This window comes from Tamandua tetradactyla, chromosome 7 (genome assembly GCF_023851605.1).
Source record: "Tamandua tetradactyla isolate mTamTet1 chromosome 7, mTamTet1.pri, whole genome shotgun sequence".
Taxonomy (NCBI): domain Eukaryota; kingdom Metazoa; phylum Chordata; class Mammalia; order Pilosa; family Myrmecophagidae; genus Tamandua; species Tamandua tetradactyla.
The window spans coordinates 171,117,791-171,189,879 of NC_135333.1; the positions used below are offsets into that span (position 1 = coordinate 171,117,791).

The 72,089-nt window shown below is 41.0% G+C and overlaps 1 protein-coding gene and 1 pseudogene across 1 annotated transcript; one reads left to right on the plus strand and one right to left on the minus strand.

Moving 5' to 3' along the window:
• Nucleotides 1–4,623: 4,623 nt before the first annotated feature.
• On the minus strand, nucleotides 4,624–55,624 carry SLC5A8 (solute carrier family 5 member 8). Its single transcript, XM_077111767.1, has 15 exons — nucleotides 55,219–55,624; nucleotides 51,453–51,518; nucleotides 49,405–49,456; nucleotides 42,193–42,260; nucleotides 41,101–41,255; nucleotides 37,943–38,083; nucleotides 36,163–36,292; nucleotides 34,360–34,448; nucleotides 33,400–33,512; nucleotides 30,820–30,887; nucleotides 25,277–25,363; nucleotides 21,960–22,165; nucleotides 13,294–13,397; nucleotides 8,586–8,665; nucleotides 4,624–8,332 (listed from the first exon to the last, which is right to left on the minus strand). Exons 1-15 carry the CDS (start codon nucleotides 55,561–55,563, stop codon nucleotides 8,207–8,209), a joined length of 1,830 nt encoding a protein of 609 aa, XP_076967882.1. The 5' UTR covers nucleotides 55,564–55,624; the 3' UTR covers nucleotides 4,624–8,206.
• Nucleotides 45,722–46,213, plus strand: LOC143690315 (EKC/KEOPS complex subunit TPRKB pseudogene; annotated as a pseudogene).
• Nucleotides 55,625–72,089: the final 16,465 nt, after the last annotated feature.

The window sequence follows — 72,089 nt, forward strand, 5'->3', positions numbered from 1 at the left end:
TCTGTATTAAAGATGTGAATCTTTGAAATGAAGAAGCTGAAGCTCCAAGCAGGAAAATGAAAACAAATCCACACCTAAATCCACTGTAGTAAAGCTAAGAATATCCACAACAGACAGTACTTTTTAAAAAGCATTCCGAAAGAGACTGTTTACAAGGAATAACAACTTGGCACATAGTAAATGTCTCAATATCAATAAAAGATGTGAAGTGATAATGGAAGAGCATCTGTAAAATGCTCCATGAACTGTAAACCAAAATTTGTTACCCAGCTAAACTGTCATAGAAAAGGGAATCTGATATTTTCAGACTAACAAAGATTGAGAGATGGTACCACTAATAAACCCTTACTGAGAAAAACTATTTAAGACTACACATTAGTAAGAGGAAAATCAAAACCAGAAGAAAGAAACGAGATGCAAGTACTAATGCCAAGATTGCCACAGTATGCCAGGACCCAACCAACAGTGTCTTAGTTTGCAAGCTGTTTGAATGTGATATACCAGACATGGAATGGCTTTTATAAAGGGAATTTATTGTTATAAGTTTACAGCTCTAAGCCTATGAAAATGTCCAAACTAAAGCATCCAGAAAAAGATACATTAACTCAAGCATGGTCAATGAGTCAGGAACACCTGGGTCAGGAACACCTCTGTCAGGCGAGATGTCACGTGCTGGCATCTGCTGGTCCCTTGCTCCTGGGCTCTGTTGCTTTCAGCCTCTGTTCCTGTGGGGACTCCTCACTTTGCTTTTCCGGGGCTGGCTTTTATCTCTTGGCTTCCCTTAGCTCTGGTTCTGGCTGGCTTCTCATGGCAACATCAGCTGGGCTCCAAGCATCTCCAAACATCCGTGTCTCTTTCTCCAAGTGTTGGCATCTGTTTCAGTTCTCTCTCTCTATCAGCTCAGTCATTCCTGACTCTCTCCAAAATGTTTCCTCTTTTAAAGTATTCAGTAAACTAATCAAGACCCACCTAGAATGGGTGGAGTCACATCTCCGTCTAATCAAAATCACACCCACAATTGGGCATGTCACATATCCACGGAGATAATCTAATCAAGCTTCCAACCTACAGAACTAAATCAATATTAAAAGAAACACCTGCTTCTGCAAGATTGGCTCAGAATTGAAACATGGCTTTTCTGAGGTACATATTTTCAAACCAGCAAAAACAGTATTCCTGAAAACTAGACCCAGGGCTCTATCTAGGACTCTATAGAAGTTTTACCTATTAAATTTATTTTTCAGACTTAAAACCTCTAGATTGTTCCTATGTGAGATAAGCCCTGATACTTACAAGCATCAGTCTCTCCAGAACATCACCCAGATGCATTTCCCTACCCCATGATGTCAATACCCCTTTTCAACATCAAATCAGAATGGTGATTGCCCAAATATCCCTGAACATTAAGAGAAGGATCAAATGAGAGAGAGGAGTTGTAAAAGAGAAGTTAGGATTTAACAACAGATTATGATTACTGAGTCACTATATTTCTTTTTATTTTCTAGTGTATTAGAACAGTCAGAAGGAAGTACCTGAAATTGTGGAACTATAATCCATACTATACTTTGACATTTGCTCTGTAACTACTTGTTAAACTGTACTTTGAAAATTATTAAATTTCTGCATGTTATATTTCACAATAAAAAATGTTAAAAAAAAGTAATGTTGAGGAAGAAGTTAATAAACATGTTGATAAAATTCAAATAATCATAATCATTATCTGAATAAAGGACAAATTTGCAAGAATGAAAAAATAAGCATAAATTAGCAACAATAATATGGAAATAAGAAAGGGGTGATAAAAATTAAAGTATTCTAAGGTTCTGGAAAATTTAGCATGAAGATAAAAGAAAATTAGTAGACCACTCAGCTATCTCTCCTTCCCCCAGAATAATCAGCTATTGATAGTATAGGGAAAGTTACAACAAAATGTAGTAGAAAGAAAAGGAAAAGAGATGGATACAGACACAAAACTATAAGGAAGGAGGAAGGAAAAGAGGGAAAAGGAAAAAATCAAATCATTACAAATTAGGCTTTGAGGGTTTTGCCCCCTTAACCCATTTTTATCCGTATGTATTTTTAAGTATCATAAGAAATCATAAATTTTAGTTATTTTTTAAAAAATCACTGCTGAAATTCACTATGTCTAAAATTAATCTACCTACTCGACACCAAATCTTTCAGTATAACCTATCTCACAAATGGTACCATATTCTCCCAAATCCCTTACCCAAAAAGCTGAGTAACTCCTGACACCTTTCTCTAATGTAACACTACAAGTTCTGTCCACCCAACCCCCTTTACATGTCTGTTTCTCTCTCCATTCCCATCACTACACCAAAATCTAGACCACTGTTTTCTCTCGCAAAGATTCCCCACTGAGCAGCCTCCTAAAGCTCTCCCAACCTTCAGACCTATCTTTTCCATCCATTTGCCACAGTACAGCTTTGGTAAGATTTCAGAAATACAAATTTGGTCAAGTAATTTCTCTACCTACAACTCCAAAGGCTTCTTAGTTCCATAAAGATAAAGCCTACAGTCTTAGCTTGGTTCTCACCCTCTGGCTGCTGTCCATGCTACCATGCTTTCTTGGCCTTCTGCCCCGGTTACATACTCTTCTCAGGTGCCATGCTCCCTCTGTCCCCTGGATTTCAGCACATGCTGCTACCTTAGCCTCAACCACTCTGTCCTTACCTCTCCTATGCTTAGGTTCCTCCTAATCACCTTTCAACTCGCAGGAAGGGTTCCCTGGATGTAGGGCCCTGTGGTAGTTAGATTCAGTTGTCAACTTGGCCAGGTGAAGGCACCTAGTTCTGTTGCTGTGGACATGAGCCAATGGTACGTGAACCTCATCTGTTGCTAATTACATCTGCAGTTGGCTAGGAGGCGTGTCTGCTGCAATGAGTGAAGTTTGACTTAATTGGCTGGTGCTTAAATGAGAGAACGCAATGTAGCGCAGTTTAAGCAGCTCGACGTTCCTCATCTCAGCACTCGCAGCTCAGCCCAGGCCCTTGGAGATGCAGAAAGAAGTCACCCCAGGGAAAGCTGTTGGAACCCAGGGGCCTGGAGAGAAGACCAGCAGAGACCATCCTGTGCCTTCCACGTAAGAAAGAACCTCAGTGGAAAGTTAGCTGCCTTTCCTCTGAAGAACCAACAAAATAAATCCCCTTTTATTAAAAACCAATCCGTCTCTGGTGTGTTGCATTCCGGCAGCTAGCAAACTAGAACAGGCCCCTTGTTGTGTACTCCTATATTACTCCATGTTGCAATACTCACCATAGTTAGCACACGTGTTAGTTACAATGCTCCAATTGCAATACTTATCACATTTTACTATAGTCAGTATATCTTCTTTATGAGACTGTAAACTCTGTGAGGACAGAGACTGTCTATTATTTATTAGAATATTACTGTTATTAATTGGCAATGGATGGTTTGAGGACATGGCTTAATTACACAGCAATAGAGCTTTTCCTAATTCTGAATCTCAGAATTAGACATACCTAATCACAAGCTGTGCTGGAGAAAAACAGGCCTCCATATGGGAGCAGTTTCTTTTTATCACTAGGTCTTTTCATGTTACCAAGAGCCTTCATTTCAATTTATACTGAGTGCCGTCTATGTTTTAAACACTTCCAGCTATGGAGAAACCAAATAAATAGAACAGGTAAAAATCCTGCCCTTTTGGAGACTAAATCTTCTAGGGGGAAAACATGTAACAAACAAAGAAGTAAAATATGGTACATTCAATGATAATAGAGACTAAGGAGCAAAATAAAGCAGGGAAGAGGGATAAGTAGCATCTGGGGAGGGGAGTTGTAATTTTAAACAGAGATCAGAAAGGTGACGTCTTAGTTTCTGAGCTGCTAAAATAAATTCCATAAAAAGGGTTGGGTTAACAACAGGAATTTATTGGGTCACGGTTTCATAGGTTAGAAGGCTTGCGTCCTCCTGGGGTTGGTATCTCTGGCTGGCTGGCAATCTTTGGGGGTCCTTGGTTTTTCTGTTACATGGCAGTGCACATGGCAGAATCTACTCCTTTCTCTTCTAGGTTCTGTTGACTTCCTTCCTCTGGCTTCTCCCCATGGGTTCTCTTTCCATATCCAATTTCCCTTGCTTATAAGGCCTTCCGCCACATTGGATTAAGGCCCACCGCATGCAGTTTGGGCACACTTTAACCCCGTCTCCACAGTTCCTACGTACACAGGGGTTCACACCCACAGGGCCAGGGGCTGGGACCTGAACATACCTTTTGTCGGGTACATGACTCATTCCCCAATAATATGAGTAAAGATCCGGAGGAGGGAAAAGATGGAGCCATGTGTATTAGGGACCATGTCCTACACAGAGGGAACAATCGGTGCCATGGCCTTGAGGTGGGAGTGTGCTTTTAAGGGTTCAAAGAATAGCAAAGGCAGTGTGGCTGGTGTGAAGCCACAGACAGAGATCAGAGAAAGAATGGGGGAGAGGAGGTGGGGTCGCAGATCCTATACCTCTGTAAGCAAGCAGTTCCCAAAGAGAAAGGAAGATGGAAAGAAAAGATGTGCATGTCCTGTTCCTCTTTCAAACTCAGTAATCACTCCTTTCCACATGGGGAGTAAGAGAAGGGGAGAAGACCCCCAGAGGAGAAGGCGATATGAAGATGGAAACTAAGATGGGAGTGATGAGCCTACAACCCAAGAATACCAAGCATTGCAGGAAGCCGCAAGAAGCTAAGAGAGAGACATGGGACAGAGACTCCAGGAGGAACCCATCCTGCAACGCCTTGACTTTGGACTTCTGACCCAAGAACTGTGAGACAATAAATATCTCTTGTTTTAAGTCATCTGGTTTGTCATAATGTGTTATAGTGGCCCAAGGACAACCCTCAAGAACAGGCAACTGCAAAGACACTTTTAGAGAATTTAATTATCAAGTCAAAAACCAGAAATGCAACCATGTTTTTACATCATAACATTCAATTCCCTTAAGTTTGTCATAAACTACGGGCACCAAATTTAAATGTAAAAGCATACAGTGCATTTTCAGTAACAAAATAGTCATGCACTCAGTTGGCTGTTGATCAACAACCTTACAAGGGAAAAACTAGAATTTCCTTTCAGAAGCAACAAAGATAAGCACTAGTTCTCCCATTTCCACCCATCTCTGCCCCATGTGTCCATATCATGGAGCAGATGCTGAGTTGTTAAACTACACTTACAGCAGTTTTCATTAATAAAACATAATTATGAGCTTACCATACTCATATACTTAATATTTCCTTCATCTTAATGTGCGCCGATCATGTTGAGAAGGTACACCAACCTAAGGATTGTTTTCATAGTTACCATTCTATAGTCTTTAATACTTTCAAACTGTGTGGTCATTTGAAAATATGTGGTCATTAAATGTGTGGTCATTAAATGTGTGGTCATTATTCTGCATCAGGACATCCCAGATGTCAATGATCATTTAATCCTCACCTGTAGATAAGGATATTCAGATGAAAGTATCAGGTGATTTCCCTGAAGGAATTCAGCCAGGTCATATGACCTCAGGAAACTCAAGGTTAGCACCTTAGCCCCTAAAACAATGTTTCTCGCCCTCAATATTGACATCTTGGTCTGGGTAATTCTTTGTCGTAGGTCTACCCTGTGCATTGCAGCATGCTTAGCCATCTCCCTTCCTTCTACCCACTGGGTACCAGAAGCACCCTCTCCCCAGTCATGGCAACTAAAAATGTCTCCAGACTTCCCCGGGAAGGGCCAGAGGGACAAAATTGAGAACTGCTGGTCGAAAGAGAAAATGACTGCATGACCAACTAAACAGATGAATACACATTTATACTATTTTACATCCTATCTATGAAATGTTCATTTCACTATGGAGTGAATATTAATGGTCCATATCTTTTTTTAAAGTAGTATTTACATTCTCTCTGTTGAGACAATCCTGCTAAGTGTGCTTTAATGTTTCTACAGCACACATTTTTTAGAGAAGGAACTATTTCTGCAGCATTATGCTGCAAATTAACAGATCATTTTTTCAAACTGGCAAATGCCATGTCTCAAGCTTTGATCCCCCATCATACTGAAATTTTAAGTAGCACTGAGTTAATAAAGTGCTATTCTGTCAAAAAACCCAACCTGATCTTTTATATTCACGTTATCTCAGGGAGGTAGGTAGACAAGTGCTTGGCGTTACATTCTATCACTAGAGCAGATAAAAGATACATTCCAAGTCATAGAACTTGAGAGCGGCAAAATGGACACTGACAGACTGTGACTTTTCCCCCCTGGGGCTTTGTGATTCAAAATAATTAAGAACAGTAGATTATTTAATTTACATTATAATATGTTAATATTTTACCTCTATTTGATTTTAAGATTTAGAAATTAAGATAAATTATTTTCAACCAGTACTAACATTACCTTTCTTAAGAATTCTACCTGGCACTCTTAGGTGTTTATAATAATTCCTAATATTATGAAGATATACTTTGTCTAAAGGAAAGTAGAGAAAATAGAAGTATCATATTTCTCATTAAAAAATAGATTGCCTAACTTTTTAGCAGTTAGATAAAAGAAAAGGTTATTTAAATGACCTAATTTCAGCTTCCAGAATTGAAGCATTCTTTACACATGTACCTTTAGAATCATTAAATAAATTATGATAGTTCAAATCACACTCACATAAAAATAAGATATCTTCCTACTCATTAAGACACTGTAGAAAGATTCACTAATTTGATGTTTGCATATAAATATATTGATCAAAAATAACATCTGCACACACAAAAAATATATGAATACATAGTTCATTAAACATTATATAATTCTCCATGCTACAGATAAATGTTACTTATTTTTTAAAATTTCTTAATATTGTCAGAGCATGCTTATTTAAATATTGTGGATCAGAAAATAAGCATAAAATTATCTTAAGTACAAAGACATTTTAATGTACCAAAAAACTTCACATCATTTTTTAAAAACATTGAAAAGTGTAAAAAAAATTTAAGAGTATCTAAGGCGGGTACAGTATAAAAAAATAAGTTATTGTTAATACTGTAGCCAAACTCTTAGCTGGGAATGTAGCGAAATAAACAGCTTTGCAACTTTAAGACTGCTACTTCAAATTTTAAAATACTGAACAAAGTATACAAAAGAAAAAATAGTGTTTACATTAGCAATTTAGCTCTTTAGATGAATATACCAAAAATTCAAGATTTCTAAGCCCTAAAAAGCATATGTACCTTAAATTTAATTGACGGCAAATTTGTTAGCATTCAAAGCTCAATTTAATAGCATTGAATGTGATCATTTAACTCCATGGAGTGTAACTGTTTTTGGTAATAGAAACATGCCAACCCGTGAGTACCCGCCTCGAGCGTGCTTTAGTCAGTCCCAGGCTCATGGGACTTGGGGAACCGGGATCCTGATTCACTGTGGGAGTCTCGAGACATGTCCAAGCCCAGAACACAGAATAAAGAGGAAACAAGGGAGGTAAGCAGACATGAGAGTGCACAGCCAAACCAGAGTGATGGGTCAGGATCTAGGAATGCAGATAATAAACAGAGTCTAAGAAAGGCAGGGTGGCGGCCAGAAGCCAGGAACTCAAGAAGATGCATCACTTGGGCCAGGTAGGAGGTATCTTCTCACCCTCCTGGACCAGAACCAGTCCACAGTATATACATGCCCTGGCTAAGGAGGAGATGAACAGCAAAGATCCAAACAGCACAAAACTGTCACCTCACGGCTCCCAAAGAACATAAGAGTATTTGGTAGAAAGGAGAAAAACTCTTTTCAATACAAGTGACATTTTTGGTGAATCCCAAACACATATGTTAGCACCAAAGGCATGGAGAATATGTTCAGTAATGCCCAGATTTAAGAAAATGCCTTTGATGATAAAGTACAACATATGTATGCATGTACATGGGTGTATCAGCCTATCAGCAAAGACTTCGTCTCACGACTTTCAGAACTACATAAAGGAGGAATGGAGGGAAACGATGCTGAGACTCTCCTAGCCCTGGAACAGCCTCACGTAATGAGTGGGGACAGTGAAGAAATGCAGAACTCTGCTTTCACAAAAGTTTATCCCCTACGAGTTCCCCCAAAACATACACAACAGTTGGGAAAAAAAGAAACTAAACCTGATCCAATTATTTCATAAGACATATAAAACGGAGACAGCGCTGCAGGCGGTCATGACGAGAGCCGCGTCACAGGCGAGTCCCTCGGGTCTTCCCACTGTGATCTGCCAAGTTCAGTTCCACGTGGCTGAAGGCAGGGTTGTCGGCGCCACCGCGCTGCGCTGGATGGGACTTGTCATTAAATACATGCTGCTTCTAGAGGAGAAGTGTCAACACGGTGGTTAGAAAAAAGAAACAAAGCACTGTTTGTTTATTCGGTTTTAAATAATCATCACTACTGGTTTTACTTCTCTAAATGAGCTTCAGAGCCTACTGGGGGAGCAGTGACAGCACGTATCAGCACAGCCTCTTCGTCCATCCCTTCAGGAGCGCGGCTGCGGGCTAACTGGGGGTCTATCCAGCTGATAAAGCAGTCTTACTAATTCCAGGAAAAAGAAAGCCAACTTACTTTCTTAAAAACATCGAAATTGGATAAAAAGTCCTCTTTGGTTAGTAGGAACCTGGAATCTATATTCTGTTTTCTTCCTCCTGAAAAACATACAGGTTATTTACATCATACAGGCACTCAACTTATGCACAGCCAGCTGGGTGCTGGAGGCTCGGGCTGCTTGTCCCCTGGCCACAGTGTCTGCGCCGCTGGCCTCTCACTGTGACAGGTGGGAGCCGAGCGTGTAAAGATAAATATGTGACCCTCAACACAAGCCAAGTGCAGCGTCTCACTCTCAACTAAAGACACAGTCACCGGGCCCTTGTTGGTACAAAAATGGCTTAAAAGCACCATCTTTGATCCACCAATGAAATATCAAACCATCTGCCTCTGCCTCAGACAGTGGAGCTGCCGTTTCCCAGCCTGGCGACTAGCAATGTGCACGCACGTGAGAAAATGCAAAAAGTGAGGAACTGTTGAATAAATTACCTCAGTGAACTCAGTCTGCTAATTGCTGTTTAATCTAAGTCATTCTCTCTAAGGTTTTGCTTTATAAAACCTATCTTTTGGTTTGATGTTTTGTTGGTGGATCAAAGAAGATGCTCTAAAAACTGTCTCTCTCCAAGACTGGTCCTCAAATTACCTCTGCCCACATCACCTCTGCCCACACCACCCAGGAGGCACCTGCTCTCTAGCCAGCACCACTGCACCTCTGTGGGTGGGGCCACGCCTGCCTTATACCAGATTTCCAGGGTCACTCTGACACCCTCTAAAGGTCAGAACCAGCACTTCAGCACTAACACCAGACCTCAATCTCGACAGGCATCACAGCTGTCCTGGAGGGGGACCAACCCTAATCCATTCAATAGTGTTGAGCACCTACTATGTACTAGAGCCCTTCCAGGTGCCAGAGAAACAGAGATTAAGAAAACAATCACTATGCTCACAACTCATCTCCTGAGAAAAATATCTCCCGCCGTTTCACTGAGGAAAACACAGATGCCCGATGCAGTCAATAGTGGGTGGAGCTGAGACTACAGCCAAGTCTGAGTGGCCTGAATTCTTACAGATTGTAGTATCCTATTTGTGGTAGTTAGGTTCAGGTGTCAATGTGGCCAGATGAAGGTGCCTAGTTCTGTTGCTGTGGACATAAGCCAATGGCTTGTGAACCTCATCTGTTGCTGATTACATCTGCAGTCGGCTAGGAGGCGTGCCTGCTGCAGTGCTTGACTTAATTGGCTGGTGCTTAAATGAGAGAACTCAACATAGCACAGCCCAAGCAGCTCAGCAACCTCATCTCAGCACTCGCAGCTCAGCCAAGGCCTTTGAAGATGCAGAAAGAAATCACCTGGGGAAAGCTGTTGGAACCCAGAGAGCTGGAGAGAAGGCCAGCAGCGATCACCCTGTGCCTTCCTGTGTGAGAAAGAACCTCAGTTGAAAGTTAGCTGCCTTTCCTTTGAAAAACCACACGCTGTTAACTAAATAAATCCCCTTTTATTAAAAGCCAGTCCATCTCTGGTGTGTTGCATTCTGGCAGCTTTGTCAGACTAAAACACTATTGTAGGTTTTTACATATGTGACATAAAATAAAACAGCCACTTGCACTGGGTGTGGTGGAAGGGACCCTTTTCTAAGAAAGGCTTTTCCAGAAGACAAAAAACAATTTACCTGCAGGGGCTATTCAAGAAAATGGAACAATGGAATGCACCCTACGGAACTACAGATACAGCAGCTTCCAGTTCAGGAGAGACAGCTGCTAAGAATGGATGAGCATGCCATACTAATCGATGCACGTCTGCTCCCCACTCGGTAAGGTCCCCTGGTAAAATGGTAACTTGATGTCAGCCAATCCGAACACTTCCTCACTTGCTTCCCCATCTGCCCTATAAAAGCTCTCCCTTTCCACTCCCCCTGCAGAGCTCCTTCCAACATGCCATCTGGATGCTGATTGATTTGTGAACCCTAAACTGCTCAAATAAACTCCCATAGATAACATCTTGCCTAATATCTTAATAAATGTATTTTCCAAGGAACCTCAGGATTGTATGATTTTGGACTTTTTCTCAAGGTGCTCACTGCTACTTTAGAGTTGGAATAAGCTATTCGTGAAATGAATGAAGTTAAAATGTTCTTGACTTTGTTACTGGATGCCTTTCACCTGGTAAAGCACTACTTATAACAAAAGATAGAGCTGTATATGGTTATCAGAGTCAAAGCATTGAAAGAAAATACGGTGTTTTCAGGGAGTACTCAGATACCCAGGTTTATTTTAAAAAGGGGGGGGGGGGGGCAGGTGACTAAGGATCAAAGGACAAATAACACCAGAGACTGACATCTGATGTATTCCAGAGCCAAAAAACTGGAAAATTGGTGAGAAAAGTTTAAAATCTGTCTTTAAAATATAACAGTACAAAATAAAGAATCTTTTTAAAAAATAAAAATATATCACTCCAGACAAGAGAATAAGCCTACTGTTCTGTTAATCTTATTTATGAGAAAAAACACAGTTCTTTTTTAAAAGAAAGAGAATACTTTAAAATGACTGAGAAGTGACAAATAGTTGCAAACTTTGTAAGTATAAATAAAAAGTCCACAGAAGTTTGAAAGAGTGCGAGCCAGGTGACAAAAGCCAGTGCTTGATGGCAGGAGTCTACGAAGTAGCACCGTGCAGGTACGTGGTGGCATAAAAGCAAAGACATCAGCTGTCCCTGGACGGAGTGCAGGATGCATTGCCAATTATAGCATATTCCATGAGGAGCTGCCTTTCCTTAGTTTGGTGGCTATGGATGCCCATGTGTGATGCACGTGTGGTATGCATGTGTGACATACATATGTGAGTGCATGTGATGCACATGTGTGGCACATATGATGTACATGTGCAGTTTTCATGTGGCATTTATGTTTGATGTACCTGTGTGACATGCATTGTGACATACATGTGTGGTGCACATATGTGAGTGTCTGTGATGCACATGTGTGGTGTGCATTGTGACATGCATAGCGATATGCATGTGTGTGATGCACATGTATGATATGCATGTGGTACACATGTGTGGTGTGTACATGTGGTGTGTGGCGTGCATATGATGTGCATGGGTGACATGTGGCATGCCTGTGACGTGTGCGACATACATGTATGATGTGCATATGTGCTGTGCATGTGTGAGGAAGTTAGGGAGCCCAGCAACTCCCCAACTCGACCACTGCCATGCTTGCATGTGCACGAGTGCCCCATGTGCCCTTGTGCCCTTACACAATGTTCTCAAGCCTGGGTCAGAGTGCTCCTTTCAGAATTCCTGAGAAATACATTGAAAAACTATGCCAGGGGCGGGCCGCGGTGGCTCAGCGGGCAAAGTGCTTGCCTGCTATGCCGGAGGACCTCGGTTCGATTCCCGGCCCCAGCCCATGTAACAAAAACGGAGAAACAGAATACAATAAAACAAGAAAATGTTTAAAAGATGTTTCCCTTTCTTCCTTCCTTCCTTCCTTCTATCCTTCCTTCCTTCTCTCTGTCTTTCCTTTAAAAAAAAAAAAAAAAAAAAAAAAAAAACTATGCCAGGTAGGAGACCTAAAAAGCACAAAGATGGAAAATAGGAGTGAAAAGATCAGAAAATCAAAGAAGCTGTCTAGGAGTCAAACATTAGACTAACAGGAGTTTCCAGAAGGAGAAAACAGAGAACCTGGAAGGAAATCATCTGGAGAAGCAACAGCAGAGAATTCACTAAGGACATGGGTCTCCAGGCCGAAAGGGGCTCCCGAGGTCAGCGGGTCAGGGAGTCACGGGGAACCCCAGCCACAGGCGAAGTCAGCAGCAACCAGCGTGCAAAAGCACACCGGGGCATCCTCGGGGACAGACCCGCTGCTGCCCCCACCCCGGGTTCTCCCCTCAGACCATCAGTCACGCAGGAGGGTAGGTCAAGGGCACTGCTGTCAGACACTCCGTTTCCCCAAACCTTCTCCTGCCCACCTTTCTCAAGAAGGGCCGAAGGGTGTGCCCCATTCAAGAAGGGAATGACCACTAAGGCAGGGAGGGGACATGGGGCGCAGCAGGGACTCGGTCCGGGGGAGGCACGGAGGACCCTCAGAGCAAGGATAAAAGGAAGCCCAGGGGTAGCCGCATTCCGGCAGTCCCCGGCAGCGAGTCACACTCTGGGCTTCACCAGTGGGATAAAGCACACAGGTTTTATAAAGTTTATAAATATCTGGAAAAAAGCCTCCACACTATGCTTTGCTACAAAGGTTATTATATTAAATCATATTATGCTTAGACATAATCATCAATGCTATTTCTTACATGTGTATAACTCTTCACAGTTTGCAAAGAATCAGCATAGGACAATGAAAAGATCTGCATGAAATGCCTGGCATTGTTGTAGCTAGATACAGTTTCTTCAAGCATCTTATTTCTATCTTATCGCACTCCATGAGGTAGCCAAGCCAATTATTATTATTATTATCCTCACATTATAGATAAGAAAACTAGGGCTTACAGTAGCTATCTGCCTTGCCTAAGTTCAGGCAGCTAGTAAGCGGCAGCAGGAAGATTCACAGAGAGACACATCTGTTTTCAAATCCAGGCCCTCAAAGTTCCCATGAATAAAATGAAAGAAATAATTAAATTAGTTGTTATTAGGGACCATAGTACAATAACCTAAATAACTACAAAAGAAATATTATACGAGCTAACAGAAAAAGGTAAATGCAATTAAACTAATGTTTAGATAGTTACCTGTTAATAAACTAACAATTATCCCAATGAATATCGTTACCAGAGTTCCAAGAGTGCTGAAGTACAGATATGACAAGGAGTACCAGTTATCCATCAGCGGGGTCCTAAGAGAGAGCAAAGGTATAATTGGAATATTTCGTCTAAGGCTATTAGCAACTAAGAGTATATACGAGTAATCCCTGTGGCGAGTCAGAATATATGCAATAATGCTTTCAGTGTCACAGCCTGCTCTCCCAACTTCATCTCATCGCATCAAGAATTAAAAATATGACTTAACCTAGTCCATCTACTGTAACACTAAACACCATGCTTATTCATTCAACTCTACATTATACACCAAGCACTGCTCCTGGCATTGGAGGGTCAGCCGTAAATAAGACAGACAAAGTTCCTGTCCCAGGATGTTCATATTCTAATGGGGGGAAAAAAACAACAAACAAGTAAACAAATTAATAAAACCATAATTTCCACCAGCAGAAAGTGCTATCAGGAAAATAAAATAAGGCAATGTGACATCAATAGGGCCAAGAGGGAAGGACTACTTTTTAATGAGTAGGAAGAGAAAGCCTCTGTAATGAAGTAAATTTGAATTGAGAGCTAAATAACTAAAAGGAGTTGGCCAATTAACATTCTCGAGAAAAGCAAACCACAGAAAAGTAAAAACTGGTAGACTCAAGTATGGAGAACGCAATACAGAATGGAACAAGATAAGATGAGGGCAGGAAGCTTTATGTAGAACTTGGGATGAGTTTGGAATTTATTGTACAGGCAATGGCACTCATTGCAAGATTTTGTTTGAATTTATGAATTTATGTTCTATTAGAGAAATTGTGAGTTTACTGACCAATCATGCAGAAAACAGAATTCCCATTTAACCTCCACCCTCACACACACATGCAGTTTTCATCGTCATTGGCACTTAGCATTAGGGTGGCACCTTTGTTAAAATGGATGAACCAATATTATAATTATACTAGTCACTGTAGTCCATAGTTTACATTAGCAGTCACGTTTGTGTTGTACAGTCCTATGTTTTTTTAATTTTTATTCTAGTAACATATACAAAACCTAAAGTTTCCCCCTTTTTAACCACATTCAGATATATAATTCAGTGCCATTAATTACTTTCACAATGTTGTGCCTCCATCACCACTGTTCTTATCAAAGCTTTTCTATCACCCGAAACAGAAACTGAACAAATCAAGCATTAACTCCCCATTCCCTGCCCCCAACCCCTGGTAATCTGAATTTGCTTATTCTAATCATTACATGCCGTTGAGATCATACAACAGTCATCCTTTTGTGTCTCATTTATTTCATTCAACAAACCTCCAAGGTTCATCCATGGTGCCACAAGTGTCAGGACTTCATTTTTAAGGCTAATTAAACATTAGGAATAATATTCCATCATATGTATACACCATCCTTTATTTACCCATTCATCTGTTGATGGACATTTGGGTTACTTCCATCTTTCAGCTGTTGCTAATGCTGCTGTGAACATCAGTTCACCAACACCTGTTCGGGTTCCTGCTTTCTGTTCCTTTGAGTATATACATAGAAGTGGGACTGTCAGGTCATGTGGTAACTCCTATGTTTAGCTTTCTGAGAAACTGCCAAACTTTCTCCCACAGCAGCTACACCATTTTACATTCCCACCAAAAATGAATGGATATTCCCCTGTCCCATCATCCTCTCAAACATGCCTTATTCTCATTTGTTTAAACAGTAGCCATGGTAGTGGGTGTGAAATGGTACCACATTGCATTTCCCAGTGGCTAAAGATAGTGAATGCTTTTTCGTGTGCTTCTTAGCCTTTTGTATATCTTCTTTGGATAAATATCTATTCAAATATTTTTCCCATTTCTTAATTTGGTTGTTTGTCTTTTGCTGTTGAGTTGTAGGATTTCTTTATATATTCTGGATATTAAACCTTTATCAGATATGTGGCTTCCAGATATTTTTTCCAGTCTATAGGTTGCCTTTTTATTTTCAAGATGACGTCCTTTAATATCCCAAAGTTTTTAGTGTTGATGAAGTCACATTTCTCTATTTTTTTGTTTTTGCTTTTGGTGTACAGTCTAAGAAAACACTGCCTAATGCAAGATCCTAAACATGCTTCCCTATGTTTTCTTCTAGGACTTTTAAAGTATTGATTCTTATATTTAGGTCTTTGATCCATGTTGAGTTGAATTTTGTATATGGTGTGAGGTAGGCTCCACCTTTATTCTTTTAGATATGGAATCTGGTTTTCTCAGGGCCGTTTGTTGAAGAGATTATTTCTCACTGAGTAGACTTGGCACTCATGGTGGTTTGAAACTGTACATACCCCAGAAAAACATGTTCTCCAGTCTGATCTGTTCTTGTGTGAACTCATTGTAAGCAGGACCTTTTGATGAGGCATCTGCAGTTCAGGTGTGTAAAGACCCAGAGCCCAGGCCCCACCCCTTCCTCCATCAGGAGAACAAGTCTTATGTTCGCAGCCACCATGACAGGAGAGATACACAAGGTCAGCAGACCCCTTCAGGGGGAAAGAATATCATCAAAATGTCACTCCCCTAATCGAGTCTCACAAGACCCTGCTGAAACCCTGCTGTCACATCCTGTGGACCTAAACCTTTATGAGCCTTCCCCATGGCACTCCCCTCTCTCTCTCTTTTGCACAGAACACTGATTTCCATTGCCTGACTGGCTGCCATTGAGAAGAATCTTCTTCTGTTCATAAGTCCTAATTAAATTCATGGGTCACTCTGTGCCAGGCATGTTCTCCTGTCTTAGAGCTAAGTTGGGTTGGAACAAGGTATGACCCACCTCTTTCAGAATGGGTCTTAACCCTATTACTGAAATCCTTTATAAATGGAATGAATATATACAGAAAGCCATAGAAATGAGCAGCTGAAATCAGTGAAAGCTGGAAAAGAAGGGAGAAACCAGTAGATGCTGCCATGTGGCTTACCACGTGGCAGAGGAGCCAAAGGTCACTGGTAGCCAATCTTTGGGAAGAAAGCATTGTCTTTGCAATGACTGATTTGGACATTTTCTCAGCTTCAAACTGCACACTAATAAATTCCCATCATTTAAGCCAACCTATTTCATGGTATCTGCTTTAAGAAGTCTCAGAAGCTAAAATAACACCTTTGTCAAAAATCCACTGGCTGTGGCATGGGGATTTACATTGGTATATAGGACTGTCCTGTGCCAGTACCACACTATTTTGATTACTGGAGTTTTGTAATAAGTTTAAAATCAGGAAGTATGAGTCCTTAAACTTCACTCTCCATTTTCAAGATGACCTTAGCTATTTAGGGCCCCTTAGCCTTCCATATAAATTTGGTGAGTACTTTTCCACTTCTGCAAAAAGGTTGTTGGAATTCTGATTGAGATTATGTTGATCTTGTAAACTACTTTGGGTAGAATTGACATCTTAACAATTATTCAGTCTTCCAATCCATGAACACGGAATGTGCTTCCATTTATTTAGGCCTTCTTTGACTTCTTTTAGCAATGTTTTATAGTTTTCCATGTATTACCTCCTTGGTTAAATTTATCCCTAGATATTTGATTCTCTTAGTTGCTATGTAAATGAATTCTTTTCCTGATTCCCTCTTCAGATTGTTCACTACCAATGCGTAGAAACACTACTGATTTCTGCTTGTTGATTTTGTACCCACCACCTTTGTTGGATTTTTTTAATTTGCTGGATTAGCTCCAGTAGCTTTATTGCAAATTTTTCAAGATTTCCTCTATATAAGATCATGTCATCTACAAATAGAGAAAATTTTACCTCTTCCTTTCCAATATTTGTGTCTTTTACTTTTTTTTCTTCCCTTATTGCTCTGGCAAGGAGTTCCAGTACAATGTTGAATAACAGTGGGCATCTTTGTTTTGCTCCCTTGTAGGGGGAAGGTTTTTCACATACACCCTTTATTGAGGAAGTTTCCATCTATTCCTAGTTTTCTAAGTATTTTTATCAAAAAGGATTTTGTCAAATGCCTTTTCAGTATCAGTTGAGATGATCATGTGTTTTTTCCCTTCATTCTATTAATGTATTATTACTTTGAGTTTCTTATGTTGAATCACCCTTTTATAACTGAGATAAACCCCACTTGAACATACTGTATAATTCTTCTAATGTGCTGTGTGATTCAGTTTGCTAGTGTTTTGGTGAGTATTTTTCTATCTATATTCATAAAGGATATTGGTCTGTAATTTTCTTTGCTTGTGGTATCTCTATCAGCTTTGTTATTAGGTTATGCTGGCCTCCCAGGATGAGGAGGAGGAAGTGTTCTTTCTTCCTCTTAAATTTTTTGTAAGAGTTTGAGCAGGACTGGTGTAAATTATTCTTGGAATATTTGGTAAAATTTACCAGTGAAGCCTCTGGTCCTGGGATGTTATTGGTTGGGAGGTATTTGATTACTGATTCAATCTCTCTACTTGTTACTGGTCCACTGAGATTTTCTATTTCTTTTTGAGTCAATGTAGTGAGCTAGTGTTTCTAGAAATTTGTCCCTTTATAAAACAATTACATGTCTTGCAAGAGGGACCTCTTAAATATAAGGGCACTAAAAAGATGAAAAATATATACTATACAAACATTAGCCAAAAGAAAGCTGATGTCATTCAACTAATATCAAAGTAGACTTTAAGGCAAAAACCAGTAGTACATGTAAGGAGAAACATTCCTGAGTAATAAAATAGTCAATATTACAAGAAGATATAAAAATTCCAAATTTGAATGCTCCTAATAACAAAGCTTCAAAATATATAAAGGAAAAAATGTCATAACTAAAAAAAGAAAGAAATCCACAATCATAGTAGATGATGAGTTTAACAACTTTCTTAATAACTGAGAGACCAAAAAGGTAATTCCCCACCCATTCATGAAAAACCTCTTAAGAAACTAGAAGGGAACCTTCTTAATCTTACAAAATATATTTAGAAAATCCAATATCAAGCATCATCTCTAATAGTAAAATATTGAAAGCTTTCTCCTCTCCCCATTCTGATATTGGGACTAAGACAAGGATGCCTTCTATTACCACTTATTTTCACCGTTCTACTAGAAGTTCCAGGCATTTCAAAAATATAAAAAATCAAGTAATAAGAAGAAGAAAAATAAATAAAGGAGGTAAAGACTGGAAAGGAAGAAATAAAACTGTCATTAATAAAAGACGGCAAGATTATATATGTAGAGAATCCAGAAGACCTACAAACTACCTATTAAAGTTAAGAGTCCATTTAGCAATATCTATGCATACAAGGTCAATATGTACAAATCAATTGTATTTGCTACATACCAACAACTAGAAAATAAAAATTTTAAAAACATATTATCAAAAAGTAAATCTGATGATAAATGTTCAATACAAAATAATATAATTATGAATTTTCGAACATCTACATGTAAAACTACAAAACATTGCTAAGACAAACTTAAGACCTAAAGAAATGGAGAGTTACCAGGTTCATTGACTGAAAGACTCACTATTGAAAAAAGTAGCAGTCCTCCCCAAATTGATGTCTGAAATCTTAATCAAATCTCAAAGACATTTTTGGTGGAAATTTACAAGTTGGGTCAGAAATATACAGAAGTGCAAAGCAAAGAATAACCAAAAATTCTTAAAGAAGAAGAAAGTTGGAGGGTTTATATTACCAAATATCAAGACTTTCAAAACATACTAGAATTAAGGTACTGTGATTTGGGGTCAAAAATAGAGAATGGAGAAACAGACTCACAAAGCCACCACTGCACTACATTAGGGAAAGGAGGGTATTTTCAATAAATGGTGCCTGGTCAATTGAATATCCAGATGGGAAAAAAAATGAATCTTGATCATGCCTCCCACCATAAATCAATTCCAAGTGGATCACATACCTAAAGGAAATGGCAGATAAATCCATTAAGTGAAAAATTAGAAAAATATCTTCATGGCATTAGGGAAGGAAAAGATTTCTTAAACAGGACATAGAAAGGACTGACCATATAGGAAAAGACTGATAAATTAGATTTAATTAAAAATAAGAAATTCTAATCACCAAAAAGTATCACTAAGAGAATAAAAAGGCAACACACAGCATGGAGGAAAAATACTCTAAACAAATCTTGTATCTAGAATATATAAAGAACTCCTAAATAAATGAGAAAAAGAGACATTCCATTTAATAATGGGTCACAGACTTCAATAGGCAATTCACAAAAGTGGATATCCACATGGCCAACAAACATGTAAAATGATGTTCAACTTCATTCATCGAAAGGGAAATGTAAATTAAAATCACAACAAACTCCATATACCCATCAGATATTGGGAAATTAAAACAAAAAACAAGCCTGAACAATTGAAACCCAGTGTTTCGGTATGCAAAGGTGATTTTATGCAATCACCTGTCATTATGCAATTATGCAATGCCCTGTCATTCCCTCCCTTTGTGGAGGATACATACTGAGCTACATGCGATTCCCTATGACACGTTGTAATTTCAGCCTTCATGTCTTTGTACCTGTCATCTCTTCTTTCTGTGGTTTGCACTCCTCCTTCCCTACGCCCCATATTACCCACTGGTTAACTCCAAATACTCCTTCCCCTAAGAAGGTTTTTCTGGCTCCACCCAGGCAGAATTAGATTCTTCCTCTTCTTGGCTCCAACGATATCCTATAAATGCCACTTATCACAATATGTTGTATTTGTTTATTTTCTTGTCCAACTTCCTCTCATGTCATTTTCCATGACAAAAATGACTTTGCAGACCTTCTTCTTTAACCAACCCTCCAAATTCTACAAATACATCCCTGCAGACGTCATGCAAATCTCCTTTCCAATTAGGTTTATGTTTGCTCTTCTAGCATTTATCATGTGCTTCTGTTTATCATGTGCTGCTCACATGTACCACGTGGGCCGAGTTCACTGTTTTGTGTGTTTTTAGCACATAATGTTTTGGAGGGCAGGAACCACTTCTCAGTTCATTGAGAAGTTGAGTGAGTTCCTTCTCACTCATTTTCTTCAGTGGATAATACATAAACAGCCACACAATGCCAGGCATATGGTTCATGCTCAAAATGTCTTGCTTACTAGTTGATTTATAAATAAGCTAACATATTAAAATGACTACTATGCTAGACACATAGCACCTCATCTAATGTAGTTGTTTCAGAAATTCGATTAACCATTTTACCTTCGACCACTGAGTTAAGGGAGATATCTACAAAATCAGGAGAAGCACTAAATAACTGTATAACTAGAAGTGGAGCTGAATGTGCTCCCACATACCCCGCTAATCCTCTTTTCTGACACTCCCCAAGGCTTCCCAACCCCCTCCCCCATCAGTGCTTTCCTGCTTGGTCAGATGTCACCCATTCCCTTGGTCCTCTCCCCACGGCACTCTACTTCGTCAAACCTCACTCAAATATGCCTCAGGGTCTGGAACTCCCTTTTCAGTCTACCCATCAGAGTTTACCTGTCTTGAAGTCCCCTGGCAGTCCTACTGGCAAGGATTTACATAACCAAATTCCCTCTAGGACATACATTGTTACTAATGGCTACGAGTGCATCCACCATAAGAGGAGGACACCATGTATTGACCCCAAAGGAACAATTCCCTAATGGTTTCAATTCTAAACAAGCTGGCACTGGCCAGCACTCTGGGGGCAGCAGCCTCTTCTTTGCACTTCTCAAATGTATCCATGGGATTTGTGCTTTAGGCCTGGACCTTTATGTATCCACTGAAAGCTTTGCCTACATATCTATCATAAAATGAACCACTCATTTACTAACAGATCTACATCATTTCACTGAATCAAACAACCTGAGCATCCAAAGGCTCTTAAGAAAGAAGTGAAGCACTGGAACATGCTACAACATGGCTGAGCCTTCAAGTCATCATGTTGAATAAAATAAGCCAAACACAAAAGGACAACTATTGTAATGATTTCTCTGATATTAAATACTTAGAATAAGTCAATTCATAGAGACAGAAAGCAGAATAGTGGTTCCCAAGGCTGGGGCTGGGGGAATGGGGAGTTATTGCTAAATGAGCACGAACTTCGGTTTAGGATGATAAAAATAGTCTGGAAATAGAGGTGAAAGTTACACAGTATTGTCTGTGTACTTAATGTCAAAGAATCATCCACTCAAAATGGTTAAGATTATTTTTATGTTATGTATAACTTTACCACAACTCAAAATAAATAAATTTTTAAGAAGTCGTAACTGAAAATTCTTGCAGGAAGATTATAGTGGAAACTATTCGCTAGTGCTCAAGCTTGAAAGTGGAGCAAAAAAGAGCACCTTTCAGTTATAAAGAGTATGTAAGCAACATTGCTTTTATAATTACACTTTTCATTTTAAAGATCTTTCAGTTGACAAATACAATTTTTCATTTGGCTAAAGCTGGTATTTGGAAGAAATACTCCATAAGAGAAAATTTTGTTAAGATCCAAGTATTTTCCAAATCTATAGATACAGCAGAAATTCTGATAAAATTTAAGAAAATCTGATATTTTTCACTATTGCTGACCAAAATATTATAACCAGAAACAGCGGCATGTGCTCTACTTATTTGAGAATTAGGCAACAACTAGAGTGTCACGGAAGGACAAAAAGCAACTGGAATTCTCGTTAACATAACTTTTTAAAATATTTGACGTTATAACGCGCTCAGTTAAATACCTTTCCGTGTTGTGTATTGAAAAAGCACTGGTAGAAAATGGTATTTCCGTGGTTGTCATGACATTCGTCCCATTGTAGGTGCTGTTACAGCCATAAGTTTCAAGTTTTAAGGGCAAAGTTCTCTCGGGAAGTGGGGGATAGAGCTGAGCTCCGATCCCAACCCACAGGGAAACAGCAAATCCAGCCATCAGACCCACCAATGCGCCCTGCAAAACAGGCGTGCTTTTAAAAGAACAATATGGCTTGTTTCAAGTTAGAAATTAACATGAGAACATTAAACTCAACCAGAGCCAACCAAATCCATCAGCTTCCCTCCTAGAACTGCTCCCCTCGTCAGCTCCTCTGCCCAGAACTGTGGGGACTCTGCAAGGCTCTCTCCTCACATTCCCTTCCAGCTGTCTCCAATGCCTGTCCGTTTCGACTGTCTCGTCCTTCCCCTCTCTTCCCTGGCTGCCTCATTTCTTCACTCCTCAAAAATTACAGCATCACAGAGTTGACTCCTGGTCAGTTGTTCCTTCAGAGTTATTCATTTAATCAGTGAAGAAATGGCATGCCATGTGAGCAAGAGACTATGAGAAAGAAAGCATGCAGAGTTTCCCCTGTACTAAAGAGCATATGAGGCTGTAACTGCACTGCAAGAGATGTAGGGAGAAAGCAATAAGTTTTTACAAAGGTCTGCAATTGCACAGACAGTCAAGCCAAGCAATTCTAGAGATTAATGGTGGAGAGAAGAGGACTTGACAAGCTGCTCCCTACTGAAGACATCTGGTGCTCCAGCATTTGGAGAACCCAGGTCTTTCCCTTTTTATAGGTATGCCGGTTTAACTCTATTATGTACCCTAGAAAAGCCATGTTTTAATCCTGATCCAGTCTTGTGGGGGGCAGCTGTTTCGTTTCATCCTGACTCATTATTATAGGTCAGAAACTTTTGATTAGATTTTCTCTACAAAGATGTGGCACGCTCAATTGCGGTTGTGACCTTTGATTAGATGGAGATGTGACCCCACCCATCAAAGTGGGTCTTGATTAGTTTACTGGAATTCTTTAAAAGGGGAAATATTTTGAAGAAACCTCAGAGCCAATGTAGACAACTGGAGATCAAGAGACAGAAATAGCCCGGGACCTAAGCAAAAACTCACAGAAATAGTCAGAAGCTGAAGTGAAGAAATCCCTAGCCCCAGCAGATGCTAAACTAACAAATGAAACCCAGAGTTGTTCCCCGGAGGAGCTGAGTGAAGGCCCCCAGACACTTAGAGAGGGAACCACCGGCATCAGAAGCTGGAAGCAACAGAACGAGGACCAGCAGATGCCAGCCACGTGCCTTCCCCGCTGACAGAGGTGTTCCAGACGGCATCAGCCTTTCCTGAGTGAAGGTAACCTCTTGTTGGTGCCTTAGTTTGGACATTTTCTCGGCCTTAGAAATGTAAACTTACAACTTATTAACTCCCCTTTTTAACAGCCACCCTATTTCTGGACTACTGCATTCGGGCAGCATTAGCAAGCTCATGCAGCAGCTGACCCAGCCCTAGAATGAGGTAAGCCTGGTTCCCAGATGCTGGGGACAGAAACTAACCTTGAGCTGGGAACCTTCTCCCTCTGCAGTGAAATCTTCTCCCACGTTTACGAATTATAATCAGAAAGGGAGCTTGAGTTCCAGATAGAGAGAAACAGGGGAAGTATTTGAGGTAGAGGGACAACACAAGCAGAATCAAAGGCTACTGAAAAGAACAGCATGTTGGTGGGAGAGTGAGAAGGCTGAGGCCAGATGAGAGGATTAATGCTGGGAGCCAGGGGTGGGAGCTCACTCACTAAGGCCTGAACGCCTTGGGATCAGACTCCTTTACTTTAATTCATATAGTAGGCAGGCAACAAATACTTTTCTTTTCTTCTTCATTTTATTTATTTTGCAATGAATACTTTTGAATAAAATAAGGCTGGAATAGTAGGGTGGCTAGTTATTGACAGAGAAGACATACTACTCTCAGCATTACACATGACTGGGCCAAAAATTCACAAAATTATTTACTCCACGAGGACAGAAACAGTCTGTGTTCCCTACTCCTAGGACAAGATTCTGCACACTGAGTGAATGAAAGAGTGAACAAATGAGAGAGAGGGAAGGGAGGGATGGAGGGAAGTTCACTCTGAGAGGAGGGTCAATATTCAATGGTGAAAGACTTGGATGTCGTAAAAAGAGGTACTTCTTGTGACAGGAGTTATAGAATCTTATCCCCTCCCCCAAAAAATAATAGGCATGTTGAACTTAGTAAGGTGGAGCTTTTCTGAGGGCATTTCACGGAGGCAATAGATGGGAAAATATATATATATATATTTTTAATGTTTCAGACACTCAACCCACCACTACATATTTCATAATGTAAAAAATCTAGCAAAAAAAAAAAAAGAAGTCTAGCCAAAGCCTCAAAGTTCTGAAGTGAACAAACTACTCTTTCTCATTATGACTAATTTCTACCAAATTAGCTTTTCATATGGCATTTGATTGAAAATTTTTATTAATAATAGGAACAATAAGTACTTAATAAGCTATTAAATATCTGCCCTATCAGTTCCTAATGCTTCATGAAGACAAGGGAATTCTGAACCTAAACTTGTAGTTCAGCGGTTGTGCCGTTTGAAACAATCCCACACGCATTACCGATTTTCCCTGAATTTCAACTTACAGCAAGATTGAACCAAAGGACTTTCTCCTAGCCTGCAGAGAAACTATTTAAAATTCATTCATTCCCAACAAAAACTTAGTGCTCCTAAGCACAGATATATCCATGTAGAGGAACAGAAATATTACTTCTTTCTGGATACATTCCCAATTATGATCACTCCTTTTGGGTGAAAACCACTCCGTGAGAGCCACAGCATTAAATATCGAGAGTAGAAATTTTGGGGCCAAGGAGGCAAAGATCTTATTGTCTCTCTTTGTTGTAATCTGGATGTTCACAAAAATCCTCAGCTCTACTGCCCTTAAATCTCTCATATCTGAGTCTGTCAATATCCTTCTTTAAATCTTAGCTATTAACTTTTAAGAAGAACAAGGAATATAGATGCACAAAAACTATTGCCTTTTAGTTGTATGACATATATTTAAAAGTACTATTATTGTTCTGGTTTCACATAAGCAAGATTCCAATGCAGAGCACTTCACTGCACAGCCCAGCAGCGTCATTATGAGCAATTCATCATCAAGAAAATCACTAATGCAGATATCAAAGGAACCACATCTTTACAGGTGAGGAAAAAATGTAGAGCTACCATTGCAGTTGGGAAAGTAAGCTTTACACATACTCATTCTTTATACTTACAATTGAGTTGGCGAAGGGAACCAAAATGCCCAAAGAAAACAAGCCCAGAAGTGGTCCACCAATCATGCCAAATATACTGAGTGCTGCCTGAAAAAAATAAGTTAAAAAAATGGAAGATTAGCATCTCAAGTACAAAGTTAAAATATTTCAAAGTGATTTCTTCAGACTGAGGATTTAAAGCGTGGATGCTGGTGACAAAGGAGAAGCAGTGTTCGAGGAGGAGCAGACTCAGGATGCGGTCCTATGAACTCATTCATGCTTTTCCTGAAAGCAGACTCCAGTAGGACGTGAGGTTCACCTCACTGCACAACGCGAGAGGCGTTCTGTGGTCACTGAAGTGGGCCTTGAGAGTGTGATCTGCGAGTTGGTTTTGGAGATAAGAGATTTACACCCCCAAAAAACCTAACAGGACATGAGACCTAGGTTAGATACAAGGAAGAACTGGTTTGGAGTTATGATGACTCTGCAAGACCATCTCATGGTATATAATCAAACCAAAGAAGATATATAGGAGAGAAAAAAAGGGGTGGGGGAATCAACAGAAATAAGAGCTACAAATAGCAATGCGGAATATAGAGGAAAGCACATTCAGAAAGCGTTTTATTGGTCCTTGTTTAGGTATCCTGGGTAAGCGTGGCATTTCTGGACCTAATTTATTCATTCATCTAATCATAGATGAGAGCACATTATTGTAACAAATTTATGTCCTACGTAACAACTGATCAGAATGGACCCAAGCTTAAGACCGAAGTTGGATCCTAAACAATGTTTGCTTTGCCCAGTATTACCCTTCGGTTTCTGCAACACTGTAAGGTCCAGGGGTTGCAGAGGTGGGGTGCAGGTGGTCAGGGAAGCTTCACAGAGCACATGAGGTACACAGAGAAATGCATATTTACCAACTAGTCCATTCCAGACGAATTTATTAAACGCCTACTTTGTTCTGGGCAATGCAGTAGGCACCAGGCATTGAACAACAATGCATGAATAACAGACTACTTAGCAAAACAATTATTAAATGAATGAATGCAATAGGTATGATAAAGTACAAGGTGTTCTGGGAACATTTAGCAAAGGGGAACTCAAACTTACTTAAGTAACAGAAAAATCTGTAATTGAAAAAAGTAAGTAATTGAAAGTTGGAGAATGAATGCAATTTCGCCATTGAATAAGTAAGAGGGAGGGTGCTCCAGCCAGAGGGAAGAACCTGTGCTAAGGCCAGGATGCTGAATCAGTACCTTATGCACAAGGTTAGAAAGGAGAGACTGTTCTAAAATCAGTCTATCTGCTCCATCCCAAAGCTTTTGAAGAAAGTGAGGTGCCTTTCAACACAGAAGTACTGCTAACAATAGTCAGCAAAAGCCACAGAAGGTGCAGCACCTTTCGGTGAAAAAATAATTTGGGCATTTAAACTTCTGGAAAGACATATAGATGTATTTTTTAACTCTGTCTCTTGCTAAATAAAATTTTAAATCCTGGGCATATTATATATAAGACAAAGAAAAGAGGAATCTGAAAGTTGGGGAGAAGGTAGAAGGGTTAGAGTTCTATGAGTTTTCTTCTTGACTCAAATGATCAGCCTTGGAGCTGAAGAAGATGCAACCTCAAAATGCCAACAGACACATACGAAAAAAAAAAACCCAACAAAGTTTGCTCTCCCTAGCCATAGGAATAGGAAGAAAGAGAACTTTAGACAGTAATTGCTCTATTGAAGCCAAACACCACAGAATAAACTGTGGTCCACCCACACCATGTCAGCAAAGGCCAAGAATGGCGCCTAGACTTCCAACCTCACCACATGTAATGAGATGCCCCTTCCCCTCCTGTCTTGAGTGGCATCTTAAGGGGCCTAGTGAAGAGTCAGGACCTTCACCACTGCTCCGTGGCACCAGCCACCCATGTGGTGTCAACAGAGATGACCCACAGCCATCAATAACAAGGAGCATCTCCTTGGATGCCAATGGAGGCCAAGTGGGGACCTGGACTTGTACCTGCATCTGACAGTAAGGAAGCAGACCGCTTTCTCTCCCTGCCAAAGTGGCTTCAAAGAAAGCCAACCACAAGAGAGAGTGTAAGATCCAGAGTCTCATAACATAATATAAAAATGTCAAAAATTTCAGTTGAAAATCATGCATCAAACAAAAAAAACTCAGGAAGATCTCAAACCAAATGGAAAAAAGACAATTAATAGAAGCTAATATAGAGAAGAAATTGTAAGAATGATTTGAAAAAATTTTAACTTTAATTTGATAAAACTGCATTAGCAATCAGAACATGTTCAAACAAATGAAAAACGATTAAGTGTCAGCAAAGAACTAGAAAGTCTCAGCAAAGAAATAGAAAATTTCAGCAAAGAAATAGAAGATATAAAGAAAAAAACAAATGAAACTCTTAAAACTAAAAAATACAATAACTAAAATAAAAACCTCAGCAGACAGGCTTAACAGCAGAATATAAGGGGACAGAGGGAAAAAAAATAATGAACTTTAAGATGGATTAATAGGAAATTTCCAATCTGAACAACAGAGAAAATAGACTGAAAAAATGAAGTGAGCCTTCAAGCCATGTGGGGTTATAATAAGAGACCTAAAGTTTGTGTTATCAGAGTCCATGAGGAGAAAGATGACAGGGTTCCAAAGTACTCAAAGAAATCACAGCTGGCCTCCCCAAATTTGGCAAGACATATAAACCTACGCATTCAAGAATCTGCACAAACCTCAGATAGAATAAAAAAAAAATACATGTTAAGATACATTATGGTTAAACTTCTAAAGACTAAAGATAAAGTGCATAAGGAATCTCTTTGCACTGTTTTTGACAACTGCATGTGAATCTACAGTTCCCTCAAAATAAAAAGTTTAATTTAAAAAAAGAAAAAATAATTTAAAAAAAAAGATGATCATCTCAATTGATGCAGAGAAGGCATTTGACAAGATTCAACATCCTTTCCTGTTGAAAACACTTCAAAGGATAGGAATACAAGGGAACTTCCTTAAAATGATAGAGGAATATATGAAAAACCCACAGCTAATATCATCCTCAATGGGGAAAAATTCAAAACTTTCCCCCTAAGATCAGGAACAAGACAAGGATATCCATTATCACCACTATTATTCAACATCATGTTGGAGGTTCTAGCCAAAGGAATTAGACAAGAAAAAGAAATACAAGGCATCAAAATTGGAAAGGAAGAAGTAAAACTATCACTGTTTGCAGATGATATACTATACGTCGAAAACCCGGAAAAATCCACAACAAAACTACTAGAGCTAATAAATGAGTACAGCAAAGTAGCAGGTTACAAGATCAACATTCAAAAATCTGTAGTGTTTCTATACACTAGCAATGAACAAGCTGAGGGGGAAATCAAAAAACGAATTCCATTTACAATTGCAACTAAAAGAATAAAATACTTAGGAATAAATTTAACTAAAGAGACAAAAGACCTATACAAAGAAAACTACAAAAAACTGTTAAAAGAAATCACAGAAGACCTAAATAGATGGAAGGGCATACCGTGTTCATGGATTGGAAGACTAAATATAGTTAAGATGTCAATTCTACCTAAATTGATTTACAGATTCAATGCAATACCAACCAAAATCACAACAACTTATTTTTCGGAAATAGAAAAACCAATAAGCAAATTTATCTGGAAGGGCAGGGTGCACCGAATTGCTAAAAGTATCTTGAGGGAAAAAAAACCAAGCTGGAGGTCTCACGCTGCCAGACTTTAAGGCATATTATGAAGCCACAGTGGTCAAAACAGCATGGTATTGGCATAAAGATAGATATATCGACCAATGGAATCGAATAGAGTGCTCAGATATAGACCCTCTCATCTATGGACATTTGATCTTTGATAAGGCAGTCAAGCCAATTCACCTGGGACAGAACAGTCTCTTCAATAAATGGTGCCTAGCGAACTGGATATCCATATGCAAAAGAATGAAAGAGGACCCGTATCTCACACCCTATACAAAAGTTAACTCAAAATAGATCAAAGATCTAAACATTAGGTCTAAGACCATAAAACAGTTAGAGGAAAATGTAGGGAGATATCTTATGAAACTTACAATTGGAGGCGGTTTTATGGACCTTAAACCTAAAGCAAGAGCACCGAAGAAAGCAATAAATAAATGGGAACTCCTCAAAATTAAACACTTTTGTGCATCAAAGAACTTCATCAAGAAAGTAGAAAGACAGCCTACACAATGGGAGACAATATTTGGAAATGACATATCAGATAAAGGTCTAGTATCCAGAATTTATAAAGAGATTGTTCAACTCAACAACAAAAAGACAGCCAACCCAATTACAAAATGGGAAAAAGACTTGAACAGACACCTCTCAGAAGAGGAAATACAAATGGCCAAAAGGCACATGAAGATATGCTCAACATCCCTGGCCATTAGAGAAATGCAAAAATCAAAACCACAATGAGGTATCATCTCACACCCACCAGAATGGCCATTATCAACAAAACAGAAAATGACAAGTGCTGGAGAGGATGCGGAGAAAGAGGCACACTTATCCACTGTTGGTGGGAATGTCAAATGGTGCAACCACTGTGGAAGGCAGTTTGGCGGTTCCTCAAAAAACTGAATATAGAATTGCCATACGACCCAGCAATACCATTGCTAGGTATCTCCTCAAAGGACTTAAGGGCAAAGACACAAACGGACATTTGCACACCAATGTTTATAGCAGCATTATTTACAATTGCAAAGAGATGGAAACAGCCAAAATGTCCATCAACAGACTAGTGGCTAAACAAACTGTGGTATATACATACGATGGAATATTATGCAGCTTTAAGACAGAATAAACTTATGAAGCATGTAATAACATGGATGGACCTAGAGAACATTATGCTGAGTGAGTCTAGCCAAAAACTAAAGGACAAATACTGTATGGTCCCACTGATATGAACCGACATTTGAGAATAAACTTGGAATATGTCATTGGTAACAGAGACCATCAGGAGTTAGAAATAGGGTAAGATAATGGGTAATTGGAGCTGAAGGGATACAGACTGTGCAACAGGACTAGATACAAAAACTCAAAAATGGACAGCACAATACTACCTAATTGCAATGTAATTATGTTAAAACACTGAATGAAGCTGCATCTGAGCTATAGTTTTTTTTCTTTTGTTTGTTTGTTGTTTTTTTAATATATTTTTTGTATTTTTTATTTTTTTCTCTATATTATCATTTTATTTCTTTTTCTGTTGTCTTGCTATTTCTTTTTCTAGATCGATGCAAATGTACTAAGAAATGATGATCATACATCTATGTGATGATATTAAGAATTACTGATTACATATGTATAATGGAATGATTTCTAAATGTTGTGTTAGTTAATTTTTTTTTAATTAATAAAAAAAAAAAAGAAAGAAAGAAAATGATTAGTCGCTTGTGTTCCTTGATGGGCTTGATGGGTCTGTGTGTAGATTCCATAGAGGGAAGCCTGGGGGCGTGGTCACCTCCATATTAGAAGAAGGAACAGTGGTGATGGCTCAGACCCCTGGGGTGTGCTCTTACCTGTAACAAAGCTCCCATGAGCGAGGCCAGCGCAGCCATCCCGATACACAGGGCTCCGAACAGCACACCTAAGGAGCAGAGAGCAAGCTGGGTGAGCCAGACCCAGAGTTCAAATTCTCAATCAAATAAGCTACACACGTGTGAGTCCAAGTGAATAGCTTCACTGTGGGGAAGTATGGCCAGGTACGCCAGAGCCAGGGCAAAAAGGAAAGGGGTATCAGCTATGACAGGATTAGTTACAGCATCAGGTTACTTAAGTAAAGAACCCCTAGAATTAGCTATAAGGATATTAAAACCAAAAACTATTGTATTATTAATCTAATCCTCCATAAACATTTTTTCCACAAAGGAAGGCTCAGGTCTTTGCTTCCAGTCTGCTAAAAATAGGAAAGAGCTTTTCTCTGTGCACTAGGGGATGGGGACAGGGAAGCACTCATGTCTCCTGGCAGGTGGTAAGGGGACAGGGAAGCACTCATGTCTCCTGGGAGGTGGTAAAGGGACAGGGAAGTGCTCATTTCTCCTGGGAGGTGGTAATGGGGACAGGGAAGCGCTCATTTCTCCTGGGAGGTGGTAACAGCCACTGCAAGGGGTGGTTTGGAACTTGAAGCCCATCTTGATCACCCCCAAGCTCCTTCTATTGAACTAGCAGAGGCAGCTTCAAGATAAATAATATAAAATCCCTTTGTACCAAATTGCTTCCCCACAACCTCTTATTAGAAACCCTAGAGCCACCATTAGAGATCGGGTTATGGGATCATTTTTCTCTTTTGATTTTCAGTCTTTTAGAGATTTTTCCAGGATAGTTGTATTACTTTTAAAATTATAGAATTTGTCCATGCTGAGCTTTATTTACTTATTTATTTAGGCATGGGCAGGCTCCGGGAATTGAATCTGGGTCTCCGGCACGGCAGACGAGAACTCTGTCACTGAGCCACCATGGCCCATACTAAGCTTTATTTTTAAGAGATCCTTCAGACAAAAATCACCTGAAATTGATCAATATAATTTCACACTCAAATTTCAAAATACTCACAAAAAATGGGAGAGGAGATCATGAGATTTGTACATTCTTTATGTCATGTTATGGTCTGACTGGCAGAGTCCTGCACTTGTGAAGTACACTGACCGAATGATCTTTTTGCACCAAATGATCAAAAACGTTATGTCCTGCAAAAAGCTCACGTGGCAACGATTTTGTAATGCCTCCTAATGCTGAAATAAATAATATTCCCAACATATTTAGCCTGCTTCTCCACTTGATCGGTCATGAAAGGTCACCATTATGGTTTTTGATATTCAAGGTTATTACCCTCAAATCATCTGCCGTTTTCTTCCCTCTGGTGTCTTTACTGCACATCACTAAGACAATGACTTTAGAAAACCAGTCAAAATAAATTAACATTTCATCTCTGTTAGCAGAGTTTATTTGCTATTAATCATCATTAGCATCATTCCTTGAACACTAGCTACTATCTCTTGCTTCATTTCCATCTTCTCTAAACCTCGCAGTAGCCGCACAGGTGGTGTTACTGCCCTCATTTTTCATCTGAATAAACGAGGCTCAAACAGGTCACTGGGCTTCCTCAAGACTATGCAGCCAGTAAACTGATAAAGCAGGATTTGGTCTCTGGGACCTCAAACACTTCTATCCATTCTGCTGGACGCATAGCTTCAATAATCCTGCAATACGCCAGTTGAAATACTCTTTAGGATGTACTGCATCATTCTGAAATTATGCTCCAAAGTTAAAACTGGGGACATGATAAAATGATGCAATGCTATTTAAATGTAGGGCCACTGAAAAATATAAAAAGTACTTATTTGAGGCCACAGCCATGGCAATTATATATAGAATTATGGCTCAAAAGAGAGTATCGTTTCCTGTTTCTTGAGAATCTAATAGTGTCCTTCTGTGAGGTTAAAGATTCTTTTTTAAAACAAATTTGTTAGCCATTCATTTCAAAATACTTATACCAAGATGTCAAAACAAAGAGATTTCTCTGAGTCATATGTTACTTTTGGCACATGTAGGAACTGGTGACCCTTAAACCTTTCGACTCCGCTACTATTTACCCCTAATAATGTTCTACAACCTAAAAATAAAAGTTTAACATTTCTTGTATGATTATCTCCAGGAGAGTCAACGCAAGCAATGGGACAATCAAGTGGCATTAAAAATCCTAACACTGTTTCTTTATCTTCGATTCACACACAGAGCATGGAAAAACGAGGCTGTTGGTTGCAAACTAAAGATATTTCTTAGGACCGTGGACTAAAGTTGAAAGTAAAAAGTGTTGACTTTTTCTCTTGTGGCTAAGAATTTTAACTGAAATGTGGGATAAGAAGAAAAGATGCAGGAGAGACAGCCACGCAGGACCCCTGAAACATGTTCTTTGTGGCCCACTGACAGTGGGTCACTGGAAGTGTCTCCCACGTGTGGCTGCAGAGCGAGTCCCGCGTGACATAACAGGCACGCATCTGTTTGCGCACATGCAAACCCAGGGGATTGGATGCTGTATTTTCAGTCTCCGCCAACCATCTCTCTGAGCTGACACGGAATTGCAAAAGACAGAAACTTACTTGTTCCTTGGGAAATCCACGACAGAGATCTTTCTGAAAGTGACCTAAAGCGAGGTTTCACTAAATCTTCCACGGCTACAGCTGCGAGTGCGTTGATACTGGAGGACACCGTGCTGGGAGGGGAAGCAAAACCGATTTATAATATCTTAATTTTAAGAACACATGAGTTGGAAAGAGAAAGGGAAAACAAATTGTCACTCCTAATAACCAGATTTCTACCTTGTTATGATTAATGGAAGCTAATATCATACAAGAGTGCTTCAAGCAGCATTGATAGGTAAAAGACACAAGGTAGTAAAACAAAAAGGATAATTTAATGTGGCCTCCCCTTTGAAGTTAATTGTCAGTGTCTGTCTAAAGAATCTACACAAATACCCCAGTATTACTATATAACAACTTTATAACATATTTTTCTTTATGCACAGAAAGGACTATCATAAGCCCTTACTAAAATATGCCATAAATAGAAAAAATTTTAATTTCCTGGATCCTCACTAAGGCACACTCTAAAAAGGGATGATACTAATTCCCTGGGGCAAATGCTGGAAAAAAATGTACAAGGGCAATTAAAAAAAGTGCAATTACAAAACACAAGATTCTTTGGGCAGTGTATGTCATTCAATGTGTAAACAGACTTAGCACTAATTTTCCACGTGAACATGCCTCTGCAACATGTGCACTTCGAGCTTTAGGCACCCATGTTTGGGGCTCACTGAAAGCTGCCATCAGCTGGCCTTCATCGCTGTGACCTTCCGAGGGCTGTGATGGTTGAATGGACGGCAGGGCCCTGGGTAAACGTGGAGCCCGCTGCCCAGAGGCTGCCCGCCTGCAGAGACCAGCCGAGAGGGGAGACTGCGGGTGGAAGGCCTGGTGCTCACTGTGCCCAGCCCCACGGTCCCCCCTCATCTCAGCGCATGCCCAAGAACAAAGGAAAGGACGCCACAGGTCCCGGAACCATACCTCAGCGTCCCACTGTAAGCACAGGCCACAAAAAGCCCTGGGAGCCCCGGGTGCTCTTGCAGAATGTCCAGTACCAAATAAGGCATGAGCTGAAAAATTCCAAAATCCGTTACCCCAGGTGCCACGAGCTATTGCAACTTAGTGAATGCGTCCTTCATCTCATAGCCTTCAGGAATTAAGGGGCACTATCCCACACACCTGAAATGTACAGAGACCTAAAGTTCAACTCTCTAACTGCTAACACTAGGAGAAATGACTTGAGAGTGAGGCTTTGGATTCATATGGATGAGCTTTTGTTACTTAATTTCTCTGAGCCTTACAGTCTCCTCATCTATTAAACAGGTGCAATTATATCAATAAAATCACAGAGTTTCTGTAAAAGTTAAATTGGATAATTTATGCAAAATATTTAGCAGTGTTTAAGATATAGTAAATGCTCAATAAAAGGTAACTGCTATTCATTAGAATAATAAATTATTTATATGGAAATATTTTAAACACCTCATAACCTCTGTACTTAAGTACACAGTACTTGCTTAACATAATTTAAATTTTGATGATTCAAGGCCAGTTTTTAAAATCTCTATTGTCTTCATAATACAAACTATGTGCAATAAAAATAGGCAAAATTTTTTTTAACTATTCTTGATTAGAGGGACTATAATAGAAGAATGCCTCTGTCTTCTGGGGAAACATGATTCTTGGATTCTCTGAGAGATGTTTACAAAAGGAGGGTATAAGGTGAAGATAGAATTGAAAACAACAGTTCAATGCTGTACTCGTTTCCTAATCCCCCAAAGTTGTGTTTTTCTGGGCATATGTGGTAACTATTGCACTGACATAATATTCAGCCTGTCTTCATTCTAATTAGTCCCCTGGCACTCAATTTACAAGCAAGACTTAGAAAATAATTTTGGCAAGAGCTTGAGATGTGGAGTTAATCCTGGGCTTAAATTCTAGCTGCACCATCTGATAACATCCTGGCCTGAGTTTGTATCCTAGCTCCAGGCTTACTAGCTGGTTACTAGTTACCGCACTTACTTAGTTTCTCTCTGCCTCAGTTTCTCATCTTCTGAAAGGAGGGATTATAGAACCTAACTCAAAAGGTAGCAGTGAGGGTTAGAAGTTGAAATGTCTATGAAGCACTGATAACACCTGGCCCATGGTAAATATTTAATGAGTGTCTGCAATTCTGCATATTTATTTACTGTATGACCTTGGGCACGCTCTATGTCTCCTCTGAGACTCATTTCTTCATCTATGAAATGAAGACTACAGGGTTGCAAAAGAAAGCATGCAAAGCTCCTGATGTTAAGTCATCACATAGTTAGCACTCAATAAACATTCACTTATTTCATCTGTTTTACCACCATTTAAAAACTGTTTGGGGGCCACGGTGGCTCAGTGGCAGAGTTCTCGCCTGCCAAAGCAGAGACCCAGGTTCGGTTCCCAGTGCCTACTCATGCAAAAACAAAAACAAAACAACAACTGTTTGGGAGATCAGCTGCTCATCACCAGCTATCTGACAATAGCCACAGAATGTTCCACAGCACCATGGCTTGTCTCCAGTCTATTTCCTGCCTGAAGATAATTGTATTTAACAATGCTTGATGGGAAATGTCTCCAGATATTTTAATTTTGGACCTGGCATTCTTCATTCTTGGAATGACTGCTAAAATAAAAGGGGGGCAAATGCTTTATAGAAAGCAAAGCTGACCACCACGTGCCCACTTCCTGCCTTCTCCACGGAAACGTAACTACTCCCTCCTTCCCGTCCGGCGCGAGGGGAGGCGCCCACTGCACCTGGTCGGGTGCCGACACTTTCTTGGCCGTCCAAGGGTCACAATCGCGGTATCTGGAATACAAGACGAGCCCACAGAGCACGGAGCACACGAGGATCACCCAGAGTCCCACGAGATTCACGTAGAGAGACCTAAAGAGGCAAAACCAAGCAGCAGACAATTGTCATTTCATCGACTGCAACTAGGAAAATCGAACAGAAGAGACCTTTGTGACTATACTTCTATATGCATTAAGCACGTGAATGGTCTTTTTTTTTTTGCACATTATCTTTTGGTTACCTGAATGCCACTTATTTTATCTTAGTCTAACTCTCTACCTATGATATCCATGTATTCGGAATTATTTGGAATAGACGGGGCTTCCCCACTGAATGAGTGAGTCCCTCTGTTGAGAGTCCCCATGGGCACTCTGAGCTTTATAATTTTATCTAATTAGAATCCACCAGGTCTTCTTGTCATGAAGGATTTTAATAGTTAAAGCAGTGACTGTTGGTCATTTTCTTTCTTAAAGCAATACCATTATAAAATGCTAAATATTGTTATCACCTACACAGGAACTCTCCTGACTCGCTGAAAGGTGGTTTCCATTAAGTATGAAAGACAATCTGAACTCCGCGGGCAGAAACCTTCCCAGATGACGTTCAGCATTGCAATATACAGTGTGTGCCCCAGTGTGGTGCAAGGGTTAAAATAACAGCACTGGAGTCAGACTAGAGTATAAATGTGACCCTGAGCAAGCAATTTAGCCTCTCTGGACCCTCAGTCTCTTCATTTGCCTCTGGAGATAATAAGGTCTGCCTCACAGTTATAAGACTAAATGGAATAATATATATAAATATACGTGTCTCACATAGCCTGGAGGGTGGCGTGTAATAAACACTTGTTAACGGTGGCTGCATGTTGTGTTGTGGTAACCCCCCACCTATCTCTCATGAAGGCGGCCATACGTTTTCCAGTGGTGCATGGTGAGCTGCCCAGGCTGAGAGAAAGCCCCCAAGGTCATGTTCCCCACCCCACCCCCCCACCCCCCCGGCGGCCCAGCCCCTCCCTTACCCCGGAGGGACTCCTGGGCTACTGAGGCACCCGCAGCTGGGGTCCCCCTCCCCTGCTCCCGCTCTCCTCCCCCTTTCCCCCCTCCCCCCCTCCCTTCAGAACTTCTTGCAGGACGCCAGAGAGAGGCAGAGACCAGGCAGAGGCAGGGGCTGGGTGGGGGCAGGGGCCTCAGTGCGCACAGCCTGCCCTGCCCTGTGGGGACCCAGACTGCGCCCCAGCCTCCAGGGAGGCCCGACCCTGCGGACGCCCGGCTAGTGGACGTCCCGCCTCCAGATGGGAGACCTTAAGACCGAGGCTTCTCTCTCAGCGTGCGGAGCCCTGGCAGGTGGCGGCGCAGTACTTTCCTGCCCCCCTTGGACAGAAACTACCTTTCCTCCCCGACCCCAACCATCTGAGCTCCGAATCCCCCAACCGCGGGGCCTGGAGCCCCTAAAGGCTGGAGGCGCCTCGCCAGCTGGGGAGTGTGGATGGCACCGGGAGGCCCCGCCCCCTGTCGCCACGCCCACCCCCACCCCCACTGCCACGCCCCACCGCTGCTATCTTTCATATAAATAGTTTCAAATATCTGATTCAAAGCCTACAGTACCTTCTCCTTCTGCCTGCTCTTTCTGCAACAAAGTATACCATTTATCTCTCGGAATTTCATGATACAAAATACTTAAACTTTAAAGAGTTTCCATAAAGACAATGATGGTTATGAATGATTCATACACCACAGTTTGGCTTACATTTTTGCTTGGAATCGGCTTTTACAGGAAATGTATCTCTGCACTTGGGATTGGTTGACACCGTAGATGCTGGTCCACGTGAAGGTTCCTCCTATAATGATTGTCCAGAACGTGTATCTTTGCAAAGGGTTGGGATTAAAACTAAATGGAAAGGAACAGAAAACAAAAAAAAACCTGAACCATCAGCCCAAAACAAACAAAAATACACACACACAAAATTATACTGGAATATTTTTGTAAGCAAGCAGCATATATATATTATCATATATTTGGAAATTTTATATGGGATTGAGGGATTAATGTCCAATCATTCTGACTATTTATATAAATCGCTCTCCCATGGTCTTAGGAAACTTGTTTAAACAAGTCTGCCATGCTGTGATACAAAGAAGAACATGAAACTGAAAGAGAGACAGAGACAGAGACAGACCGAGAGAGAGAGAGAGAGAGAGAGAGAGAGAGAGAGAGAGAGAGAGAGACATAGGGGCAGTAGATATGGCATTGAGATAATTCAAAATTGACACATTTTGTATACATAATTACACTCCTGGCACATATGTGATCAGAGTTCTAATTTATATTCTTGCTCAAGATGTCACTCAATTACTGCAATTTAAAGTTTTCCATTTTCCAAACTGACCATAAGTCATTATAATAACACTTTTTTAAAATGTTGTGTGCACAGGTAAAATATTACTTAAAACTCAATTTATGACATGTACATGGGTCCAAAATATTGCTACCAAGAAACCTTAACTTCCATAGTTGTAACATCTTTGAACTCTTTTTAATGTATCACCTTAGGAGGAATGATTTTGTTTATCCCTAATACACAATATGAACTTGAAAACCTTCTGAGGAATTAGCTACAAGAAAGTGTTTTGAAAATTATGAAATTCTGCAAATCTGTTTCACAGTTTATCTTTGAGATCAATTGAACGGAGTGCTCTGGCTTCACGCAGATTTCAGCACTCCTATGAAAATGTGAGAGCCTCAACTTCATTCTCCAACATTTTCATATTAAAGTCTAAAAGTTTCAGGAGTGTTGGCTTTTTACCCCAGAGTAAGCAGTCTCCATACTAGTTAATGTAAGATGACCGCCAAGGAGTAGAGTGATCTATCTTTACGAAGGAAAACAAGATTCAGAATGTCCAATTCAGTGTTCTAGGCTATACAAATATATATATCAACTATAGGCTGCACAAGAAATGCCAATTCAATATTTTTCTCTTCACTTCTTTCAACCAGAGCAGACATCTTGTCCACATACTTCAAAGCACATCAGAATAACAAGAGACATTCCTCAAAAGCTTAAAGCACAATAATATTTTTCCTTGTTACTTAATAGCTGACAACCTTCAAAGGAAAGGTCGTAAAATGTCTAAACTTTCAGTTTAGACTCCCGTACCAACGTACCATCAACATTGCAGGATGTGTTCTCCTGTGTATAAAGTGGCCGTCAACTTGCAGAAAAATTATTGGCTCCACACCCTCTCCTCTCAGCCCCACCTATCAGGAGGCATTTTGGATGTAATCAAGAATTGCCATCATTTGTTTCTGCCTCTTGGTATCTGTTCTAGTTTGCTAGCTGCCGGAATGCAGCACACCAGAGACAGATTGGCTTTTAATAAAAGGGGATTTATTTCATTAGTTCTTCAGAGGAAAGGCAGCTAACTTTCCACCGAGGTTCTTTCTTACATGGGAAGGCACAGGGCAGTCTCTGCTGGCCTTCTCTCCAGGCCTCTGGGTTCCAGCAACTTTCCCCGGGGTGATTTCTTTCTGCATCTCCAAAGGCCTGGGCTGAGCTGCGAGTGCTGAGATGAGGTATGCAGAGCTGCTTGGGCTGTGCTGTGTTGAGCTCCCTCATTTAAGCACCAGCCAATCAAATCAAACATCATTCATTGCAGCAGGTACACCTTTCTTAGCCAACTGCAGATGTAATCAGCAACAGATAAGGTTCATGTACCGTTGGCTCATGTCTCCAGCAACAGAACTAGGTGCCTTCACCTGGCCAAGTTGACACCTGAACCTAACTACCACAGTATCCATCCCCCTTCCTCTGGGAACAGCAGCCTAGGTTTGTTTGGGGGGAACTACCATTCAATAGTGCCGAGGTTGGTCAATGAGAACATCCAGCTCTGCCCCAGCCAAGGGATGAGAACATGCCCACACCAGCCAATGGATATCTCCCTCCTTGGAATCGCAGACTTGAAGTCAAAGGAAAAATGATAGGAAATGGCTGAAGTGGATTCGTGTTGATGCATTGCTGAGAATGAACACATTCACTGTGTTCAATTTCTGAGAAATCTCTGCTCAAACTCTGGTCCCCATGTGAAGAAAACAAGGTGAGTGTCAGCAGGTGAGAAATGGTTTTCCTTCCTTCTTGCCAGCTGTTTCAGCTCGCCGCCTCTGAGCAGGACTGCTTAAAGAGAAAAGGAGCCTTTCCGGGGCAAAGTGAGCCCCTCCCCACAATGAACACAAGCTGCACAAGGACAGTATTATTGATCCAAAAGGGAAGGCATTTTAAATGTTTCTTTCAATTGTGGTGATGGATCTGGGGTGAAATATCTAGTTTCTCCAATGGTCTTTCTTTAGAAAAACCCAAACAGCTACTTAAGACATTTTCTCTCACTGTTGCATCATGTGGTTATCCTGTCACTTGAGGTATAACTGTTCTAGTTGATTCTCTGGAAATAACATATAGGTAATAATGAAATACATACTGCCAGGACAGTAGTGTAACAGAGATTCTCTAGGCTGCTTAAAGAACTGTCAAAATGGACCTCGTGCGTGCTCTTCTCTTCAGTGGCTTCCTTTCCTTATTGTTCCACTGTCTCCTCTTTCATCTCCCTACCCCACTCTTCAACCCATTTCAGACTTTGACATATGAAAGAAAGAAGATGCGCTTTTCTGTAAGCCCCTTTCAGGAGGAAACACCACCTTAAGTGCCGCCATGCACACTAGGGCTGTTTAACCCCTAAAAGGGGGGGGGGGGGGCGCGGACATGGGGACCGTACACGTCGACTTGCTGACTCAATTTTCTGTACCACATCTTCAGTGGTTTGTTTGCTTTTTAATATAAGCTTAAATAAAGAGAGGATTTCTGCAGAAAAAAGCAAAAGGTGTGTTCTATTAACAAGAGGTAAAGAGCAGCTTACTTCCAGAAGTTGAGCCTTCCGCCTCTGAGCGCGTCCCCAAGGATGGAGCCGATCCCGCCTTGAACCACTGAGGCCCGTATAATCACAGATGCGAATCCAGCCACCATGATTCCGACTTGAAAAACATCTGTCCAGATGACGGCTTTGATGCCACCCTTTGAGGGGAAAGTGTTAGGGTTCATAAGTCCATCACACATTCTACGTCTACATGCCTCTCACTGCGCTGGGCAAAAATGCTGAAAACATGGAACGCGGCCCAGAAGCGTGCCCAGGGGAGACGAGCAGGCCGAGGGAACTTTACAGACAAGGTGGCGTGTAGGCCAAACCTTCAAACCTGGTACAGGGGAGGAAGGAAGGTCCTCGCAGCCGAGGAAACAGCATGGGAGAAAACCAGGAAGGAGTCTAAGCAAACAATATTTCGAGTGTGGCTAGAGCTACATTGTGGGGTGGAGTGGAGTGGAGTGGCGTGGTGCAGGGAGTTTGTTGGGAAGAAAATTCAGAGTCAAATTCAAAAGGGAATGCCATGGATTTTATCTTATGGACAGGGCTGATATCAACCAGCATGCACAAAGACGGTCATGCAATTGTGGGAACACTATAACAGTGGCGTGCTGGCTACTGCCCTAAGCGTCCCGCCCACCCCTATGCCGCAGCTGGGGAGCATTGCAGGGTGCAGGCCTGGACTCTCGGGGCTCCCGGAGGCCGGAGCCAGTGCGAAGGCAGCACGGGGTCCTGTCAGTGCCTCTGCCACCTGGTTGTATGTATTTTGACTGCCACCCCTGCCTACAGGGGACGGGTACTCAGCTGAGGAGCAGCCTGAGCACAGTTGGGATTACGTGCAGAAGCCCGGGTGGGTGGGAAGGAGGCCAGATTAGGGAGCACTACACTGGCCAGTTGAAAGAAAAAGTGCAGTTAAGATCAATATTCTAGAGATATTTACCCCAGACCAAACAAATATTCCTTAAGACAGTGTAAACCACCAGAGGTGAGGGGCAGGAGAACGGGTGTGAACCAGCTCCCTCCGCAGCACCCGCCCGCCGGGCCCCGATCCTGGGCGGTGGGCGCGGGGGCAGGGGCGGGTCCGAGACGTACCATGGTGCAGTAGAACGTGCAGACGACGCCCGTGGCCACCACCGCACCCCACAGGTCGAACCCGGTGACTGCAGAAGAGAGAACAGAGCAGGTGTGAAGGTGCTTCCCCCAGGGCCCCGGGGAGCTTACCCCGGGGGAGCGCGGCACTTGGGGGGCTCCGATCTTTCCACTCCGGCCCAAGACCAGCTCCCACGCTCACAGCGTCCCAAAACAAGCAACATAACAACTGCGCTGGATGGGTTAACAGACCCGGCTTTTTCCCCCTCCCCGGGACCACACAGAAACCCAATTCTAGCTAGATTAGACACATTAAAAGAGCATTTTATATTACAATTAAGCTAAGAAATACTTAACAATTTGAAGTGGCTGTCCAGACTGGATGGGACTGAAGGGCCTTGTCTCCTCTCCCAGTTAGACAAGGTTCCAATGAACACATTTCTCTATCAACCCCTGAAAGACCTGTGTCCCATGTTACTAAGATGAGACCCAGACTGGGGAAAGGCTGCATGGTTTGCTGCAGTGTATCTAAGAAGGCAGGCAGGATATTATATTTTTTTAATAGAAGGATAATTTTTTTTTTAAATAGTTACCTATAGGGGAGGGAGAAGGCAAAGTAGAGGTGACAGTGATATGTTAAACGTCTCTGAACGTGTATCATTTTGTAGATGTGGCTTTGAAACCATGTAAATGTTCTACAAAACTGTAAAAAATGAAATTAAAAACTCCTAAAAAGCAAAATGAAGCAAATGAACATAACTGTATATCAAGCTATGTCAAGTTTGTGCCATAGCCACACAAGGAGAAATCATTTTAAAAGATTTTAAAACACAATTCAACATATGTTCCTGGTGGAATGTACTCTAAGGGGGAAAAAAAGAGCCACAAAGAAAAAATTTTAATTGCTTTTGGCCATCATCTTATTACTAATATTAGAATTGCTATTCTAAAACAATTACATCAGTGGTTCTCAACTTTGACCATTAAATCATCAGAGGTTTTAAAATCCTGACGACCAGGCTATACAACAGGCCAACTAAATCAGAATCACAGGGAATGGTATCCAGGCAGCAATATTGTCTAAGGTTCCCCAGGTTAATCTAATGTGCAGCCAACACTGCAAAATCAGTGTTATGTATATTTGCACAAAGCAACTAAGTAATTTTATTAATAACAGTATAAGTAAGATTTTTCAGTATAAAATAAAAGAAACAAAAAGATAAAACCAAATAAATTAAGCAAATACCTTATGGTACAAAATCTGAATTGGAAATATTAGTATAAACTTCAATTATGTTTATGTGCATGTGTGTATATATATGTGTCTCCAGATATGTAGGTGCATATGTGCAAATATGCATGTAGGGGTGTGTGTGTGTGCACCCCAGCTCTGTCCACTGAAAAAAAGACATAAAATAATGGCCAGCCCAGTAGCAATGACTATCCCTAATGTCGAGACCATATTCTCTAAATACTATTTTCCCCTAAAGAGAACAGCTGATGCCAGCACTGGCAGGCGAGGATGCCAGAACCTCCTACCATACCAGAAAGCAAGGGAGCTGGTGTGCACTACTGGAGGCAGGTCAAAAGGATTCAGGAGACAATTGGAGGACAGTTTGAGTATCAATAACAATAATAACTGGAATAATATGAAATAACCTCAAATGGGCTTAAATTCTTAGTCACCCTAGACAATAGTAGGGAACAAATTCGTCATTTTTTTAAACTGGCAATTAAAGGGGAGGGAGGGAATCAGGCATTTTTCCTGACTTTCTTATACAAACTGTTTTAAAGGGTAACAATTAGTTAATAAGAAGTTATTTCTTAATAAGAAGTATTATATCAAATTAATGAAGAAGGAATAAATAGAATTAGAATGCTCCATTTAATAAGTCCTAATGAAATAATAGATCTAGAATGATTATCGATAGCTTCTAATAAAAATCTTTAAAAGAAAACAACTGACATCCCATGCTTCCTGAAGGAAATAAACAACACTGTCTATGAAATAGTCTTTCTGAAAAGTTGAACTGCAGACTGAGAAGTTTCTATATTTAGCTCCCAGTTTACTAGAATACAGAAGACTGGAGAATAGGAAAACCAAGAATCTGGCAAACCCGACAGAACACAATGACCCACTTTCTTCACTAAATAAATTGCAGGAAAAATAAAGAGGAGAGAGATTATTGGTTAAAAGAGACTTCAAAAGAGCTTCAAAATGCATCAAGTAAAAACTGAAAGAACTAAAGGGAGAAATAGAAAAATCATCAGTTATATTTGGAGTTTTTTTTAACACTCCTCTCTCAGTAATTGATAGAAAGATAAGAAAAACCAAATTAGTAAACATGTGAAAGATTTTAATAATATTATTAACCAACTGAACCTATCTGACATTTGTAGGACTTTACACTCAACAACTACACAGCACCCATTCTTTTTAAGAACGTTCAGCAAGATAGGCCACATCCTGGGCCATACAACAAATCAGTAAATTCAAAAGCATTAAAATCATGAAAATTATCACACCAAAACAATATTAATTTAGAAATCAATAAATAGATATGCTAGAAAATCCCCAAACATTTGAAAACTAGGCAACACACTTCTAAACAATCTAGCAATCACAAGAAAAATTAGGAAATATTTTGAACTGAATGATAATCAAGGCACAATATATCAAAATCTGAGGATGCTTATGAAGCATTGCTAAGAGAAATTTATAACTTTAAATGTTTATCTTAGAAAAGAAAAAAGATTTATAACCAATGATCTAAGCTTCCATCATAAGAATCTAGAAAATTTAAATCCAAAGTCAATAGAAAAAAAAGGAAAAAATAAACCTAAGAGCACAAATTGAAATAGAAAACAAAGAAAATCAATGCACCCGAAAATTGGTTCCTAGAAGATATTAAAACCATTGATAAAAGACTAGACAGATGTAGCAAGAAAAAATACATCTTAACATCAGGAGTAATAAAGAACATCACTACAGATACTACATTAAAGGGATAAGAAGGGAATATTTATAAGTAACTTTGCACCAAAAAATTGACAACTTAGATAAATGGATAAACTTGGGTAAGTCATCAAAACTGACTTAAGAAAAATTAGAAAATATGAAAAGTCCCATGTTGATTAAAGAAACTGAATAATAAACCACAACATTCTCCGAAAGACAGACTCAAGCCCAATGCCTTCACTGTGAAACATCTAAGAAGGAAATACACAATTTTACAAAAACTCAGAAAACAGAAGAAGAAACATTCCCCAACTCATTTTATGAAGTCAGGATAACTCTGATACAAAAATTTGCCAAAGCTATTACAGGAAAAGTAAACTTCAGACCAAACTTCCTCATAAATATAGACTGTAAAAATTCATCATAAAATATTAGCCAATCAAATCCAGCACTATAGAAAATAATCATTCATCATGATCAAATACAATTTATCCCAAGAATGCAGAGTCTAACATTAAAAAATCAATCAGCCCAGACATACCAACGACCTGCCGGATCCTATTTATCTATGAAATGCAGTTGACACATCAGCTGAACCTGTTTCCCGAATGGACAGTGACCCTTCTCTTATTTAAAGATGTAAAAAATGTTGGAGACGTGAGAAGAAAGGTCATGGATGGTGCCATTGATGACTCATTAATAAATCCTATAGTGACTATCGAGCCATTCCAGATACTTGTGGCAGGAAAAAAAGCAGTCATCTCTACAATTGGGGGAAAATGAAGACAAGAACTCTATCTACTAAAATTATTTTCAATTTTTTCCCAAATAACAATGTTTCTGAGGCTTTGAAAAAATGTGCTATCTCAACAAATGACACTTCAATTCTAAATGTTTATGTTGAAGAGGGAGAGAAACAAATAAATCAAGAATATCTAATATCTCAGGGAATAACAAATATTACAGAAGTAAAAAAAGATATATAAACTCTCCTCACAAGAAGAAAGAAGTGGGACAGTATTGGATGGCATCGTTTGTAGAATGTCAACAAAAGATGGTTTGTGAAATGTGAGAAATATTAACAAAAATTTCAATATTAATAAAAATATTGACTTTCAAAAAATCCATCAATGCAATTCCCTGCATTAATAAACTAAAGGAAAAATGCTATATGATCATTTTAGTAATATGAATTCATATACTAGCATGGATTCATAATGTACTTACTTTAAAAAAAAGGGAAAGAAATAAAACAAAAACTCTTGCAGCAAACTAGGACTAGGAGAGAACTTCAATAAAGGGCCTCTATGACAAACCTACAACTAATATCAAAGCTAATAGTGAAGCATCAGATGCTTTCCCCATAAGATGGAGAACAAGGCAAGAGTGTTTGGTCACCGGCTCTATCCAACACTTCTCTGAAGGTTCCAGCTGGTGCAGTAAGAGAGAAAGAGAAGTAAAAGGCAGAAAGATTGAAAAAGAAGTAAATCTGTCTTGACTGATAAACACATGAAAATCCTAAGAGAGTTGCCAAAAACCTACTGGAATTAACAATTTTAGCAAGTTCTCAGCACCAAAGGTCAGCATATGAAAATGAATTGTGCTTTTAATACATAAGCAGTGAATGGCTGGAAGATGATGTCATAAAACATCTGCTGCACCCTCAGAAGCGTCCGTCACCTAGAAATGAATCTGAGAACGACGAGCACAACTGCAATTCCAGGAACCACAAAGCAACCCTGAGCCAAATTTAAAAAGACCTAGAAAACAGACAGATCCAGGCAAAGGGATTGGAAAAATATCTCCTTCCATAAAGTGTCTGTTCAAGCCTTTGCCCACTTTTTACTAGGTTGTCTTTTTAATTCATTTTTATTTCCCGTGTCAAAAAGCCCAACCCCAGTAATTATCAGAAAAATGCAAATGAAAACCGCAATGAGATGTACCCACTAGAACACCTGAAAACAAAAAGACAAAAGGATGTGAAACACCTGCAACTCTCATGCATTATGGGGTGGGCATGTAAAATGATGACAGCCACTTGGGAAAGTATTTGGCACTTTCTTTTACATTTCTTACATACAGTTCACGTAGCTGGGTCAAAAGGGAGATGTATATTTAACTTTACACCACTTCTAGGTAGTCAGCAAATCAAAAAGCAAAACAGAATGAAACAAAATCTGTATAAGAATGTGCTTAGTCAACTTAATTAATAATATTCTAAAAATGGAAATAACTCAAATGTCCATCAACAAGAGAATGGATACATTTTGGGATTCACATGCAATGAAATACGACTCAGAGATAAGAAAGAATGAACTATTGATCCAGGCAGCAACACGGGTGAATCTCATAAACATTTTGTGGGGCAAAATAAACCAGATACAAAAAGGTACTTACTATATAATTCCATTTATATAAAATTTAAGAGAAGAGAAACTAAAATACAGTGATAAAAACAGAAAGTAGCTATCTCTGATGGTAGGGAGATTTATTAGAAAGAGACACAAGAAAACGATCTGAGATCAGATGATGGAAATATTCTGTATCTCAAGTTGTGTAGTGGCTACACAAGTGTATACAATTGTCGAAACCCAGCCAGCTGCACTTGAGTTCTGCACATTTTTTTCTGTACATTTTATTGTACATAAACTGCACCTCATTTTTGTAAAGTTTACAAGTTTAATAATATGGAAAATGAAACATATCAATTAATCACAATACATGAACTTATTTGGATTCTAACACACTGTAAAAAAATCAGGACAATCTAAATATTGACTTGATACTGATATTATTAAGAAATTATTGTTAATATTTCATGTATGATGATGGTATTATAATTGCTTTTAAAAAACAGATTATAAATGCAGATAAAATTATACAATATCTTAGGTTGACAGCAAAATAATCTAGTGGGGGAAACAGAATGAAATAAAATTGCGGATGAGTTGATAATTAAATATTAATATAAGGTGATGGGCACCTTAGGATTAAAGAAGATATTCTCTCTATTTTTATATACATTTGCTATTTTCCGAAATAAAAGTTTTAAAAAATGATTGGACTCTCAAACATTAAGTGCCAATTCAGTTAAACGAGTTTTTATTGTGCATCCGTTTCACACTCAGTACTGTGTCCATTTTTGCACTGACTGCCTTGGCCCCAATAAAATACACTGATGATTTTTAGTAAGCAAAATCCAGTTCCTCGGGCCCTGACTTACTCACAGGGAGTTGCTGGTACCATAAGAGAGAGTCCTTGATTTCTTCACAGATCCCAGTCAGTGCTCTGATTATTCCCAGAACTGCATTCTAAAGCCCTAAAGCCCACATCTGTGATTATAGTGAATAGCCAATAAGTAACTTATGAAGTTTATGGCCCAGTTCTGGGTCCATGAAATGTTTCCTGCAGGTTGGAAATGGGGACATGGAACTCGTCTGGCTTCAGAATTCAACAGCACATCATACAAACAGAGCCCCTCGTAATGCTGCTGCTGTGCTTTATATACTTGGTGAAAATAACAATCATATCTATTCTGAAATCCCGAAATTGTGAGTGTGGAAGTAGAAGATTTCTGCACATTATATTAGCTCTGGGAACTGACAATGGACAGAGTTCACTTGTCCATTATACAAGGAAGCTTCTAACTGATAAGACTTCGAATGGTAGGGAGCTTTCCCAATGTCTCAAGAAAAACGACTAGCAGACACCCTCGCCTCAATAATCTATTCCAGTTTTCTATGGTTTTCTCAGCCTGTCTCTAGAGAATATTACATACTTTGTCGATCATCACAGCGTTCATGAATTCATTTATGCAGACATAGCCCCCCGTCCCTTTGTCACTACAAGCAGTCTGATTTTCCAGGTCACAAGGCTTTCTCTCTTCCATTTTCTGCCATATTAGAAATGGGAGAAGAAAAGCTTCTGTCCCTGCCACGTGCTTCAGCAGATTCCTGGAGATGAGCTACCGAAGGAGGGAGAAGGTCATACAAGCTTCAGCCCGGAGGGGTTCTCCCTCAGAAGAATCAGCACAGCCCAGAGAACTACCTCACCCACGAAGCGCTCAGAACTACACATGGAGGAACCCAAAGAAGCTTCCACCGTGGACACGGGACCTGCCCCGTCCCCTCGTAAAGCTGCTGACACGGGCCACTGGAAGCTAGCCTCTGTCTGCCCATCGCCCCATCTGCCTTAATAAGCTCATTAAAAATGCACTCCCCGATGTGAGCTCCCTCAGTGGCAGCTCGGAAATGTACCTTGATTCAAAGCCAGGGCAGGGGCGTAAATAACAATTCCAGTATACAGGATCTAGGGAAAAAAGAAAGCCAAGTAAGCAGTAGAAGTTACAGTAACAATACTGCGATTTCTTTTCTAAATTCAATTACAAATTAAAGCAAAACTTTCAAAGCAGTTAATAGAATTTGTAACGTGAAAAATGCTATTTAAATGAAGTCAATTCTCCCCCTTTGCTTGTGGTGTGGACACAGGTTACACAAATATTTTATGCCCAACTTTGCATAAAAATACAGACTTTTCATGTGGTATTTTGAGGAGTCACTGATAAGCCAACTCAAGCTTGAAACCAATCCTCTTGGATCCAAAACAATTACAAAGAGAGAATAATACAAATGTAAAGGGAAATCCTCAGTCATTTATCTTCAAGCATCGTTAACCACTGCAAAATTACGAAAACAGTGAAATTTTGAAACTGGTTTTTAAAAGTTTGTAGGCCCATTAAACATAAGTGTAAATGTGCACTAAAAAAAAAATCCTGAAAGCCAATAAAAACTATATTCTATTTTTATATTATTTATTACTTTTATCCATACATCAACCAATATTTATTCATCTGGGGTACAAAAGTGAACAAGATTAATGTGGCTTTTTTTTGTAGAAATGTCATTTTCATTGCATTTGACTTTTCAAATGCATGCAAATACAAGATAATTCTGTGTTCATCCTATAAAAGCATATCATGTGCCAGTTGAATGTCTGATTGCATGTCATGGCGGGACTCACAGAAGTAAGCCCTTCAGCAGGATGAACCAGCTTTCCACAGTCACTGTTCTGTCCAATTTGAAGGTTTGGAGATGTGGCCACAGGCCCCTTCCTAATGTTTGTCCCACTTTCTTATTTCTGTTGGCATTTCTAACAAATGTCCAAAGAGGGTCTGAAGTACTGACAAGTGCAAGCTACCAAGGGGTCACTCAGCTCTGTGTCAGAGCCTCTGCCGGACCACAGGCGCCCCTGCCTTTTGCATTGCATGTCTGAAGGAGTGATCTACTTGATGCAATTTACAAAGACAGAAACTGGAGTTGTATTAAATGATTTACAAAGGCTCTGTGCCCTGCCATAGCATATGTGTAGGTAGCTCGTGACTGGAGAACTGGAATTGCAATTAGGGATGAGAAAGAAAACCCCTTCCTCAACCTCCAATATCAGAGCCAGCTCTAAAGTGCCTAAGTGTCCAAGGGAAGCGATATATAAATAAGGTAACAGTAACATCCACTCTCCTGGAAGGAGGGTGGAATACGTTTTTGTCACTCACTGCTTGGCAAAACAGATCAGTTTCCATTGATGCTAATCAGTAAACCTTTTCTTGCAAATATATGAAGTTCTGGGTTTTGTACTTGGCCTTGAAAACTCCTCCAGAGCTCGTAATTCTGTTGCTTTACACCCGTGCCTGTTTCAATTGGGTCTTAACGGTTCAATTTTTTAAAAAGCACGGATTCATTCTTCAAGTGTGCTTTGAAATAAAGGAAATCATTTCCTAAACTCTTCCTATGTCAGTTAATTTTTTCATGTGGCTTTTTTTTGTAGAATGTCACTTTCATTGCATTTGATTGCAAGTATTCAATCTGTCGCAAAAATAGGGTAAAACATACTTGTTGTTTTCCCTTAGTTAGCATTTCTAATATCAGTTACTACTGCTCCCTTAAATGTATTTGTCTCAGCAATACCCTTTCTGTCACTTTGAGAGAGGAAGGGTATGAAGCAGTGAAATAAAGGAAAAACGTATTTTACTAACGCATCATATCTGCTGCTTGATCAAGATGAGGATATTTAAGGTTCACTTAAACCATTTTGTTTTTCCAGCAAGTAAAGCATTTGCTGAACACTCCTTCATAATCGCAAGAGTTAATGCTGTGTGGCAGCAAATGTTTTTCCTTTTCTGTATCCTCATATTTTCAACATCTCCATTTTACCTTTCATGCATGTGTTTCCCAAGTAAGCTAGCCCAGGCGCCACAGGTAAAACATCTGAGGCGACAGAAGAGAAAATGAATTAATAGACAGCTACTTACTGTCTGAACAACGAAGAGGACTGTTCCGCAGAGTCGAATACATTTGTTAAATCGAAGCTCTAAATACTGTTGCAAACAAAGAAAAAAAGATTAATATATGTAACCTCTGGACATATTTCTTCAAGCAACAGCTAAGAAATAAAGGTGTTAGAAATTTAAAGCAACTTCCTAGCCAATTTTACTTTATTATTTTTATTGACATCCAGTGAACTTGACTCTGGAGTACAGATGAGTGGGGTTGCACACTTGTATAGATGAGCGGGGTTGCACACTTGTATAGATGAGCATGCCTTCCATCATAATCAGGATGCTGGAGGGCTCTATTGCCCCAGAAAACTCACTCGTGTTGCCCCTTTGTAGTCAAACTCTCCCCAACCCCTAAACCCTGGCAGCACAAGCTGCCTCCATCCCGACAGCCTGACCCACGCTCAGCCATCAGCCTCTTTCCCACTGGGTAGTTGGATCTTTTGTAGTGAATTACGAAGACAGAACTTGGTGGCAGTGCACTGGTCCTCACAGGGGGCTGAAGAAGCTGCCCTGACTCTGTCCGTTCCGAGGCCTGGTTATTCATCTTTTCCCTCCATTATATGAGCTATGCCCACATCCTTCTAATAATTTTTTTTAAACTTAGTTCAGCCCCATTCAATTTCTGTTGAACACCAATGATGCTGCCAGTGCCTCCTATTCTCCTTGAAATCTGCTCTATCTCATAATATAGACTTCCTATCTCCTATATTATAGATCACAATGTATTTTATCATATAACATAATGCATCATAAAATTTCAAAGCTGGGGGCGGGCCACAGTGGCTCAGCAGGTAGAGTTCTCGCCTGCTGTGCTGGAGACCTGGGTTCAATTCCTGGTGCCTGCCCACGCAAAAAAAAAAAAAAAGTCAAAGCTGGGAGGAAGTTTTTTTCTTTAAAAAATGGCATCCTTTCATTTGAATATGATGACTACATGTAGCGAGAAGTTTATGGTTGACAACAGCCTCTCCATGTTTCAGGAACACGAGGAAGAGGAAGGAAGCATTGGCATTAGGCAATAATCAGGAGAAAGAAACATAATATTTTTGGCCCATAATCCCAGCTGACATTTACCAAGTCCTTGCTGTGTGGGTTGTTTTCCCAACAACCCTACAAGGTAAACGCAATGTATACTCCCAAGCAAGAGATGAGGATGTGAGGGTCAGAGGGGACACCAGGGTACATACAACCTAATCACTGGCAGAGCCATAGTGCAAATCCAGGACCGTCTCATGTCAGCATCTGTGCTTGACAGCCACGTGATTCTGTGAGCCACTGCCTGGATACCTCAGGCGGTTTGTAGGCCGTGTGAATATAGCTCAAAAAAACTGCGTTGAGAAAACAAAGCAAAACAAAATCTGTGCTTGAAACCACTACATTATTCCAAACAAAGAAATAAACGAGCTGGACACCCAAGACTCCCAGCGAGTGGCTAGCACCCACACATGGCAGGACCTCCATGAATAACCAATGCGTGAAGATGAGAAGGGGCAGTGCAGCGAAGGGTCCCAGTCCCACTTCTGACCCCACCAGCTCGGGGAGGGACTCTCCAAACCCCTGTGCCCTCCCTCTCCCTCTGGGTTCACTCACGGCCCCCTCCCCACCAGCTGAGAGCAGATGCTCCGGGGCTCTCAGAGGCGACGGGGGTCGCATCTACACTGCCTGAGCCTCGCTTATCAGGCTTAATTGATTAGAGTCTCTCTGTCTACACATGGAGCTGTGAAGGAACCTCCCGGAAAGGCTGGTTTGGAGCGTGGAGTCAGGTTACTCATGTGAAATGCGCAGCATGGGGCCCGGCAAGCGTTTAGCAGTTAGGGTCTGGACGATTTTTACCTGGGAGCCGTGCTAGCCGCGTCCCGGGCAGTGGGGGGGAACCCTGTCCTGGAGGAGTTAACTTTGCAGCCCAGAAGAAGCCTGGGCCAGCGAGCACGAGAGCAGCCTCGCTGCCCGGGACTGAAGCCCTCCTGCCACATTCTTTAAACTCCTTGGAGGCGTGGGGGCTCGTGACCCCAGACCCCTCCTGAGGCACCTGGCCGCGGGCTCCTACCGCAGCGTGCTGGACCACCCCTCACAGTCACCAGCCCACATTTCCCTTGAAGCAAGAACCCCCTTCGGTCCTGTTCATGTTCCCTTTCTCATTTTTGAGAAAGACAGAAATGCAGATAAAGGTTTCACTATCATAAGAAAGCAACTGTGCAGGCACGATGGGGCAGCCTCAGGAGACAGACTAATGAGAGAACACGGTGGCAGTCTCCTGGAGTCACCCGGCCACAGGGGAATGTGGGCCCAGATGCCTGCTGAGAATCTGGAATCCCACGTGACTTCTCCTCATTGTTCAATGTTAATATTTTTTCCCCAAAATACGCTAGGGGTAAGACCACAGCCACCACCTGCCTGGGGGCTGAGGCTGGCCGCCCCTCCGGGAGTGATGAGCTGCACTCGCAAACACAGCAGCTAGAAGAAGTAGAAGCAGTGCTGCCCCACACGCTGCACCCCGATGACGTCACTGCAGTCCAGAATGTGTCACCCACGCCTGCGGTGCCGATGGGGTGCTGTACCAAGCACCCGTCAAACCAGCCTCGCTAGGAAATCACCTTCTAGTGGCTCTGGCCCGAAGCAAACATTTCATAAACTCAAGGACAGGGCCGGCTGCTGAGGATAAGGTGCCAAGACCTGTGGGTGATGGCCTGCTGGAGAGAATGCTCTAGTTGCCTTGTCCACGGAGCTCATGTAGGAGAAGGGGCTGAAGGGTCAGGACCAAGGGTCAGTGCCTGGGTGAAGGAGACTGCTGAAGGTCCTGAGGTGTCCCCCCTACTCCCCTGAGCTTGCAGCCTCCCCACCCACTCTCATTCACCAGTCCTTTAGATTAAGCCAAACACCACGTCTGCAAAGCCCTTTCCTGCAAATCACTTGAGGAGAGCACAACCAGGGAACCCGTGCAAGAGGGGAAAGATGGTTTTCTTAGTCCTCTTTCCAGAGAGCAGCTGGAAAGCAGAGCTGTTCAAGGGCTGTGCGACGGAATGTTCTGAGTGAGAGCCAACATTGGGCAGCACCCACTCTTGGCCAGAGGCTATTCTCAATGCTACACTTGCAGGGTCTTATTTACTCCTTCCAACAGCCAGAGGTGGGAGGTGATGCTATATTCATGCTGAGATGAGGAAAGAGGCACAAGAGGTTGACTTGCCCAGGGTCACCCAAGTAATAAGTGGTGAAAGCTGGTCACAGGCACAGTTACTGGGCCAAGGGATGGAGGACCTGAACCACTTGGAAAGCTGCCTCTCCCCAGAAGGTGAAGAAGTGAGGGTGTGTCCAATTTCTCCATCAACCAGCCGGGAAAGAGAACGGTGCCTGAGGTCCCGGCGCGAGGAGACTCCTCTCAGAAAGGAGAAGCTGGGACCTGAAAGGCGCTTACCACCCCAACCCCAAATAAAGCCTTGAAAAACTCTCTTCCCTTGACTCAAAATCAAAGATGTTAAAAGCATAAAGCGAAAAAAAAAAAAAAAGTAGAACGCGCCGGGGCGAGCACAAGTCCGATGCTCCCCGTTTTATTTTGGAAGTCCCTCTTCTTTTTTTCACCAAGCTCACGAGAACAAGCCCCAAGGTTGTCCTTTTTCTTTGCTTTTATACGACTCCTCCCCCTAGAAGAGGGGCGACCAGCCCGGCCAGGGCCCGCTCTGGACACGGTGCGGGGCGGCTGCGCGCCGGAGGCCCCCGGGAGCCCAGGGCGGTGCCCGCGCCTCACCTCGTAGGTGCTGGTGACGCCCAGCCGGTAGAAGACCGGAAGGAAGAGCTCGGCGCTGAGCACCACCACCAAGCCGTAGGCGACGGCGAAGATGCTGAAAATGGCCCCAAAGCGGTAGACCTCGGCGGGGGTGCCCAGGACGGTGACGGCCGACATGAAGCTGGCGGTGAGGGACAGCGCCACGGGCACGGCGCCCAGCCGCCGGCCGCCCGTCAGGAAGTCCTGGGAGGTCCGCTGGCCGCCCCCCGCGAACGCGTAGTAGGTGCCGATGGCGGCCGAGACGAGCAGCAGCGCGGCGAACACGGCGTAGTCCCACGCGGTGAAGGAGCCGATGCCCCGGCCCATGGCGGCGCGTCCCGGAGCCCCGCGCGCACCCGCAGCCCGCGCCCCGGGGCTCCCTTCTTATCCCGCGGCGGCCCCGGGGCGCGGCGGGCGTGGCGGCCCGCGGTGATTGGACGCCGCCCCGCTGTCCCGGAGAGCCCGCGGCGCCCTCGGGGCGCGGGCGTGGGAGCCCGCGGGAAGCCCGGGCGCCGCACACACCTGGGCAGGTGAGGGGAGGGGAGGCTGGGAGGCCGGAGCCCGAGCTCGCCGCGCGGACGTGAGCGAGGCACCGAGGAAGAGCCGCCGTCCCGAGCGGGCCCCGGCGCGAGGCGCGGGCGGAAGGGCCAGCTGCCCAGGCCAGCAGGCCAGCAGGTCGGCTGCTCGTGGCGGATGAGCCTGGAGGCTTTGCATCTGGTCTTTCCGTGGAGGATGCAGATGACCTCCACACCGAGCTGAGGTGACCGTCCGAGATAGCAAAGGCAGTTACAAAGGAGCGGGAGAAGTGCCTACGGTCGGGGGTCTGGTTTGCATTCAACAGAAATGCTTGAGCCCCTCCTGAGAGTGCCAGCGGCTGTAATGCCAGTAGTAATGTCCACGGTTTCATCAGCCTTATGATGTGACACAGTTAAGGCGCTTGGCACCTTACGCCTTTAACTGGTGGTATCTTACCATTGCCCGGAGACAGAATCATCTCCCACTTTCAAATCAAGAAGCTGTGGTTTAGAGAAGGTGCCACTTGCCCAAGGAAATGATGGAGCTTAAGGTTTTTAATCCAGACCTCATTTCAGAGTTTATTCTCTTAATCAGGGCGCTATACTTTGTAGAGTCTAAATGTAGATATGTGATAGTGGAGGCTTGATATGTACGCTTCAATGAAAACATCTGAAAGCATATGGAACATAAGATCATTTCTGGTATCAGCATTGTTGTAGTTTGCTAAAACTGCCGAAATCCAATAAACCAGAAATGGGCTGGCGTTTAACAATGGGGTTTATCCATGCACAAGCTTACGGCTCTGAGGCCATGAAAATGTCCACATCAAGTCATCATCAAGATGGTACCTTCTTCCTTAAGCAGGCTGCACGCAATCCTGGACTCCCACGTCAGATGACAAGGGCATGGTGGCATCTGCTGGTCTCTCCCTCTCTAGTTTCATTGCTTCCAGCTTCAGAGGCTTCGTCTCTGCTCCTTGGCCTTCTCTCTCAGCTTCTTGCTCTCTGAGCGTGTGTGTTTTTCTGCAAGTTTTGCGTCTTTCTGTTTTTGTCTTTCTCTGAATTTCCTCCTCTTATAAAGGACTCCGCAACAGGATTAAGGCTCACCATAAATCAGGTGGGTCTTAAGATCCTACTCACCACAGATCCCACTTAAAACGGGTCCATGCCCACAGGATCAGATTTATTCTAAGAATATGGTTTTCTGGGGTCCTTAAAGCCTCCAAACAGTGACAAGCACACAGGGCAGAGTCTAAGTGCCTTGTACTGAAAGATCACTAACCGCATATGGTCACACTTGTAAAGGAATGTGATTCTCGGGTTTTTCTCCTAACGTAAACCCTCCGGCCAGGTCCGTTCCAGCCTGTTCTTGCTCGTTTTCATACATTTTTATAATTTACCCGTTCATCCTGTGTAAACAATACACAGAGCGCATTTAGCCCAGCCCTGGCCTAAAAGCCTCTATCAGATTTTATTACTCAAAGGTTGGCATTATTTGTATAACATTTTTGAAGGAAAATAAGGAAGGAAGTAGAACCTAAATCCACGTAACTCAATTGTTTGGACAAACGTATGACTTGGAATTATGTCTCACCTGTGTGAAATTTATTTTTTAAAAATATATGTTAGTTAAGCAGCTTTTGAGCATAACATACAGAGGACTCCAACTTGGAGACACTTCTTACCTTAGGAATTGAACTCCCTTTCTGAGAATTTCTTTTTAAAGCCCTAGAAATAAAGAAATGCTGTTTATACAAAACACATCTTCTTTGTTTATTGGTTTTTATTAATTAAAGAAAAAAAGAAATTAACACAACATTTAGACATCATTCGATTCTACATATGCAATCAGTAATTCTTAACATCATCACATAGATGCATGATCATCATTTCTTAGTACATTTGCATTGATTTAGGAAAAGAACTAGCAAAACAACAGAAAAAGATATAGAATGTTAATATAGAGAAAAAAATAAATAAATAATAATAGTTAAAAAAAGGAAAGGAAAAAGAAAAAAAGACAAACAAACAAACAGAGAGACAAAAAAAAAAACCTATAGCTCAGATGCAGCTTCATTCAGTGTTTTAACATGATTACTTTACAATTAGGTATTATTGTGCTGTCCATTTTTGGGTTTTTTTATCTAGTCCTGTTGCACAGTCTGTATCCCTTCAGCTCCAATTACCCATTGTTTATTTGTTTTTGATACCTAAGAACAGAACCTAAGGCAGCTTGCGAGCAATGCATCCTTATAGTCATGTTAGAGGCAAAGCAGTTTAAGAGTTGAACTGGCAGAGTCTGGAGTTTAACTCCCTGATATTGAATCTTGACTTTGCTACTTGCTAGCACTAATATTTTGGGCAAGTACTTGATTTTTCTATGTCTTGAGTTACACATCTCTAAAATAGGGTAGAGATTTGATTCTTATCTCAGAGTTGTAGAAGAGTAAATGAGAATATATGCAAATAGTCCCTCGCATGATTCTGTACCAGTATTATGTAACGTTTTAGCTCCTTTCCAATTCATTGAGAGTGGACTGGTGTGAGGGGTGGCATGGAAGTCCTGCTATTAGAAACCACCTCCGTTTCCCTAGTTATGCCCCGGCTTTGTAACATTTACTTAATGTCATGAACTATATATAATCTATACCCTGTTCCTCTCTCAGATCTTTCAAGTGTCTGGACTATGTCTTCAAATAATGTTTTCAGGAAGAGTACATGAACACTCTATTTTCTGATCTTTTGAATATATGGGGCCATTCACCTCTTCCCTTCAAGCAGGGGTAAAAACTCAGCTGCATAGCAGATTCTTGGGTCACAATCTTTTGAAAAAAAATTTTTGTAGATATTTTCTATTATCTTCTGGCATTTCTTGTTAGAGAGCTATCCAAGGTCAGCTAGAGTTTTGTTTATTTGTAAGTAACTTGCTTTATGGCTGAACAGTAATAGTTTTTTTTCCCATCATATTTGTTATTCCAAACTTTTGCCAGGATATTTCTAGAATAGCACGTTTTCCATTACTACTGTCTGAAATGATGAGTCCTTCCAGTTTGAATAGTCAGTCCTTTTATTTTTTAATGATGATCACTGTTGCTCTGACTGTTTTCGTAGCTTCCTCAAAAACAACTATAATTCTTAAATAGAATCTTTCCAGTTCTCTAGGTCACTCACTTAAATCTTTCTCTTTGTGCAGCCTAAGGGCTCATGTTTGCCTTTCGTATCATCCATTCCAGTTTCTGACAGGTGCATATTGCAACTTTACTGCTTCCAATGCAAATTTTATTTCTCCTTTATTTTTAATTGTTTAAATTAAAAGAAATAGTCCCCTCTCTTTCCATCTCACTCTAAAGTCTTTTTTTACCTGTTTTGCTCTCATTTCATAAGGAAATCCTCCTAAGCATGCAAAGCAGTTTTCTCAAGTTTGTTTATTTTTTTCTTATCCTAGTAGCAAATCACCATTGCAGTGCTGCTGTTCCCCTGAGCCTTCCTGATTTCTATTCTCCCTCGGAATTTGTTCATAAGACACATAATGATTATTTTTCTAGTACTCATTCTCAAATGAAAAACTAATTTCCGGACGTGGTATTTGCCAGAAGACTACTGTGTATGGTGCTTTCCACTTTATTTTTCTTTTCTTTTGGGTTCTCACATTTACAACTGGATGGCAGTGAAGCTCAGTACTTAACCCAATATCCAGCGATAATCAGATTTACATTTATTGTTACTCGTTTGGACAAAGAATTTTTTCTCATGTTCCCACTGCCTGGGGTTCTCACCAGGAAATAGTGTCATAAAAGCTCCGGGATCCAGCCTCTCCTGCACCTGGAATTCGTCCATCTCCACTCAAGCTGTGATGCTTCGCTTGTAGGGACAGTCTTCCCCAAGAGTCGCTGTGCTCTGCAGTTCCCTCTGCCCCACAGCTTTCTGCCAGAGGATTAGGTGAGATGACGTGTTCTCGGGAGGTGGCAGCCTCTGCTGGCAGGGAAAGAGGCACTTTGGTGGACAAGATTCAAACAAGAGCGGACGGCTGCCCAGTTCCCTGATGGGGGCAGAGGTTATGATCCTGAACCCAGGGTAGACAGCAGGGAAGGGACAAGAGTTTCGCCATCTACCTTCAGGGGCTTTCTGTTTCGGAGCAGACCACTGTTTGGGTTTGCTGAAGCTGCCAGAATGCAGTATACCAGAAATGGGTTGGCTTTCACAATGGGGGGTTATTAGTTTACACATTTATAGTCCTGAGGCTATGAAAATGTCCCAATTAAGGCAACAACAGGATGATACCTTCTCTGAAGACAGGTTCCTGGCATCCAGGGTTCCTCTGTCAGACAGCAAGGCATCTGCTGGCTCATCTTTCCCAGGCTTTGCTGCTTTCAGCTCCTGGTTCCAGTGACCTCCTCTCTGTGTTTCTGGGGTCCTCTCTTAGCTTCCCAGGGCTTTTTTCTCCCTAAACTTCCTCCAGACTTCCGTGGCTGTGTCTCTCTGAGCTCTCTGGGCTTCTTCTGTCTTCTAACCTCATAAAGGACTCCAGTAAAAGGATTAAGACCCACCTTGAATGGGCTGGGTCACATCTCAATTGAAACAACCTGACCAAAAGGTCCCGCCCACAATAGGTCTGCACCCACAGGAATGGATTAAAAGAAAATGGCATTTTCTGGGGTACAGAACAGCCCCAAACCAGTTCCCTCCACCCTCAGGACCTCCAAAAGATGTGTTCTTTCCATATGAAAAAATACATTCATTCCATCACAGTATCACAAAGGCCTTAAATCATTTCAGTGCAATATTAAGTACAAAGTCTCATCAAAATCAGTTACAGGCATGATCTGTCCTAAGGTAAAATTCCCCTCTGGCTGTGGACCTGTGAAACTCAGAACAAATTATCTGCTGCCAATATGCAAAGAAGGGACCATATAGGAAAACATCCCCACTTCCATAGAGAGAAATTAGAAGGAAAACATGGCCACCATACCCAAACACTTTGCAGGGCAAATGCCATTAGATTTCCAGATCTGAAAGTCATCTAGAGAATGACATTTTATTTGCAGGGCTTGAGAAAGCAGCAACCCCACACTTTCCAAGGGCTTGCACAGTGGCCCTGTTCTCTCCAAACATCTTCAAGCATTGGGGAGACCACTATGCTCTTGTCTCCAACCTCCTCCAGTGTTTGGGTGGCAGCTGAACTCTCTGCCATCTCTGGGGCACAGGCCCCATCCCCTTAGAACAGTGGAATGGCAGCCAGACTTCCCCCAATCACCAGGAAATGTGCTCCACCCTCTCTGGGCCTGGGGTGGCAGCACTCTTCCTGAACAATGAGGCAGCCAAGCTCCCCTCAATCCTCCAGGCGTCGAGAGCCCTGGGGTGGGAACACTCTTCCTGAACAACGGGGTGGGAGCCCCGCTCCACCCCCTGCCCCCCTCTGCCCCTCCCCCCTCCACAAACTCCTGGGGCAAACTCCCCTTCCACGTGCATGCATGGGTCCACTCTCCCAGCCTGCCATTTCACGGCTCCAGATCTCATTTTCTATTTCAGTCTGACCATTTTCTGTCCCTTTTCATCCAGGCTGGTGGTAACTCTGTCATACAGATCTCACAAAAGACTCAAAGAACTCATTGGTTTCACATGCATAACACAGAGCTCCCAACCTTCAGACAACAGGACTTTCCACAAATCCTTTCTGAATAGATGCATTTCCAATCCTGACTTGCACTGAAACGGCCAGCTGGTTCCATATTTGGGTAAATCCTCCTATAGGGCAGTTTTCTCTGGGGATTCATTTTCTGAAAGCTCAGAATTTTCCAAACTATCAATCACTGGTTTCTTTGTACTCAAGAGTGCAGTTCTTATCTGAGAAAGGTCAGTTCGGCTTTTATCCCTTTCCTCTCGCATTTTATTATGAGCTGTAAGGAGAAGTCAGGTTGAATTGTACACATTTAGTTTGGAAGTTTCTTCAATTAGATATCCAAGTTCATCACTTCCAAATTCTGCCTTCCATCCAACGTGAGAGAAAAAAATGTATCTACATATATGTATACATATATATATGTATATAATGTGTATATATATATACACATATCAGGTATTTTTTTCCTAATACCATGCTTTGGTATGCTGTTAGAGTTTGGCCAGACGATTTTTCTTCCAGAAAAGTATTTGGTGCCCACATGCTACATCTGGAGGACACGGAGATAAGTCTTTAGAAGAGGACCAACAGAGCCAAACAGGCTTCCCTGAAGTGAAATCATGTTTTCATTTCCTGTTACTCACCTCACATTACTGGAAAATGTTTATCACTTATCCTGAAACAAAGAAACAAGAATGAATATCGATATTGAAAATTACCACACTACATCATAAGTTATTTTACATATTTATGAAGCCAGTTTACTATGTAGAAATACAGGAGTTTTTCTGAACGGCCTCTAATTTTTTTAAAAGCAGAGTTGCAGATAGTCGATGGTAATTACGTTAGGTGGAAAAAGGGCCTAGAATGTGCTGACATGTGTCATAGCTCCTGCAAGGATAGACGCTGCTCAAAAAGCCTTGAATTTCCTCCGGAAGACAAAACTACATAACCATGCCCCTCATATTGGAACATGCCCCCGAGTTTTCACTCCCCTGAGTGGTTCTATCACTTGTAAATCCTCTCTCCTCACCTCTTCCTGTTAGAAGTTTATCCATCATCTAAAGCGGGCTCAACTGTCAAGATTTTTCATGAAATGCTTCCTGACTTCTAACACCACCCGCTCTACAACCAGAGGTGCCCTCTTTCCTTCTTTAAGTCCCCGTTGCCTGTTTAATGTCCATTTTTTGGCCCTCCTCATGGTCCAGTGTTATAATTGTTTTAATTAAGACTCTTTTGCTTTAAAATAAAAATCTACTCTCTTAAGGGGAAAAAAAAGAGGGTTGGTGGTAGAGGTAGGGCGAGTGATTTATTGTAAAAATGCAGGAGTAGCTCAAGGAGTCCATCAACCCAAAAGCAGAACCTGGAGCGCTGCTCTGTCCTCCCCCCACCCCAGCTACACCCCCGATGCCCTTTTCCCTGCACTGCCACAGGTGCGCAGTCAGAAACGAACCAGCGCCTGTCATCCAAAGGGCAGCAGAGGCTGGTTTCTTTAGAATTGCAATTCTGAGTCCCCTGGTGGGAAACCCTGATTGGTCCACTTGGGCCACGTGACCCTGCGCCTCCACCCCGCTCAGCCGTGGCGGGAAGGGCAGCGTGGGACCCCGGCTGCGGACTCGGGGTGCGGTGGCGTGAACAGTTCCCGGGGAGCAGGTGCCCCCCTAGTATGCGTTTAGTCCTGCCATTATCTGCTATGAGAGACCACAAGTTCCTTGGGAAAGGGACAGCTGCTCGCTCATCCCTGCAAAACCCTGCAGGCCAGCACTGTTGCATAAGGAAATATTATATCTGGGGTGGTATTGATTTGACTTTACAATCCCTGACAGCTTTTAGAAATTCCTCCAAATTTCTAAAAGTGACATCTGGAAATCTGAGAGTGATTTTATTGAGCCCTATATCTAGGCTTACTCATCTCCTTTGCGATTAAAAAAACAAAATCCTATTTTCTCTCATCTTTTAGAGGAAAATTCAAGGAAAATGTACTCCCAACGTAATTCCCTACTGTCTGCCTTTTCTTTGCCTTGAAACCCCAATCACAGCTGCTTGCAGCTCTGAGAATATCCTTTTGGAAAGGCAAAGGGAGATAAGAGTGCAAGAATTCCTCTACATAGTACTTACTTAATGTCTTTCCTCCAGGGACGCTGAGTAAAGCTCTTGAGAATTTAAAGTGAGTCATGAGAGGCAATGTCATCACATGGCTGTAGCTGGGAGAAGCCCACATGAGTCAGTCGTAAAGGTTTCTATCCCCATGCATCAGTCCCCCACCCCCCCCACCCCACGTGGCTGTGCCAAAATGGAGCCCCGTTCTCCTGCATGGCAGGTGAGCATTCCATCACTGATCCGTATTCTTTTATTTTGTTTCTTTCTTATCTGGATCTCACTCTAATCTCCTTAATGTAATCAATTCTGAATTGGAGGGCCAGATTCTTTTATTAAGCAAGAGGATCACCCACTAAAGAATTTTAGCAGGAGAAGTTTTATCTGATGCCCTGGCATGCCTGTCAGATAAGAGGGCTATAAAACTCCTCACATTTCTGCGTTGAGTACTGTGCTGCACAGAGAAAGTGGCGTTTAGTAAGGTAATTTGTGTGTGCAATCACAGCCTATAGCTTTAATCTGGTTTTACATCAACATTTCCCCCCTTTCACTCTTGCATTTTCTTGTTTCTCTGAATTTCAACCTTTCATGCATATGTATCTTTTATTGCAGACGATCTCAAATCCTTTTCTGGATCTAAAAAGTTATACACAATGTGATGATTGTACAACTAAACAAAGACAGTGTAAGACATGGTTTGTTTAGTTTGGACATTATCCATGATGCCTAATGGATGGAGGTGGCTAAAGGGTGCGTTGACTGAGAAGTAGAATGGCGAACTGTGGTGTCTACATATGATGCAATATTGTGTGGCTATAGAAAAGAATGAAGTCGTGAGGCAGATAACAAGATGAATGAACCTTGGAGACATTGTGTTGTGCAAAATAAGCCAGAAACAAAAGAGCAAATATTGTATGGTCATTTTTAGAAGACACTTATAAGAAAATTGGGGACTAGATTGCAATCTTTTATAGCAGTGGCATCTAGTCTGAAGTTGTTAGTGTATTTCTAAATTCTGAGATGCTGTGCTGTATGTGTAAAATCTGGTATTTCTCTGGAAATTTGGGTACCTGTGGACACCTAAGACTCAGAATTGGAATTCTGCAGCTCTGAAGATCAGCATTGGTACATACAATAAATGTTAAAGAAATTGAAAAACAGATCAGCTTTCAATTAGCGGGAAGAACAAAGCCGACTGGGTTGGAGCCACGGTAAATCACAATGCAGGACAGAGGTGTGTGCGCTCTAGAGCTTCACCTACTCTAGGAGACCAAAGGCAGAGAAGTTCATTTTGTGCAAAACCTATTTTTTTTAGTTTTCTACTAAAAAACTAATTTTTTTTTTTTTTACTAAAATCCCCTAGCAGCTGTGATTGGGGTTTCAAGGCAAAGAAAAGACACACAGTAGGGAATTATGTTGGGAGTCCATTTTCCTCGAATTTTCCTCTACAAGATGAGAGAAAATACATAATCTAAGTCAACCCACCTGGATAACTCTTTTAAACAACCCAAACACATGGAGCTCAGAAAGGGAATGAAGGCTTGTAATCCTGTACAGCTTAATGTAATAGCCGGATACATCCCAGAGTATGTTGGGCAGGTAACTAAAAAGTATTGACAAAGTCCTTTTGGGGACTGGAGAATAAATAAACTTCCCCACCTGGGAAACCCCTGATAGGGTCTCAAACATTAGGGACTCGCATGTCAATAGGCCAAGCTCTTTGTTTATTTATTTATTTATTTATTTTACACGGGCAGGCACCGGGAATCGAACCCAGGTCCTCTGGCATGGCAGGCAAGCGTCCTTGCCTGCTGAGCCATTGTGGCCCACCCAATAGGCCAAGCTCTTGATCTTGAGGGCTTCTCTTATGAAACTCATTTCTATAGTGGAGAAGCTAAGCCTAATTATAATTATGCCTAAGAGTTACTTCCAGAGAACTCCTTTTACTGCTCAGATGTGGCCTCTCTCTCTAAGCCCAACTCTACAAAGAAAATCATTACCTCCCCACTACATGGGATGTGACATCCAGGGATGACAGTCTCCCTGACAACGTGAGACACAGCTCCCAGGGGTGAGCCTGTCCTGGCACCATAGGATTGACAATGCTTTCCTGACCAAAAAGGGGGAAAATATGTAACAAAATAAGGTATCAGTGGCTAAGAGAGTTCAAATAAAGTTGAGAGGCTATTCTGGAGGTTACTTTTATGCAAGCTTCAGGTAGATATTGCTCATTACCACAGTTTGCCAACCCCCAACCAAAACAATTCCTGTTAACCCTAAAGAACACCTAGGGCTCCATCTGAGATTCTACAAAAGTTTCATGCACTGTTTACTTTCTAGAAATCTATAACCTCCTAGTTCCTAGGCCAGATAAGTCCTGAAACCCAGAGGGGTCAGCCTCTCCAAAACATCAACTATTTCCACCCCCTTATCCCATGTTATCAATAGCCCTTTCCAACGTGAAAAAGTTAGGAAGGGCAGAGAGACTGGGAGAAGGATCAAAGGAGGAGGAGTTATAACAGAGAAGATAGGATTTAACAAATGCGTGTGACTACTGAAAATTATATTGATATTTCTTTTAGTCTCCAGTGTCTTTGAGCAACTAGAAGGAAAAAACAGCAATGGTGGAACTGTAACCCATACCAAATATTGAAATCTGTTCTACAACTACTTGTTAGAATGTATTTTGAAATTTATTGCCTTTTTGTATATATGTTATATTTCACAATAAAAAGCATTTTTAAAAAGTTATTCACAATGAAAGAAAAATGTCTAGTTGAATATGCTGATTGTACATAGTCCCCTACACCCTGAAACTCCACTAAAAAGGTCATGAAAGAACAAAGAGAAGGGGAGAAATGCGACTACAGACAAGAGATTCAATACAGTTTTTTTTTGTTTTTTTTTTTTGGTGGGGGGGTGGTATTGCGTGGTCCAGGAATCGAACCCGGGTCTCCTGCATGAAAGGCAGGCATTCTAGCCACTGAACTTTCAATACAGTTTTGAAAGCGTAGATGCAAATAAAATTGACTTAGGGTCCAGCTTTCTTCACTTGTTAAATCTCTTAAGGGAATGAAGCAACAAGAACAAAACAGTTAGAATCATAGACACCCCCCCCCACCCCACCCCGGGAAGTACTGGAAAGAGGAAGTGCCATATACCTCTGAAGGTGGGACTGTGAGATAGAAGGAGAAACCACAAGACTTACAGGAGTGCTTAGAGACCTCACCTTTCCCTGCTCCCAGGTTGGCCAAAGAAACGTGTGTGAACGTGCCATGGAAACTCCAGGAAGACTAAATGGACCCTTCCTGGTAGAATAAAGTGAGACCGCTCTGGCTGAGGCCACCAGCCAGGCCTACAGGGGGCATGAAGAACTTTACTGAGAACAGTGTTGAGGGAAAGTTCACCTAAGGAAGGGTGAGAGCCTCTGCCAGGTCCTGTCCCTGCTAGGCTCCCGGTACTCGGACTCTCTGGGGCAGCACACAATGGAGGATTCCCTTCTGGGGAAACTGATCCTCCCGAGAGAATAAACTTACAAATACTGACATTTAGGAATTCTATATAAAAAGGTAGGGTCTCCACCTGATCATCATAAAGTGAAGCCCTCCAATCAACAAGCACAAAGTTTCCAGTTAGTTTCTGGTTCCTCTCTCCTTAATGGGATGGACAGCCATGGATCACTAGGTGTTTGGGGAAAAGCTCTCACATAAAAGAGAGGGAGCAAAATAAATTATAAAAGACACATTAGGACAGCAGAGTCCATGTGAAGAGCAAAAGAAAATCCTTTTAAAGCTCTAGCTGTTTTCTGAGAAAAGGAAAATTCTACATTACTGAAATGAGAAGAATTTTCCATCAAAATTTCACATCCAGAAAACAGGAAGGAACTCTTTGGAATTAGAATATATGACAGCAGAAATTAACCATTAGTAGAAGGGTTAGCTGATGAAGAACAAAAATACACTGAAATAAAAAATAAAAGTGAAAATAAAATAAAATTAGAGGCCCAATTATCAATTTCAAATCATGACTTCAGGAATTCCAGTGGAGGGAAGGAAACTACCAAAGAGAAATTCATGAAAATTCACAAAAACCTTAACATGATCCTTCCCTTAAAAATGATCAAGTGTGCAGAACAATTAAAAGATCCATGTTGAGACACAACACTGTGAATTTTCAGAACCCTATAAAAAGAGAATCACAAAAGCTTTCAGAGAGAAAAAAAAAAACAGATCACATACAAACACAGGACATCAGAACGGCACCCCACTTCTCAGTGGCAACACCGAAACCTAGAGGATGATAGAACAATAGCTTCGAAGTTCTTCAGATGCAGAAAATTATGTCCCACCTAAAATGCTGTCCCCACCCAAGCTACTGATCAAGTATGAGGAGAATTAAAATGCTTTCCAATATACAAGGTCTCAAAAATGTATTCGCAAACATCCCACGTTCATGGATGGGTTCCGTGCTCATGGACTTAATGCTGTTAAGATGGCGATACTCCCTAAACTGATTTATAGATTCAACACAGCCGTGTCAGAATCCCAGCTGACTTTGTAGAAATTGAGAAGCTGATTCTAAATTGACATGGCATTTTAAGGGACCCAGAGCCAAACAATCCTGACAAAGAAGAACAAAGTAGAAAGATTCACACTTTGCTATTTCAAAACTTGCTACAAAGCAAAAGAAATGCACAGTCACGATAAAGACCAAAGTCTGGAGAGTGGGAGGTAGATAGAGTTAGGGTGGATATCAGACTTTAACTCTATTGGTAAGGGTTTATTTCTTAAGTTGTGTGTCCAGCCTATTATATTTTATATTTTCTTGGATGTCTTAAATATTCCATCCAATTTTTCTTAAAGGAAGGCAGACCATAAGCATATAAGAGCCTAGATTGCTTAATTTTCAAGGTGAACCAAGTTCTATTGTGTACCTCTACTGAAGTTACTTTGGATATGATTTCAAAGAAAATATGTAAATATTAATCTGTAAACATAAGCTATGGTATCAATTTGGTCCTTCAAAAAGCAGATGCCTGCACAGGATTAGACATGCAGGAGATTTCTTTGGAGGAAATGCCTGTGAAGGATAAGGGGAGAAAATAGGAGCTGGCGGGAAAAACCTCAGACCATATTGAGTTTTGACTCCTGTAATGAGAGCGGAAAGGAAAGATGGTTGGGTAGGTAGAATCTCAGATTGCAATTCCGTTCTAAGAAAATTTCAAGCAAGACGATGGACAGTTCTCAAGCCAAAATTGCCCGATAGAGAAGTCCCACATTTTATAGGATTAGCCAGCACTAGATCCCCTACTGGGCTCAGTCACTGGCTGGGCCCAGGGAACGTGTAGTTTTGGGGGGAATGTGGTAGATCCTGCCCCTCAGTCAACTCTGCTCCCCCCAAAGAGACCTGAGCAGCGCAATTGCCCTCATCCATATCCAGCATCACTTATGCTAAATATCTTTGTGTATTTCTGTAGAGGAAATCTCAGTTGGTTTAATACGTGCATAGGAATTTTTTACTTGTCCTGAAGTTTATGTAAGTGAAAGCACATTTCATTTGCAAAGTGCTATTCAAATGACAAAGACAACAGCAACAAAAAGACAAAAAAAAAAAGAAAAAACTGATGCAACTGGAGTCAACATGATAGAGAAAAGATCCAAGCTCCACACTTAGCTTGAAATAATATTTAGACTTGTGTTTTTGGTAGAATATTTACTGATGATTTTGGATATATATTTTCATGACTTATCCCTTTCTGCTAATTCTTTTGTCCTCCTCAAGCCTAGAGAATGCAAATATCCCAGTACTCAAGTAGAGCACCTTTTAAAATATATTTTGTTCTGAAATATTTAAAAATATTTTGTCCATGGGCATGAACAAAAACATGATTCAATTTTTGGATAGCTCTAATATAAAAAATATTTGATAAAATAAAAATTGATTATAAAAACTTACTGCAAAGCAAAAATAAGCTAGGCCGTGCTGTCTAGCACAAGAATAGACACAAGAATAGACATAGTATCAATAGAATAGAATTTAGAGCCCAGAAATGAGCCTCCACTCAACGATCAACTGAGTTTTGCTCTGGGGAATCACCTTTTCAATAAATGGTGCTGAGACAACTGAATAGCCACATGCAAAAGAATGAGGTTGGACCCTGACCTCACACCATATCCAAAGAATGACTCAAAATTGATAAAATACCTGAATGTAACAGATGAAACTATAAAACCCTTTAACGAAAATATAGGGGGGGAATTTATTCTCTATGCACCATTTCTCGTGGAACTTCTGGAGGATATGCTTCATCAAAACAAAGAGAAAATGCAAAAGGAGGAAGACAGGAGACCCAGACAGAAGCGGTGAGTGGCTGGTCCAAATTGGAACAAGTCAGAAGAACCCATGAAGACCATCTCCGAGAAAAAAACAATGGAATATATACATTGCTTTATGGTTGGCCTTAATGAGAGACAACACTTACAGTTTTCCAAAAGTGTAGTGATGAAATGATGACAGGTCCCTGGAAAAATGGAAAATATTTCCAGTTAAACATATTAAAATGCACAACCATCAATTGGCAAAAACTAAAATCAGACAATACCATCCGTTGACAAGGTCATGGAGCACTGAAAACGTACATATACTGCTGGAATAAACACTGGAAAATGATTGGCCATACTTGTAAGTTTGAAGATGTTCATATGTTGTGACTCAGAATTTCTACCTGTTGGCAAATACCAAGTGAAATGCATGCATGTGCACCACAGAGTATGCACAGGAATGTTCATCGCAATATGACTCATTCCAAACTGGAAGTAACCCAATAGTGCATCCACAGGAAAAACAGATAAATAGCTTGTGTATACACATACAAGGGAAATAGAGTATAGCTGCATGCAACACTACAGATGAATAATACAGAGTTGAGCAAAAGAAGCCAAACACAAAAGAATAAGTACTGTATGATTCCATTTATGTAAAATTCAAAAATGGGCAAAACTAAACAGTGTTGTTTAACAATGGCCATATAATGGCCATATAGGTGGTGAAAACATAAAGAAAAAGAAAGAACTGGAAATCATAAAAGTCAGAATAGTATTATCTCTTGGCGGGGGAGGTAATTAGTTGCATTCAAGAAGGGACACATGGGGAGCTTTTAGGGAGCTAGTAATGTTTTATTTCTTGATTTGAGTGTTGGTCAATGACCTTTCACTTTATACTTATTCATTAAATTGGATATACATTTTTACAACTTAAAAGATGCCAAACTCATGCTCTATTACTTCTCTAAAAATATGTGTGGTCAGCTATAGGTCAGAGCTCCATCTGTACCAAGGAAAAGCTTTAAAAGAATGGCAGGATAAATAAATAAATATATATATATATATATGTATATTTTATTTGTTAATTAGCATAACTCTGGCAAATGTGTAAAAATGGAACAGAACAAAACCTCTGCTATAAAACCTAAAATTGTGGACTTGTAACCCATACTGAACTCTGAAATCTGCTCTTCAACTAATTGTTGTGCTGTGCTTTGAAATTTATTGTTTTTTCTGTATGTATGTGATTTTTCACAAGAAAGTCGATTGTGATGATACGAAAAAAAAGTATTCCTAAAAAAAAAAATCAGTTGTCCATGGATGAGAGGGTCTATTTCTGAACTCTCAATTCCAGGTCAGTGTGTCTGTTCTCGTACCGGTTCCATGCTGTTTTGACCACGATGGCTTTGTGGTATGATTTGGAGTTGGAGGTGCTGGCCCTCCAAGTTCATTTTCCCTTTCTCAAGATATTTTTGGCTATTTGGGGCACCTTGCCCTTCCAGATAAATGTGATGATTGGTTTTTCTGTTTCTGAATAAAAAACAAACAAACAAAAAACCCCCCGTAAAACTCTGCTCTGGTTTCTTAATATAAAGCAACTGTCTTATATTTTTATTTCTGAAAGTAGCTTAATTTAAAGATGCTTATAAAAATTAAAGCTCAGTTTGTAAGCTTTAACTGTTGTCTTTAAATTCTGAAATGCTTTGCTCTTTGTAAAACCTAATGGTTACATGGAACTTTAAGTATCTGTGTAACACCTGAGACTCAGATTTACTTCTCCAGCTCTGATAGTCAGTATAAGTTCATACAGCAACTTTAAAAAATAACCTGAAATCGATCAAACTTTGGTTAAAGATGCAATGAAACTGATCTTTATATAAGGTAAAGAATATGCAAGGTAAAGAATAATATTGTCTGTATTTTAGAGATTTAACTTTCGTGTGAGATAAAAAGAATAATGTTTATTTTGTCCAAAATTTGCACTATCTAATTTAATCTGTCTAGTCAGTTAAACAACCTAATTCAGCTTTATTTGATATAGAACCTGGAATAAGGAACAAAATCTTAATGTTCTGTACAAGTTAATGTTATGCAATGATGCATTTCAGAGTATTTGGGGCAGAAAATGGAAAGAGTTTGCAAAGTCCCTTGAGGGACTGAAAAAATAGAACTATTAAGCTTCCCCACCTGGAGAATTCCTGACATTTTCTTAAGCAAGAGGGGCTCCCAATTTAATAAACCAGGGCCTCAATTTTGAGGATTGCCCTTATGAAACTTATTTCTGTAATAGTAAACTGA

Excerpts from the sequence above, each read along its gene's own strand:
- SLC5A8 (XM_077111767.1), bottom strand. The coding sequence starts at position 55,563 with ATGGGCCGGGGCATCGGCTCCTTCACCGCGTGGGACTACGCCGTGTTC. Across the intron at positions 42,261-49,404 it reads TGCCCTGGCTTTGAATCAAG|TCACCGGGTTCGACCTGTGG; the intron begins GTACATTTCCGA and ends TCTCTTCTGCAG. Across the intron at positions 22,166-25,276 it reads TTCCCTTCGCCAACTCAATT|GGCGCATTGGTGGGTCTGAT; the intron begins GTAAGTATAAAG and ends CCTGTTTTGCAG.